The sequence below is a fragment of the Balaenoptera ricei genome, chromosome X, assembly GCF_028023285.1.
Source record: "Balaenoptera ricei isolate mBalRic1 chromosome X, mBalRic1.hap2, whole genome shotgun sequence".
NCBI lineage: Eukaryota > Metazoa > Chordata > Mammalia > Artiodactyla > Balaenopteridae > Balaenoptera > Balaenoptera ricei.
In genome coordinates this window covers 42953787-43008236 of record NC_082660.1, presented here as the reverse complement: position 1 = coordinate 43008236, position 54450 = coordinate 42953787, and the positions used below count along the sequence as shown (strand labels likewise).

At 38.0% G+C, this 54450-nt stretch overlaps 1 protein-coding gene across 2 annotated transcripts; it reads right to left on the bottom strand.

Moving 5' to 3' along the window:
* Positions 1–5849: 5849 nt before the first annotated feature.
* RP2 (RP2 activator of ARL3 GTPase) lies at positions 5850–53772 on the bottom strand. Of its 2 annotated transcripts, none has more exons than XM_059910538.1 (5): positions 53489–53772; positions 31551–32216; positions 27008–27122; positions 9380–9465; positions 5850–6438 (listed from the first exon to the last, which is right to left on the bottom strand). In XM_059910538.1, exons 1-5 carry the CDS (start codon positions 53588–53590, stop codon positions 6352–6354), a joined length of 1056 nt encoding a protein of 351 aa, XP_059766521.1. In that variant the 5' UTR covers positions 53591–53772; the 3' UTR covers positions 5850–6351. The 2 variants fall into 2 exon arrangements, with proteins under 2 accessions (XP_059766521.1, XP_059766522.1); XM_059910539.1 differs by lacking the exon at positions 5850–6438 and adding an exon at positions 7418–8000.
* Between the last annotated feature and the right edge of the window lie 678 nt (positions 53773–54450).

The following is a 54450-nucleotide window of genomic DNA, read 5'->3' as shown; positions in this document are numbered from 1 at the left end:
TCTAGCCATCTCTGGGTATTAACTTTTTTTGCTTTCCCTGAATTCCATCCCAAGTAAAAAAAATCACCAACTATTCTTTGGAAAAAGTATTCCCATGATTTTTTCTATTTGTTCTTATTCTTTTTCTCTTTTACTCTCTAAGCACCTTCTTTCTGCTTCTTTACCCCCAACTTGGATCTAAAAACAGATAATATATTTACAAAGTTCAAAAATCAAAGCTGTAAAAAGGTATACATTTAGGAGTCTCATTCCCACTTCTGACCCCATCCCGCTTGGTTTCTCTTGCCTCCTATGGGCAACTTTTATTGGTTTATTTGTCCTTTCAGTGGTCCTTTATGCAAAATTAAACATATATATACATGTACTTATTATCTCCCCTTTTCTTACACATAAGGTAGCACAGGGGGTACACTGTTGTAGACCTTGGTTTTGTAACCTACAAGTAACATTACTCCTTATCAGTACTGCCCACTGAAGAAAAGCCCACAACCTAAATGTTGTGACTTATGTTTTATTTGGGGACTTTACTGAGAGAGGACTATAGCCCAGGAGACGGCCTCTCAGATAGCTCTAAGGAACTGTCCTGAAGAGGTAAGGGAGGGTCAGGATATATAGGAGTTTTGCAAAAAAAAAAATGTAGTCGAACATCAAAAGATTATTGCTAATCACACACAAAAAAGACATCTCCAGTGAATGATTTTAGTGCTCTTCTATGTATCGGAGGATGCAAGAGTCTGGGCTCATCGAAATTATTCCTTTGATATGCATCTTAACTATCTAGGGCCAGTATCCTGTTTTTCTCCATCTGAATTCCCATGAGGGTACACCACTTGGGGGGGGGTGCTGCAGTTCCTGATGGCTTAATGGCAGGCAACACTGTTATTTACTAGAATGGCAGGCAACATTTTTTGTCCACAGTACATAGAGATCTTTGTTTTTTGCTATTCGAATGTTGTTTCTCTGCCCATCTTTGATCTTCTTCCCCCACCTGTGCTTTGTACAGCCCCCTTGTTCAGGCTTTCTAACTGCCTGAAGGGCCATATGTATTTTGAAAAATACCCACAAGTAATTTTGATATGCCCCTCTCTCTGGAATAGTGGTTAACAGACAGCCATTTAAACCCCAGCTCTACCACTTACCTGCTATGATAATGCTGGTCTTTAGGAGAAAGGAGACTCAGGGTTACTAGTCTCCTCCCCCACTTCCCTGGACAATCCTGCACATGTTCTATTGATGATGATGGCCAAGCTCATCCCTAAACTCTCCAAGTGGGAAGATGTCAAGAGATAAAGAGGGAGGATAACATCTGAGAGGGACTAAATGACTAACTTTCCCCACAAGCCCAAAGCAAGTAGCTGACTGCTGTTTTACTTTAACTCAGCCCCAGCATCAACAAAGCACCACTCTGGCTTATGCAACACATTTCCTCATTGAATAAAACAAACTTGAATACGAAAACACATCAGAAGAAAATTTAAGTCAGAAACTGCTGTGCTCTTCTCTGTTTCCAATGCATACCACTGATGTTCTTAAAGCTCCCCAGGAGCCTCAGTGGGCAGAGACCCTGTTTACTATTTCAACACAAAACGGGGGGAAAAAGTAAATATTGTAGAATGTTTTTATTCCAAAGCCAATCAAGGAGAGTACATGAAGAGAGGAATTACAGAAAAGACTAAAATCTGATAGAGTAGAATGAAGCACTGGATTATGTCATTCAGTCAAAAATATTTATTAAATATAGATCACATTACTGGACCCTAAGCTACTCTCTATGAATACAAAGGTTTCTAAGCCTTGATTTTAGTGCTTGGGGAACTAACAGTCTAGGACAGAGCTTCTCCAACTTTAATGTATATATGAATCCCCTGCACACCTTGTTAAAAGGTAGAAGCTTGCAGACAGAAAATGTTGCCTGCCATTTCAGTAAACGATGTTGTCCACCATCAAGCCAGCAACCACTGCAGCTGTCCCCTGCCCCATGGTTCGCCCTGGGGGAATTCAGGATGGAGAAAAACAGGATACAGGCCCTAGATAGTTGAGATGCATATCTAAGGAATGATTTCTATGAGCCCAGACTCTTGGATCTTCCCATACATAGAAAAGGACTAAAACCATTAACTTAGGATGTCTGCTTTTTGTGATTAGCGGTAATCTTTTGATGTTCGACTACATGTTTGTTTTCTCAGCAAAAACTCCTATATATCCTGGCTCCTCCCTTACCTCTTTGGGGCAGTTCCTCAGAGCTATCTGAGAGGCTGTCTTCCAGGCTATAGTTCTCAGTAAGGTCCCTGAATAAAACATATATATATATATATATATGTTCTTTTTTTTAAATATTCTTTTCCATTATGGTTTTTCATAGGATACCGAATATAGGTCTCTGTGATGTACAGTAGGATCTTGTTGTTGATCCATTCTATATATAAAAGCTTACATCTGCCAACCCCAACCTCCCGCTCCATCCCTCCCCCAATCCCCTCCCCTTGACAACCACAAGTCTGTTCTCTATGTCCGTGAGTCTGTTCTGTTTCACAGAGAGGTTCATTTGTGTCACATTTTAGATTCCACATGTAAGTGATATCATATGGTATTTGTCTTTCTCCGTCTGACTTATTTCACTTTGCATAATGCCCTCCAGGTCCACCATGTTGCTGCAAATGGCATTATTTCATTCTTTTTTATATCTGAGTAGTATTCCATTGTATATATGTACCACATTTTCTTTATCCATCCGTCGATGGACATTTAGGTTGTTTCCATGTCTTGGCTATTGCGAATAGTGCTGCTATGAACATAGGGGTGCATATATCTTTTTGGATTAGAGTCTGAATAAAATATGACTTGCAACTTTTAGGCTGTACATTTTTCTCCAGTTGACAGGCTTATTCAACAGATCTGGAATGGGGCCTGATATTCTAACAAACTCTAGGTGATGCTGATGCTGATGGTCTACAGGCCACACTTTGAGTAGCAAGGGAGGAATGGATAAAGAAATAGAATAAAGTGTTACAGGAAATCTATAGAGAGTACTGTGTGAGCACCAAAGAGGGGCTGCGCCTTTGTGAGAGTTAGAAAAGGCTTCGTAAAGAAGGAGCCTGATGAGCTGAGCCTTATTCTCTGGGTGATCGCAGGGAAAAAGTCAAGAGGTCTACCCCGTAGTTCGGTGATTATGGTTTGAGTTGGCCAGGCCATCTAAATTTTCTGACCCTCAAATTTATCATCTGTAAAATGAGGGATTGAAAATGTCCATACGCTTCACAGTCCTAAAACTAGATGACTCTAATGAGATAATTTTTTTTTTTTTTGGCCACACCACACGGCATGCAGGATCTTAGTTCCTCGACCAGGGATCAAACCCGTGCCCCCTGCAGTGGAAGCACGGAGTCTTAACCACTGGACCGCCAGGGAAGTCCTGGGATAAATTTTAAAATCACTTAATATATGCTCAGTTTATAAGTTAGGGTGAAATAGTATAAAAGGTTCTATTAATGAGCCTAACAAACTGACCTACAATTGATAAATGAAAGTACATCAATCAATAAGAGAACAGCACTTAAGTCTTATCAGCCTCTTATATGTGTTTTCTCTTATTCAGTTGCCTATTTGTAGGTGGGTGTATGGCTTCGCAACTGAACTACTTTAAAAGATCACCATACTACTTTGCTCAGCACAGTAATACTTAACATCCATAAAGCACCATTTCAAGGCACTTTACAAACATCAGTTAATTACTTGTCACGCCACTTGCAAGTTACTTTTCATTAGTCCAATTACTAGTGAACAGATTAAACTGAAATGGGGAAGGCAGGCCCCAGAGGGAGGATCAGAGCCGAGAGAAGGATGCTGGGGGCTCCCTGCTACCTGTGCACCTGCTCCCTCAACATCTATTTATAGGTAAGAACCTGCCCTGACCAGGAAAGCACCAAAACACTAGAAAAGGAAAAAAAAAAACGCTGCTTCTGAACATCTTGCTCGAGTTTGCCACTAAAAGCCAAAATGTCACAAATGTCAAAGGAGAGAGATGAAGTAGTATAAAGGTTTACTGCCTCCCCAGCTGAGTAGGACCGATTGCCACCCTCTTCAAACACTCGATCAAAAAAGGAAACCAAGTGAACAGTGAATGACTCCATTTTCACAAAAAAAGTTTTCATTACTAAAATTCAAATGAAATGTGGCTTTTTTTAGTGTTACACTTTTAAAGGATAAAATATTTTCTAGAATGGATTTTGAAGGAGTAATCATACCTTAATTACAGTATCTTCTCTTCCTATGGAAAACAGAGTTAAATATGTCCCTTTTATTATTTATTTATTTTTTTGGCCGCACCATGCGGCATGCAGGATCTTAGTTCCCTGACCAGGGATCCAACCCGTGGCCCCGGCATTGGGAGCACGGACTCTTAACCACTGGATCACCAGCGAAGTCCCTAAATATGTCCCTTTTAAATGAGAAAAACACAGTGCTTTGTGACCACCTAGAGGGGCGGGATAGGGAGGGTGGGAGGGAGACGCAAGAGGGAGGAGATATGGGGATAGATGTATATGTATAACTGATTCACTTTGTTATAAAGCAGAAACTAACACACCATTGTAAAGCAATTATACTCCAATAAAGATGTTTTAAAAAAAAGATAAAATCATAACTCACACAAATATAAAATGAAAAAAAAATGAGAAAAAATTTAAACTCAGCACAGCAAGAATTATCCAATAAGTAGGAAGTAATTTTTGCTACTATCTTGCACAGTTCTGTTTTCTTCCCCCAAATGCTCTAAATATACATGTAGAAGCTTTATACATAGAAATAATGATAATAAATGTTATTTTTAAAACTAACCAATCTGCAGTTTCTCTGATTTATGGGCTGGGAGAGGGAGAAATTGGGTACGAAGGCTGATAAATTTGGTAGCAATTCAAAAATAAGGTCCATTTGTATAAACCTGAAAGTATATCACAAACAATTCACTATTTTCTTAAATATGGAAGAAAATGATGCCTAATCTTAGTAAGTATTCAATCATAACAAAACGTATCTTTTAACAAAGGGAGCGTGATATTGGAAATTCCTTAGATTAAAACAGGTTTTCTACTTCCTTTGCATTTCTCCAGAGTGCTTTGTACACACAACATGGCATACAGTTCATTTCTCATTAACATAAGACAGGTTAGACCGTTGTATTTTACTTTTATCATTAAAAAATGTGTGTCATGATCATATTTTGGTACATGTATGAGTAAATATATGTTATAGAAGTGCTCTTCAAAAATTAGTGTTAATTCTTTTTCATTTTAACAATATTTATTACAAATCACATTTTATAAACACTAGATAAATTACATACAAAAGCTAGATATAAATATACAGAAGCAAAAACAGCAGTACTATTAACACAAGAGAAATAAGCTAATATAATGTCTAAACATGTATAACTTAATAAAATTACTAAGTTTTCATTGCTAATACTTTTTCATGAATTCAAAAGCTATTCAGAAATGAAATGTAGAATACTCTAATTACAATCAAGGTTTAGAATGATAGAAACAACAACCGTAGCACTACTTATTTTTAAAAAATCTTTTCAAACATTCAGAAGCAAAGAACTGTCCTGAAAGACAAATTAAACTTGGGTAAAAGCTCTTATCTAACAGAAGAGTATAAAATTTTAGGCTTTGGTTAATAGATACTAAATTTAGTGGAAATTTTTAAATTAACATCTCCCTTATATGTAATATTCCTGAGTTTTTGCTAAAATACCATAGGTAAAATAAAGAACTCAATTTACAGCGTTATATAACATTGTATTATATTTTTGAAAAACAAAGTATTGTGATTTTTTAAACTGTGAATAATGGGATTTAATAATGTAATTATGATCAGAAAGAATATGTTTAATCTAGCTTACCTATGAGAAAAATTAATGTCCTCTGACTACTACTTGGCAAAGCTCATTTGTAAATTATGATAAAAATTATATTAAACCTATCACCGATTTTTATTTGCATCTTATGAATTCATTTTTTTTTTTTTTTTTTTTTTTTTTTTTTTTTTTTTTTTTTTTTTTAGCTACTTTATTATTTATTTATTTATTTTTGTTTGTGTTTGGGTCTTCGGTTCGTGCGAGGGCTTTCTCTAGTTGCGGCAAGCGGGGGCCACTCTTCATCGCGGTGCGGGGACCGCTCTTCATTGCGGTGCGCGGGCCTTTTCACTATCGCGGCCCCTCCCGTTGCGGGGCACAGGCTCCAGACGCGCAGGCTCAGTAGTTGTGGCTCACGGGTCCAGCCGCTCCGTGGCATGTGGGATCTTCCCAGACCAGGGCTCGAACCCGTGTCCCCTGCATTAGCAGGCAGATTCTCAACCACTGTGCCACCAGGGAAGCCCTATGAATTCATTTTGATTTAAAGGATAGGTTATGTAGAATAGAATGCTCCTGTAGAAAGACTGAAATGATACAATGCTAATACAAGGTGAGGCACAGGGTAGGTGGTCAATATTACTTATTAATTTAAAGTGAAAAGTCTTTTAATGTATTATTTCTGAACATCGACACACAATTCAATGCAATAGTTGTAAATGAATCTGAAAATATCGACAAAAATACTTTCAGTTTAAACACAAAAATACATTGTTAGTAACAATCATAAGAGGAATTTTTACAAGTGATTATTTTCAGCCTTAGTTTTATCAAAACATAATTAAATTCAAGGTTCCTTTTAAAAATAGACCTATGAAAGCTAACTTCTGATTAGCTGCTCTGTGTGGTGTAGATGGCAGGTTCAGTCCCTTCTCACAAGATCAACCTATCAAGATCTTCTGATTACCTTATGTTACAACAAACCCCTTAAAACAGAGTTTCCCCTGGGCACTGAATTGATTTGCCTAAGGATTGGTCCAAGAATGTGGATTTTTAAACAAGTAGCTCTCCCCTGCCCCCTGGTAAATTATTACGGTCAGGTTGATCTGGAAAATAATGCTTTAAAGCAACCAAAATAATTTTATCATACTTGAACATTGATTGATAGAAGTGGCATATCTAATGAAAATCAAATTTATCTAGCTTTTTAATAATCTGCATAGCTTATCACTATGCTTAAGTATTTCTTACCTAAATGTTGCAAGGTTTTGTTTTAATTCTAATAGCTCATAAGAGCTGATAAAACAGTGATCACCTTTTTGAACTGCTGGTGATTGGGCTTCTATAGTTTCAGTGTTGCATATACCTTTTCCTACCAGGAAGCAGAAGAGTCATCTAGCAGTTGTATTCAAAAACTAAACAATGTGGAATTTATTCAAATAATCATACTACTCACAAAGTAGTCTTTAAACAGCTATACCAACATCAGTTAGTAGAGTTACTTGCAAAACTGGTTATCAAACACCTATTAATTTAAAAAACTTAATTTACAAAGTATTATGTCAACTCTGTATACAAAATTTCATTTGCCATATTATGCAACTAGGAAGCAAATATTTAACTGGATGTATATACATGAAAAAAATGCGCATAGGTTCATTCTAACTGATCCGCTAGTAATGAATCCTTCTAAATTAAAAAAGAAAATAAGCAATGGAATATATTCTCAAATATCATGGAGTACTGAGGAAAGTGTAAATTAGAGATTTGAAAGGACGTTTAATTAGGACTAAAATCATGAACTGTTAGCCACTTCTATTTTCTAATAACAGTATCATATGCAGAGAAACAAAACCTACAAGCTCACTGAACAGGGTTAAATGGTTTTTAAGCTGATTAAAACTACTTAATTTAAAGTGAACTCTTTTTGAACCTCAACTAAATGATGCAGTATTCAACAATTTATTTTAAAAATGACTAACAATTTTAGCATCAGTAAAAAAACCATTGCTAATACACAAATTGAAAAGGGCTTAAAATCAAGTCCTTGGTTCCACATCGCACTTCATTTTCCCATTTGTATATCAGCAAAGTTGTAGAAGCTGTCTACATCTCCAGATGCCGCATCCTTGCTTTCTGATACAAACATCTATGTTAAACATAAAAGAGACAAAAAATACATGCTAGTAATCCCCAAATTCCAAAGCCCATGTTCTCCACAGAACAGTCACAGGCTTGCTATTTAAAAGAAATTCAAGTACATCATTTATAATATTTGCGGATTTTCTGTAGAATTCATGAAATATAGTTTCAAAAGCTATGATGCAATTGAGCTCTTTTAAAAGCACTTATGATATAATTAAGATCTTTGCTTTCATAATACTTCAGTTGTATTTTATTACACTTGGAATTTCAGTTTTTAAAATATGTAACAGTCAATATTATGAAAGCTACGAACAAAGAGATTTATTTAAAGAACTCTTAATTTCTTCTATTTTCTAAATAAGAATCTCAATAGGCTGAGAAGCAAAACTTGAGATTATCTTTTTCAAAACTGCTAAAGATATATTACTAATTTTAAATTAACTATTTTCCAAACATCAACAAAGCAGTACTCAATAGAACCCTTCAAAAACAGCTTTTATAAATGTCAGCCAGAAATTAGAGGAGACCTGGGTTCAATTTAGCTTTATCATAAACTAGCTGTATGATGCTGACAATTTAATAAACCTCTCTGGGCTCAGTTTCCACATGTGTAAAATGAGAAAGTTGGATTAGATAATCTTTAACTCATTCAGATCTAAAAACTCCAAATCATATAACCATTTTCTCTCTGCTTCCTTTTCTATTCAATCTGATTTGCCCTCTCCCTTAGTACTGCTGTGATGATAAAATGAGACAAAAAACAAAGTACTTTAAATTATGCAAATTCAAGGGACCATAAGCCAAATCAGACTACAAAATCAAAAATTTCCTCTCAGATATTTATCAAAGAAACCCAGTTATATATATACTCATTTAGTCCTCTTATATGTTTGGTTTTTAAGCTATATTAAGTTGTTTAAGTTTGAAATTCTCAGATACAGCAACCTCATCAACCATATCTAGAAAATACCTACATGTAGTGATTTCTAGATATAGCTCAAGTTCAAGTTTTGATCAAGTATTACTGAAGCAAATGAAAATGAACACTGGTCAATAGGATTGTCCATCGAAAGTATACAATCTTAGAAATATAACATTTTCAACATATCACTACTTTTAAAAAAGGAAGAACTTGAAGAGACATTTGGTGAGATATTTTACTTTAGAAACATGTATTATTGAAGGTTTTTAATAAGTAGATACTTACTTTGTAAATTTTTAAGCTATTAAAATTTTAGTTTGGCAAGGAAAAACCAAAGCTTAGCTCCCAATTATTTACCATAAATTCTAAAAATCATGATGTGCTGAAAATACTATTTAATTTTAAGGAAAAGGAAAGGAAAGGAAAGGTCTGAATGAAATATAGTCAATAAAATCTTGTACCTTGGTCCCACTGAATATCTCGTTGACAATAAGTTGACATCCTTCTACGGCGCCATCTCCATTGAACTCCAAGGCAATAACAGGACCTATAAGCAAACCCAAGAAGTGTTGTCTTAACATGAATATAAATCTATTCTCAAATTAATCTTTTTATTCTTCCCTGAAGAATCTTCAGCCTCTTCTTTGGGGGTAAGAGAAAAGAAAGAAGGGAATAGACAGATGGGACACGTCACTTCAGCTACCTCCTACTCTAATCATAAAACAAATTAACATAGAGTCTCATCACATGACAAGTAGCTTCAGTGCCATTATAGGACTAGTGTCATACTTTTAAGTGTTGTAAATAGCCTGGCTTTTCTGGTTTTCATACTTCTACGAAAACCATACAAACTACAAAAAATAGTTGATAAAATGACAAATAAGATCAGAAGCTATTCAAATCATTTTGCTAGGCAGCTAGTCTTGCTTCCAACTCTCCTACTTACCAGCCAAGTTCTGGGCCACCAATAATGAAGCTTAGCCAAGTAGGAATTGAGGCCAGGCACCAAAAGTAATGACCATCTGAAAGTATTTTTCTTGAATGTCCCATAATATTATATTCTAGAACCAACGACCAAGTTTTTATTTTTTAATTCTCCGAATAGAATATTTGTGCCTCCTTTCCCATACTTAATTTGATTACTTTTAAACCACCTGTACTTTAAATACTGGTACAAAGATTCGTGATTCAGTTTGGCTTGGATTTAAATGTAGAATTGGAACTACTGGTGTCAAACTGTTGGCAAACATGGCTGTAAGTGAACCAAACAAAACAAGCCTTTCAATTCAATTAAAATTTTTTCCACTATCACTATATTCCTAATAGATTTGCTTTTTATCTCCTTCAGTAATGGAGAAGTCCTGACCTCCAGGAAATTACAAATTTCTTACAAAAGACATAAATCCAGAATCCTGCAGCCTGTGGAACGAAAACAACATTCACAGAAAGATAGACAAGGAGAAAAGGCTGAGAGCTATGTACCAGATGAAGGAACACAATAAAACCCCAGAAAAACAGCTAAATGAAGTGGAGATAGGCAACCTTCCAGAAAAAGAATTCAGAATAACGATAATGAAGATGATACAGGACCTCGGAAAAAGAATGGAGGCAAAGATTTAGAAGATGCAAGAAATGATTAACAAAGACCTAGAAGAATTAAAGAACAAACAAACACAGATGAACAATACAATAACTGAAAAGAAAACTACACTAGAAGGAATCAATAGCAGAAAAACTGAGGCAGAAGAACGGATAAGTGACCTGGAAGACAGAATGGTTGAACTCACTGCCGCAGAACAGAATAAAGAAAAAAGAATGAAAACAAATGAAGACACCTTAAAAGACCTCTGGGACAACATGAAACGCAACAACATTCGCATTATAGGGGGCCCCAGAAGGAGAAGAGAGAGAGAAAGGACCCGAGAAAATATTTGAAGAGATTATAGTCGAAAACTTCCCTAACATGGAAAAGGAAAAAGCCACCCAAGTCCAGGAAGCACAGAGAGTCCCAGGCAGGATAAACCCAAGGAGAAATACGCCAAGACACATAGTAATCAAAGTGGCAAAAATTAAAGACAGGGCTTCCCTGGTGGCACAGTGGTTGAGAATCTGCCTGCCAATGCAGGGGACACGGGTTCGAGCCCTGGTCTGGGAAGATCCCACATGCCGCGGAGCAACTGGGCCCGTGAGCCACAACTACTGAGCCTGAGCGTCTGGAGCCTCTGCTCCGCAACAAGAGAGGCTGCGATAGTGAGAGGCCCGTGCACCGCGATGAGGAGTGGCCCCCACTCGCCGCAGCTGGAGAAAGCCCTCGCACAGAAACGAAGACCCAACACAGCCAAAAATAAAAATAATAAATAAATAATAAATTAAAAAATTAAAAAAAAAAAAACTAAAGACAAAGAAAAATTATTGAAAGCAGCAAGGGAAAAACGACAAATAACATATAAGAGAACTCCCATAAGGTTAACAGCTGATTTCTCAGCAGAAACTCTACAAGCCAGAAGGGAGTGACATGATATACTTAAAGTGATGAAAGAGAAGAACCTACAACCAAGATTACTCTACCCAGCAAGGATCTCATTCAGATTCGATGGAGAAATCAAAAGCTTTACAGACAAGCAAAAGCTAAGAGAATTCAGCACCACCAAACCCACCCTACAACAAATGCTAAAGGAACTTCTTTAAGTGGGAAACACAAGAGAAGAAAAGGACCTACAAAAACAAACCCAAAACAACTAAGAAAACAGTCATAGGAACATACATATCGATAATTACCTTAAACATGAATGGATTAAATGCTCCAACCAAAAGACACAGGCTTGCTGAATGGATACAAAAACAAGACCCATATATATGCTGTCTACAAGGGACCCACTTCAGCCCTAGGGACACATACAGACTGAAAGTGAGGGGATGGAAAAAGATATTCCATGCAAATGGAAATCAAAAGAAAGCGGAAGTAGCAATACTCATATCAGATAAAATATACTTTAAAACAAAGAATGTTACAAGAGACAAGGAAGGGCACTACATAATGATCAAGGGATTACTCCAAGAAGAAGATATAACAATTATAAATATATATGCACCCAACATGGGAGCACCTCAACACCTAAAGCAACTGCTAACAGCTGTAAAAGAGGAAATCAACAGTAACACAATAATAGTGGGGGACTTTAACACCTCACTTACACCAACGGACAGATCATCCAAAATGAAAATAAATAAGGAAACAGAAGCTTTAAATGAAACAATAGACCAGATAGATTTAATTGATATTTGTAGGACATTCCATCCAAAAACAGCAGATTACACTTTCTTCTCAGGTGCGCATGGAACATTCTCCAGGATAGATCACATCTTGGGTCACAAATCAAGCCTCAGTAAATTTAAGAAAACTGAAATCATATCAAGCATCTTTTCTGACCACAACGCTATGAGATTAGAAATGAATTACAGGGAAAAAAAGTAAAAAACACAAACACATGGAGGCTAAACAATACATTACTAAATAACCAAGAGATCACTGAAGAAATCAAAGAGGAAATCAAAAAATACCTAGAGATAAATGACAATGAAAACACGACGATCCAAAACCTATGGGATGCAGCAAAAGCAGCTCTAAGAGGGAAGTTTATAGCAATACAAGCCTACCTCAAGAAACAAGAAAAATCTCAAATAAACAATCTAACCTTACACCTAAAGGAACTAGAGAAAGAAGAACAAACAAAACCCAAAGTTAGCAGAAGGAAAGAAATCATAAAGATCAGAGCAGAAATAAATGAAATAGAAACAAAGAAAACAATAGCAAAGATCAATAAAACTAAAAGCTGGTTCTTTGAGAAGATAAACAAAACTGATAAACCATTAGCCAGACTCATGAAGAAAAAGAGGGAGAGGACTCAAATCAATAAAAATTACAAATGAAAAACAGGAAGTTACAACAGACACTGCAGAAATACAAAGCATCCTAAGAGACTACTACAAGCAACTCTATGCCAATAAAATGGACAACCTGGAAGACATGGACACATTCTTAGAAAGGTATAACCTTCCAAGACTGAACCAGGAAGAAATAGAAAATATGACCAGACCAATCACAAGTAATGAAGTTGAAACTGGGATTAAAAATCTTCCAACAAACAAAAGTCCAGGACCAGACGGCTTCACAGGTAAATTCTATCAAACATTTAGAGAAGAGCTAACACCCATCCTTCTCAAACTCTTCCAAAAAATTGAGGAGGAAGGAACACTCCGAAACTCATTCTATGAGGCCACCATCACCCTGATACCAAAACCAGACAAAGATACTAAAAAGGAAAAAATCACAGACCAATATCACTGATGAATATAGATGCAAAAATTCTCAACAAAATACTAGCAAACAGAATCCAACAACACATGAAAAGGATCATACACCATGATCAAGTGGGATTTATCCCAGGGATGCAAGGATTCTTCAATATACGCAATATATGCAAATCAATCAATGTGATACACCATATTAACAAACTGAAGAGTAAAAACCATATGATCATCTCAATAGATACAGAAAAACCTTTTGACAAAATTCAACACCCATTTATGAAAAAAACTCTCCAGAAAGTGGGCATACAGGGAACCTACCTCAACACAATAAAGGCCATATACGACAAACCCACAGCAAACATCATTGTCAATGGTGAAAAACTGAAAGCATTTCCTCTAAGATCAGGAACAAGACAAGGTTGCCCACTCTCACCACTATTATTCAACATAGTTTTGGAAGTCCTAGCCACGGCAATCAGAGAAGAAAAAGAAATAAAAGGAACACAAATTGGAAAAGAAGAAATAAAACTTTCACTGTTTGCAGATGACATGATACTATACATAGAGAATCCTAAAGATGCCACCAGAAAAGTACTAGAGCTAATCAATGAATTTGGTAAAGTAGCAGGATACAAAATTAATGCACAGAAATCTCTCACATTCCTATACACTAATGATGAAAAATCTGAGAGAAATTAAGGAAACATTCCCATTTACCACTGCAACAAAAAGAATAAAATATCTAGGAATAAACCTACCTAGGGAGACAAAAGACCTGTATGCAGAAAACTATAAGACACTGATGAAAGAAATTAAATATGATACCAACAGATGGAGAGATATACCATGTTCTTGGATTGGAAGAATCAATATTGTGAAAATGACTATACTACTCAAAGCAATCTACAGATTCAATGCAATCCCTATCAAATTATCAATGGAATTTTTTTAGGAACTAGAACAAAAAATCTTAAAATTTGTATGGAGACACAAAAGACCCCAAATAGCCAAAGCAGTCTTGAGGGAAAAAATGGAGCTGGAGGAATCAGACTCCCTGACTTCAGACTATACTACAAAGCTACAGTAATCAAGACAATATGGTACTGGCACAGAAACAGAAACATAGATCAATTGAACAAGATAGAAAGCCCAGAGACAAACCCACACACCTATGGTCAACTAATCTATGTCAAAGGAGGCAAGGATATACAATGGAGAAAAGACAGTCTCTTCAGTAAGTGGTGCTGGGAAAACTGGACAGCTACATGTAGAAGAATGAAATTAGAACACTCCCTAACACCATACACAAAAATAAACTCAAAATGGATTAGAGACCTAAATGTAAGACCAGACACTATAAAACTCTTAGAGGAAAACATAGGAAGAACACTCTTTGACATAAATCACAGCAAGATCTTTTTTGACCCACCTCCTAGAGTAATGGAAATAAAAACAAAAATAAACAAATGGGACCTAATGAAACTTCAAAGCTTTTGCACAGCAAAGGAAACCATAAACAAGACGAAAAGACAACCCTCAGAATGGGAGAAAATATTTGCAAACGAATCAACGGACAAAGGATTAATCTCCAAAATATATAAACAGCTCATGCAGCTCAATATCAAAAAACAAACAACCCAATCCAAAAATGGGCAGAAGACCTGTATAGACAGTTCTCCAAAGAAGACATACAGATGGCCAAGAAGCACATGAAAAGCTGCTCAACATCACTAATTATTAGAGAAATGCAAATCAAAACTACAATGAGGTACCACCTCACACCAGGTAGAATGGGCATCATCAGAAAATCTACAAACAACAAATGCTGGAGAGGGTGTGGAGAAAAGGGAACCCTCTTGCACTGTTGGTGGGAATGTAAATTGATACAGCCACTATGTAGAACAGTATGGAGGTTCCTTAAAAAACTAAAAATAGAATTACCATATGATCCAGCAATCCCACTACTGGGCATATACCCAGAGAAAACCATAATTCAAAAAGACACATGCACCCCAATGTTCATTGCAGCACTACTTACAATAGCCAGGTCATGGAAGCAACCTAAATGCCCATCGACAGATGAATGGATAAAGAAGATGTGGTACATATATACAATGGAATATTACTCAGCCATAAAAAGGAACGAAATTGAGTCATTTGTTGAGACATGGATGGATCTATAGACTGTCATACAGAGTGAAGTAAGTCAGAAAGAGAAAAACAAATATCGTATATTAACGCATATATATGGAACATAGAAAAATGGTACAGATGAACCAGTTTGCAGGGCAAAAATTGAGACACAGATGTGGAGAAGAAACATATGGACACCAAGGGGGGAAAGCGGCGGGGGGGTGGTGGTGCTGGTGTGATGAATTGGGCGATTGGTATTGACATGTATACACTGATCTGTATAAAACTGATGACTGATAAGAACCTGCTGTATAAAAAAATAAATAAAATAAAATTCAAAAATTGAAAAAAAGATATAAATCTATTAAACAATACGGAGCAAGAGAGAAAAATGAAGTATTAAGGAATGAAATACTAAGGTGAATGTAGTCATGTGCCACAGAACAAGGCACAAGAAGGAGAGAAAAGGCTTGTGATTTAATACAGACAACAAATATAGAAAAGGCAGGATATATCACAGTCAACTGTACAATCAGATACAGAGAACGAGTTTAAGTATGAGTTTTGCAGTATCACAGTATATAGATCAAGATGGGTACTGAGTAAAGAAAAGAAGGTAACTGGGGAATATTTTCTCAGAAAAATGGATGATTCTATGTCTGGGGCAAGAAATGGGTAAGATCAACCTCAAATATCATGTTGAGCCAAAAAGCAATGAGGCTATCAAAGGCCAATAGGGTTTTATCAAAAGGATACAGGAGCCAGCTTGAAGAGGCTCCTAATGACCAAAGATGAGACATGGTGAGATCAGAAGGAATAATGCCTGCAATTTATCAAAACATACTGAATATATAAAGTCATGAGCTCATAATGATATTCAGAAAAGACACAAACAAACAAAATTCACTGGACACCACTATAGGTTGCTCGGGCACCGACTTTTTACTCTGAAAATCGATGCTTAATTATTTCTCCTTTATTTACTCTGCTTTTCTGATATGAAGCATATTTCAAGTTAGCCAAACAGCTCAGCATACGAGGAGAAGTTCTGTTAACATCCATTAATAAATGCAGAGGTAATGACACAATTAGAAAATGATCATTTTGAAACTCCTAATAAAATAACTGGATCAGGCAACAATCATCAATGGCTTTAGCATCCCATAGGGAAGACTCACAGGAAACTCTACAATAAAAAGACTGTCACCACCTGAGCCTAACAATATTGGCATCACTAGAAGTACAACAATCAAATATTATGTGCCTTCTCATTATAGGAAATAGTACCACCTGTGAAATATTCCCCCCAAAAAACTAAACCTGAGTGTAAACAAGGCTTTGATTTAACTTCTAATCTACAAGAACTATAGAGGAACAAATTAAACAAACCCATGCGTACTACAGGACAACTGACCACATTTCTTTTACAAGACGAAGGCACGAAACAAACAGGGGAGGGGGAACACCTGTTTCTGGTTAAGAGCGATATAAGATACAAAACAACCACATACAGTGAGTGAGTGCGCCAGTTTTAGATCTGGATCAAATTAACTGTAAAAATACATAAAGAATGTTTTTAGACAATTAGGGAAATTTGAACATGGACTAATTAGTTGATGATATTAAGACATTGTTAATCATGTTAGACGTGATAATACACCCCACTTAAGAAAACATTTGTGTAGCTGTCAAATTGTTATGGTATAAATCTTATGGTATATAAAATATATCTTAATAAAACTGTTATTAGAAAACATTCATTTTTAATTTCACTTTGTTTAAGATACATACTGAAATATTTAGGGATGAAATGACAAGACATCAAAATTTGATTAAAATATTTCAGCAAAAAGGAGAATATATAGATTATTTTTTAAAGTATGGCAAAAGGTTGATAAAACTGGGGGATGGGTACACATGGGGTCATTGGAAGCTACTTCTGAGTAGAAACAGTACATTTGGAAATTTGCAAAAAAGAGTTTAAAAAGCATTTCAAACCGAAAAAATATTGAACTAAAAAGAAAAATTTGATAATGTAGGGTTTCCAGTTTTGCAGAGAGTAGAAAGTTTGAATTAAGGTAGAATGGAATATGCTTTTATTCAGGATCACTAAAAGAAATACAGTAGATATATCTTTTAAAGTCAGACATTTATTACTGAAAGTTCCTGTATTCTACAAAGACAATATAATCTAGAATTCAGAAATACAATTTTGGTAGAATTACCCAAGTATGTAACTTGGTTGCTATCCTTTGAATAGGATATGAAGAACTTCCAATAAGTGACTTAATTTGCCAACAAAGAAACATCAACAGAAAAGGTGGACAAGTGCAGCAGTTTTGATTAACATGTGTGGACCCTAAATTTTAAAAAAACTACACCACCAACAATGTGCTTTTTAAGCAGTTCTATTTGTCTCTCTATCTAATAATGAGGACTACAATTACTTCAAAGTGATTACTTCAAGTGACTATTTCAAACTGAATTATGAGGTCAACAAGATCACTGGTCATGTTTTTACTGTTTTAATGTGACTGTCTTATCAAATAGCTTGCAGTAGCTTTAAATCTAAATATTTGAACTGTCATGAAAAAGTTGTGAGACTTCGAAGTAAACAAAAAAGATTTCTGGATATCCTATCTAATGAACTCTTCTGTGTTATTTAACATGACCTTGGAACAAGTCACTGTCACATCTCAATTAGGTTACAGCAACAGCCTCCCAGCTGGTCTCTCTGTTTCTCCCCTTAGAGTAACCAGAATGATAAAAGCTACATTTTAAAGGGACCATGGCATTCATATGCTCTAAAACCTCCAGTAATATGTCTATATTTTTCTTATTTTTAATTGTTCTAAAAATAACTGACAGTTTAAAGTAATAATGTGAACAATGCATTAGGTGTTTACAGCATATGTAATAGTAAAATATATAACAGTGACACAAGGATGGGAAGGAAGATTTGAGAATATGATGTTCTTAGGTCCTTATATACTACAGGTGATGTGGTATAATATTATTATAAGGTGGACTCAAATTATTTAAATATGTATACTGTAAAATCAAAGGTGACCATTAAATAAGATTTAGGAAAAGAGGTATAAATAATAAGTCACTAGGGGAGGTAAAATGGAATCATTAAAAAATACCCAATTAAACAGAAAAAGAGGAAACAAAAAACAAAGAACAAATGGAACAGAAAGCAGCTAGCAAGATTGTAGATATTGATCCAACGATATCAATCCCTTTCAATATGAATGGTGCAAACACACCAGTTAAAGACAGACTTCCCTGGTGGTGCAGTGGTTAAGAATCCGCCTACCAATGCAGGGGATACGGGTTCGAGCCCTGGTCCGGGAAGATCCCACGTGCCGTGGAGCAACTAAGCCCGTGCGCCACAACTACTGAGCCTGCGCTCTAGAGCCCACAAGCCACAACTACTGAGCCTGCGAGCCACAACTACTGAAGCCCGCGTGCCTAGAGCCCATGCTCGGCAACAAGAGAAGCCACTGCAATGAGAAGCCCGTGCACCGCAACGAAGAGTAGCCCCTGCTCACTGCAACTAGAGAAAGCTCGGGGGCAGCAACGAAGACCCAAGGCAGCCAAAAAAAAAAAAAAAAGACAGAGACTGTCAAATTGGATTGAAAAGCAAGAACCAACTATATGCTGTCTACAAAAAATTCACTTTAGATACACAGACTTTGATAAGTTAAAAGAAAAGGGATAAAGCTTTATGATGAAACACGAACAACCAAACAAAAGCTGGAGTAGCTGTATTTCAGACAAAGCAGATTTCAGAACAAGGAAGATTATCAGAGACAAAGAGGGACATTACATAATAATAAAGGATTCTTCAAGAAGACATAATCTTAGATGTGTATGCACCTAACGACAGAGTTTCAAAATTCACAAGGCAAAATCTGATAGAGTCTGAAAAAAGAAATAGACGAATCTACAGTTACAGTTGAGGACTTTGACACTCCTCTCTTTAATTCATAGAGCAAGTAGGCAGAAAATCAGTAAGGATATAGATGACCTGAATAGCGCTATCAACCAAACCGACCTAGTGGACATTTATAGAACATTTCAGCAAACAAAAGCAGATTATATATTCTTCTCACCTGCACATAGATTATTCACCAAGATAGACTATATTCTGTTCCAGAAAACAAGCCTTAACTTATTAAAGAAAATAGAAATAATACAATGTGTGTTTTCAGACCATAACAGCATTAATCTAGAAATCAGTAATAGAAACACATCTGGACAATCTCCCAAATGTTTGGAAATTAAACATTATACTTCTAAATTATCCATGGATCAAGTGAAAAGTCTCAAGGGAAACTACTACATCAGGGGTCAGCACACTTTTTCTGTAAAGGGCCAGATGGGAAATATTTTAGGCTTAGTGAGCCATACAATGTCTGTCACAACTAATCATCTCTGCTGTTACAGTGCAATAGCAGCAAAACATAATAAATAAAAGAATGAGTGTGGCTATGCTCTGATAAAACTTCATTTAAAAAATGTACAGTAGGCCATACTTTGCCAAACCCTGAATTAAATGAAAATACATCATATCAAAATTGGCAGAATGCAGCTAAAGCAGCACTTAAAGGAAAATTTCTAACACAAAATACATACACAGTCAATCCTCATTATTTGTGGGTTCCTTATTTGCTAATTGCTTACTTGGTAAAATTTATTTTACCAAATAGGTAAAATATTTTACTCAAAATCAATACTTGTCTTTTCATGGTCATTCATGGACACACACAAAGTGGCAAAAAATATGAGCTGCCTGACATGCATGTTTCCAGGTAAATTTGAACAAACTGATGCTCTGCCTTCTTGTTTCAGCATTCATTCTGTAAACAAGTGGCCTTTTCACAGTCCATCTAGTGCCACATTTTTATACTTTTTGTTGGTAATATCAGTGTTTAAAATGGCCTTCAAATGTAGTGCTCAAGTACAGTCTAATGTTCCTAAGCTTAGGAAACCTGTGATGTGCCTTACAAAGAAAATGTCTGTTAGATAAGCTTCATTCAGGCACAAGTTACAGTGCTGCTGGCTGTGAGTTCAATGTTAATGAATCAAAAACATATACTAAATGAGGTGTCTTTAAGCAGAAACACACATACAACAAGGTTATACTGATTGGTTGAAAGAAATGTTGTGACCAGAGACTTGTAGGAACCTAGCCCTGCATTTCTCCTAGGAGTAGCAATTCAGTACTCACTGATTCAGTGTTCACAGCAACTTTATAGAACAGACCTACTGTGAGTAACGAGAATCACTCTATTAGAAAAGAAGAAATCAGTAACCCAAACTTAAACCTTAAGAAACTAGAGAAAGAAGAGCAAATTAAACCTAAAGCAAATGAAAGGAAGGAAATAAATATTAGAGCAGAAACCAATGAAACTGAAAAGAGAAAAACAATAGAGAAAATCAATAAAACAAAAAGCTGCTTCTTTGAAATTATCAATAAAGTGATAAACCTCTATCGAGGCCAATGGGAGAGGGAGAGGCCTCAAGTCACCAACAGGAGTATAAGAAGGACATCACTACTGATCCTACATACATTAATAATAATGAAATACTATAAACTCTACACCTATAAATTTGATAACTCAGATGAAATGAAACAATTCCCCAAAAGACAAAAACTATCAAAATTCACCCAAGAAGACAAATATATCTTGAAGAGCTCTCTATGTAATAAATAAATAAAATGTATGGCTAAAAATCTTCCCCCCAAGTCTTCAGGCCCAGATGGGTTTCACTGGCAAATTCTACCAGACATTTAAGGAAGAAATGATACTAATTCTCTATAATCTCTCCAAGATCACAGAAGAAGAAGGATACTTCTCAACTCATTTTGAGGCCAGCATTACACTAATATCAAAGCCAGAGAAAGATACTACAAGAAAAGAAAACCACAAACCAATACGCTTCATGGACAAAGATGTAAAAATCTACAATAAAATATTAGCAAATTGAATCCAGCAATATATTAAAGGGATAAAACATCATGATCAATGGGGTGCATCTCAGGAATACAAGGTTGGTTCAACATTCAAAATTAACAAAAGTCACTCACCAGATTAAATGACTCAATAATAAAAAAACATGATCATCTCAATAAATACAGAAAAAGCATTCAACAAAATTCAACATCATGTGTGATAAAAACTCAACAGGGACTTCCCTGGTGGTCCAGTGGTTAAGAATCCACCTTTCAATGCAAGGGATGCGGGTTCAACCCCTGGTCGGGGAACTAAGATCCCACATGCTGCGGGGCAACTAAGCCCGAGTGCCACAACTACTGAGCCTGAGTGCCACAACTAGAGAGCCTGCATGCCGCAACTACTGAGCCTGCATGCTCTGGAGCCCACACGCCACAACTAGAGAGAAGCCCGTGCGCTGCAATGAAGAGCCCGTGCACCGCAATGAAAAGATCCCACGTGCTGCAACTAAGAACTGACACAGCCAAAAAAACCCTCAACAAACCATGAATAGAATGAAACTCCCTCAGTCTAATAAAAGATATGTATGAAAAATCTACAACTACCATCATTCTTAATGGTGAGACTGAACACTTTCACCCTGAGATCAGAAACAGGGCAAGGATGTCCTCTTCTCACTATTCTACACAGCATAATAGTGGAAGTCCTAGCCAACATAATAATGCAAGAAAAAGAAATAAAAGGCATGTCAAAGAGACAGAGGAACTAACCTAAAAGAGCTCCCAAAGGCTAAAACTGGAACAATTTGATAGTATTGGACTATAACCCAAAGAATAAAATACGTATCTACGAGTCCCTACTGATAGACATAAATGACTGAATAAATAAATGGGAGAGAAGGGACAAATCTTTCTTACAGAATTCCAAATAATGTATATAGATACTCCCCTCTCTAGGAGGTGGAGCTTAATTCCCTCTCCTTGAGTGTAGACTGGTCTTAGTGACTCAACTTCCAAAGATCATAGAAAGAACTTCCAAAGAGTATAGAAAGGGGAAAAAAGGAACTTTACAGTGTACAAGAAACCTGGCAGATACCACCTGAACCAAGTCACTAAGGTCAACATGACCAGCATTAAGTCATGTTGCTATCATGTGCCCTATGATGTGATGTGATGTGACGTGATGAGAAGGGCACTTCACCTCTTCTCCAAAACCCATAACCCCAGTCTAACCAGAGAAAACACCAGACAAACTCAAACTGAGGGACATTCTACAAAATAACTTACCAATACTGCTCGAATATTTCAAGGTTATGAAAAACAAGGAAAGACTAAGGAACTGTCACAGATTAGAAGAGATTAAGGAGACATAATGACTAAATGCAATGTGGGATCTTGGACTGAATTCTGGAACAGAAAAAGGACATAAGTGAAAAAAACCCAGTGAAATTTGAATAAAGTTTATAGTTTGAGTAAATAGTATTTTACCCATGTAAATTTCTTAGTTTCAACAAATGTATGATGCTTATGTTAACATAAGAGGAAGGTGAGTTTCAAAACTCTCTGTACTACCTTTGCAATTTTTCTGAAAATCTAAAATTATTCCAATATAAAGAGTTTATTTTAAAACAAAAATGTCTAGTAGATTCTCATCTCACTCAAACTAGAAGCCACAGTCTCTACAGTGGCCTACAAGGCCCTATATAATCTGATTCCTCCTTTACTACTTCTCAGATCTCATCTATGTTTGTTGAATAAATGAATGAATGACCCTCTAAAACAAAGGAACCCAAATCTGACTAATCATCAGAACCATCTGGGGAACTTTTTTTTTTTTCTTTTTTTTTATAAGGAAATATGCTCTATAGTACTTTTTTGGTCTGCTGTTTTTTATTTCCTTTTTTTTTTTGATTTTTTTTAAAATTATTTATTTATTTATTTATTTATTTATGGCTGTGTTGGGTCTTCGTCTCTGTGCGAGGGCTCTCTCCAGTTGCGGCAACTGGGGGCCACTCTTCATCGCGGTGCGCAGGCCTCTCACTAACGCGGCCTCTCCTGTTGCGGAGCACAGGCTCCAGACGCGCAGGCTCAGCAATTGTGGCTCACGGGCCCAGTCGCTCCGCGGCATGTGGGATCCTCCCAGACCAGGGCTCGAACCCGTGTCCCCTGCATTGGCAGGCGGACTCCCAACCACTGCGCCACCAGGGAAGCCCTGGGGAACTTTTTAAAATGCAGATTCCAAGGGAATATCTCAGAGATATTTGAATCAGTCTTTCTTGGGTGGGAGGTGGAAATTTAAATCTTTAACAGCACCCCAGACGGTTCTGAGAATCAGTCAGATTTGGAAGATTCTCAAGATGAAAAACACAATGAATTCTCTCATTAGGCTGTCAAATAGCTTCATTAATTGAAAGGAAATAATTATGACTACTTTAACTGAAGAGGAAAACTTACAGACTCTAAAGTATAAACTATTTGAAATAAAAGTGAATTTTCAAAAGAATAAGTCCATCCCCCTGCTAAGAACAGTGGTTTGCAACTGGGAGCAATTTTGTCCCCCATGGGGCATTTCGCAATGTCTGGAAACACTTTTGGTTGCCATAATTGGGGCAGTGTGCTATTGGTACCTAGTCAGTAGAGGCCAGAGATGCTGCTAAACATCCTATAATGTACAGGACAGCCCACCACAGCAAAGAATTATCTAAAATGTCAACAGTGCTGAGGCTGAGAAACTCTCCTCAGAGTGACTGATGGCCACTTTTACATAAGGACCCAATCCATCCAACACCTGCCGGAATATCTCCACAGACAGCCTGCTCATTATTCCACATCAATCAATGCACTATTGGGCAACTTAAAATTTTTCCCCAACTTTTCTTCTGAAAAATTCCAAACATTATAGAAAAGTTGAAAGAATAACAAACATCCATTTGCTCTTCACTTACACCCATCAAATGTTAACATTTGGCCACGTTTGCTTTGCCACACACTATACACATACACACACATGCACACACAGACATGCACAAACACACACACTTTTTTGTTTTGCTGAGCCATTTGAAAATAGCAGACATCGTAACACTTCAGCATGCATCTCCTATGTAACCACAGTACCACTATCATACTTAAGGATACAACAATAATTCCAAAATATCATCCTCAAACTTCCCCAGTTGTCCCCAAAATGACTTTTACAGCTTTATCGTTCACCCCACCCTAATCCAAAATCCAATTAAGGTTCATTCCTTGCATTTAATTGTTAGGTTTCTTTTAATCCAGAACAGTCCCCCATTGTTTCTGTTTTCCAGGACATTGTCTGAAGAGTCCTAGCCAGTTATCTTGTAAAATGTCTTCTATTTTTAATTTGTTTCAGTTTCCTCATGGTGTCATTTAACATGTCTCCAGATTTCCTTTCTTTCCTATAAACCAGAAATTAAGTCTTGGCTCGATTAGATTCAGGTAAAATATTTTTGGCAAGAATACTTCATAGATGATGATGTGTATTTCTCATTGCATCGCATTAGGAGAAATACAATGTCAGGCTGCCCTGCCATCAGTGATGCTAAGTTTGATCACTGGGTTAGTGTGATGATCATCAAATCTCTGCTCTAAAGGTACACTTCCCATTTGAATTAGAATGTATAAGTATCCTACTTTTTATCAACTTTTACCCCAATAGTTTTAGCATCCACTGATAACCTTTGTCTGAATTAATTATTACATCGGGGTTTAGAAAATGGTGATTTCTGAAGTCTATCATTCCTTCTACGTTTATTAGCTCAGAGTATTCTATAAAGAGCAGAAGAGCTTTCCTTATTCCCTCTCCCCCCCACCCCCCTGTTTTTGGTGCTTAATACACATTTATTAACTGAATACATTAAATACTGTTGATTTTTCAAATTAGATAAAAAGCATGGGCTGATGAGTTTTATGGAGATATTTCTCAGATTATAAAAACAAATTTTAAACAGAAGATTTGTGACTACTTAGGTGAGAAACTGATTATTACTGTGAGCCAATTTGGGGTCCTGGAGAAAGGGTCATTTCAAGCTAATGGAAGAGTGCCTCTTTTAATAGAGGATAGGAAGCTTCTAGATCATGGGACTGTCTAGCAGTCATTCATGATATCCGTGTAGACCATATAGTTAGGTTGATTCCAAGCAGACTGGGCACGCTGGTCCATAGTTCAGTGCCAATTTCCTCTCCCCTCTTTTTTATTATCACTATGGATGCATGGATTTCTATTGTTGTTTAATCAATTCCCTTCATTATTGTTTTTGATGCTCAAATTGTCCCAAATTTGGCCAGTGGAAACTTCTTGAGACTCCTTCAAGCTGGCTCCTGTGACCTTTTGACATGACTTCATTAGTCTTTGACCACTTCCTATGGACATCTCTGGTTTTAAAAGCTGTTTATATGATATTTATTTGCTGAAATTCCTATAACATCTGTCCATTGGTTTTGGTTCTACTTTTTGCAGGAACAGAACATTTTATTTCTTCCATGTGGAATGTTATGTGACTTAAACACATATTATGGCTGGGTTGGAGCAATTCTGTGAAACCGCTTCACTAACATTACACAAGTATATAAATCATTAATTTAGGCCTACTCATATGCTCACTTCATCCCTAATCCTCACACTTTAGGATGTCTATTACACACACTTATTACTTAATTCAATTTCTGAAAGCTGCTGAGAGTTTAAAGATTTGTTTCCAAGGTTCCATCAAATTTTCCCATATCAAAATGGCTGCATCAAAGGAGCCGGGTCATAATTTCCTATATATGATCTGGGATAGATTCATGCACTGGTTGGAGCCAGTCCTTGGTACTACTAGAGTAACCACTAAAGTATATGAAATACTGCATTAATACTTAAGGGCCAAATCGCACCCAGCATTAGTTATTAAAGTTATCCTAACAATCCTCCAATATTTTCATACAGGTTTTTGCAGTTTATTACAACTTATTTATATATAAAGAGCATGTAAATGCAGATGTGCCCTCTTTCTAGGGTATATCCAATCAGCATTACCTATTACCATATATATTTGCTCAGGCCGGTCAAGAAAGGCCTGATGAGCCTAGAGCAAACAATGTCCCTGCCCTAATAGATGAACGGTACTCTGTCTTCTAGAATACATAGAGGCAAATAGCAACACTTCAGGAGGGCACAGGAACTCTAGTTCCTCTGTTTGTAGACATATTTCCGGTATCTGACAACTTAATCAGATCGTGTTAAATACACAGAATAGTATACTGTTTTATTTATATTTCTTATTCCTTTTCCAGTATGGTCAAAGCACACTGAAGGCAGAAAGAATCCTTATCAAGTGCTTTGTAACTCTGGGCAGGGAGAAGGAAATGGTCACTCACTATAGTACAATAATAATAATAAAATAATAATTTAAAATAATAAAATACATAATAATAAAATGTGACTTTCAAGAACGAAGATGATAGAACAGGGAAAAAGAAACCTACTGCCTAATTTCTAGGTAATTACATATGGCTTTTCGAATGATGTGAAATTTTGACATTTCTGAATAGTAATAGGAAAAACATAAAACAAATGACAAAGAGAAGACAATGTAAGAGAAATACTAAAGGCAAGAGTAAATCAAATCAACAGGTCAAGGGAAAAACCACAAAAGTATACCAATCATCCAGAAGGTACCTTTGTTCAGAAGAGGAAGGAAGTCAGGTGCTTTTTCCCGAAAAACCCTTTGAGCATCTTCAGCTTTCATTGACACCTCCTTTGTCTGAACCAGGAAAAAGCCTTTACCAACCAGCTGTGGGAAATAAAATTTCATTTACATTTTTAAATGACCTGAGACTAAAACAATATTTTCCTATTCTATAATTTTTCTGTATAAAATACAACACAGTGCTCTGATTTTTGTTTTAGTTATAACTGTAATTAATTCAGGGTGTTTGCTATAAACAAGTTTTCACATACACAAGATTCTTTCTTCCAGATGGGTGGTTCCGATTAAGAATTAGTACTGCCACTCCAATAAAGATGTTAAAAAAAAAAAAAAAAGAATTAGTACTGCCTACTGTTACAATTAAGGGTCAAATAAATGTAAATTAGCCCTCAAAATTTTAAACTTTATTAAAAAAATTTTGTTGACTGAAACTAACAGAAGCTTTAGTTTGGTGACACTGTCCAGTGAGAGGAGGATGGTTAAGTAAAGTATGGTACATTCACAAGATAAAATACCATAGTTTGTTAAATATAACAAATAATAAAAGGGGGAAAGCTTATATAATACTGTTAATTTTAAAAAGCATGATTCAAATTTATATAGTATAGCACAATAACGCTAGAATACACTTATGGAGTACTTACTATGTGCCAGGCAGTTTTATGTGTTCTACAGGTAAAACACGTTTAACCCTCTCACGAGGCAGGTACTATTATTACTCTCATTTTACAGATGAGAAACTAAAGCACAGAGTGGTTAAGAAATCTGCCCATGGCCACACAACTCTTAAGGGACAGAGCTGTGACTTGAACCCAATTAAACTGATTACGGACTAAATAAATTAAAAATTATTCCTACAAAGACAATTCAAGGTACAGCACATTATGGATGATATTTAAACTTATTTCTACTCTTCTTTATTTCTACAGTTCTCTACAATGAGTACACATTAATTTTTTTAATAATTATGAAAGAAGTTTTTAAAAATGCAAAGCGATTCAACCAATTAAAGCCTATTGAGTTTTTAATTATAAAAGTAACAAATAGGCTCAATACGGAACATTTTTTTTAAACATTTAAAAAATAAAAAACAGAAACAAAGAAATATCAACCAAAGTGCTACCACTCAAAGATGCCACTGCTATATAGGTATACTTCCTTTTTTTTTTTTTTTGGCCACGCTGCGTGGCTTGTGGGATCTTAGTCTTAGTTCCCCCGACCAGGGATGGAACCCGTGCCCCCTGCAGTGGAAGCACGGAGTCCTAACCACTGGACCACCAGGGAAGTCCCGGTATACTTCCTTTTACCCTTCCGGTTTTAATTTTCCCCCCATTACAGAAATAATGCATGTTTTATGTAAAATCCATAGAGCTACGAACAAGAAAAGAAAACCCTGCTCTTAATCCACTTCCTAAAAAGAACCACAACTGTCAACATTTTAGTATATATAACTCTCCAGACTTATCTACTTTAAAAAAAAATCAGATACGTAATATTCTACAAATTTTCACTTATTCGGTTGTGAACATTTTCCAACTATTCTACTATAAAATCAGTTTTAATGGTTGATAGTATTTCATTCTATGGCTACGTTATTCCATACCATTTCATCAAATTGGATTCAAACTCAAATCCTTTTCCAGAGCCCTCAATGCTGCCTCAGAAAAAGAGAAACATCCATACAAAAGTAGCAGAAAATTACATAAACATCACTGCCAGATAATGACTGCAAAGTTACTTAAATTATCAGAAACAATCCCACATCTGTTTCTAATTCTCTAGACTGCTCAATACCTCTCATTTTATAGTCAGACACATAAACTGTCAAAAGTAAGATGATTAATTCAAAACACTGTTACCTAAAAACAATGAACTATGAAACTAGTATATTTATTTTGATATTTCACTGCAGACATGTGAAGAGACTCTTTTTCATGAAAATTCTTCTACTTTTAAAGACTTGAAAATAGAGGTAACTACCCAACTTAAATTATACAATACTTCCAAACAATTCAAACTACTTTTACTTTAATTTATCCTGTGCTTATCTGTGATATAGTTAAGAGGCAGCAAGAAATCTGATTTTTAGGTAAGAAAACCGAGGCCCAGTAACTTCTCTTGACTCCTATGGAATGTGCTTTCTGGTTTACCCAGTTTTTCTGGACTTCCTACTCTCTCAAGTTTTACACTTCCTACCTTAAAAAATCATTATGATATGTTTAATTTATGAAAACACTATGAAACAAAATTCTGTGCTACTCCTAGGTTTAACAAAACCAGAGTTAGCAATCACAGTTCCAGTCTAAGCCGTTCTAAGACATTTGTGTTATGATACGAGAAAAGACTCAAGTTTCATTTTTTTCCGTCTCAGCACTAACTAGCTTCTACACATATTTTCCAGGGAACTCGAGCTTCATTTTTTAAAAAATATGTAATCGCTCTCTTGATATGTAAGTTACTGGTCTTTCAGCACGTTGTGATACCCTCTTCACATGTACTTAGCGTTTTCTTCTTTTTGTTCTCTTAATTCTGTGATTTCAGAATTAGTTAGGATAACTCTAGCCAAAAAGTCCCAGGATTTTTCCTTCTAGGCTGGAGGGTAGTATCTGCCTTGCCTCCACACACTTACGGTCACATTCCAGCTCCACCAGGCATTTATCAACTTTCCTTTACCACTGAGGCAGCATAATAGCATCATGCTTAAGGGTTAAGACTATGGCCTACAAAGCCAAACTGCCTGGATTTAAATCATGGCTCTGCTACTTACCAGCAAGTGACCTTTTGCAAGTTACTTACCTTCTCTGTGGCTCATTTTTCTTATCTGTATAAAGAGGAACAATGGCACCTATTTCATAGGTTACTCCTGAATTAAGTGAGTTAATTCACTTAAATACTGTACAACAGTCACCTGACGTATAATAAACACTATATTAACTGTCAGCTATTATTATTATTGTCATCATTTTTGTTACTGTTATTGTTGGATTTTTATTTAAGTTATTTTGTAATCCAGAAGGACATCTAAAGAACATCACTCTTCCTGGTCATATTGCGAAAAGTGCACACAACAGTGCCATTTCATACAACAGATATCAAAAGTTAAAAGGTTAAGAACATCTGATGACTCATGAAGAATGACAGTGTTTGTTTTGATGGTTTTTTTCTTTAAACGTACTGTACATTCTTTATGACCTCTCCTCATTATCTACCAAAAAGGAGTTTAACCTGAATAATTACCTCTCTTGAAGACTGTATGTAGATTTTTAAGAAAATCACCATACAGTATAATGAAAATGTTTACCTCTCAGATGTTGGATTAACATGTGATTAGATAGCTCAAAGGCCAGAGCACTTTCTCTATATCTCACCAGATCCATAGCACATTTTTATCAGATTGGCATAATCAAGAAAGAAAATATCAAAGTCTTAAGATTATACTTGGCTTCTGTTGTTTTGAAAACTGGACCTCAGATATACTTTGTGGATTTCAGACATGGGTTTTCTACATTGTAGAATGTATAAGCTACAGAGAGGTGGTCATTTTTCTAGTTTTTTTTTTTTCTAAAACCATTCCTTTTGACAGAAGTGTTACAACTTAAAAAAAAAATCCATTCAAAAAGAGTTTTCCATTCACCTCTACATTTCTGGAAGTTTGATTTTTAAATTCAAACAGACTCTTTCTGAAGAAAGCCTGATTAATGGCTAATCAATACATCCTACTGCTGCCTCCCCACTGGAGGAACTGCTGCTTCTGGAGCCCCTAACCTCCACATCCCCATTTATTTTTCAAGTGAAAGCTGCTACCCAAAGAACCCTTCTCTACTCCTGAAAGCACTAAAAGCCCCTGCTCATGAGTCCACAATCTCAGCTGCCACCTCATTGTTTCACACCAACTTCCTCTTCATGGCAATAGGGCAAAGGAAAGTAATGTGGAGGTTGCTCTCAGTCAAAACGGGCTCCAAAAGTTGTATGCCTAAATGCCTTTCCCATACCTTAAACAGTTAAAAACTCCAAATAAATTTCCCCACTAAATAATTATAAAAGGTCATCCTTTACTTTGCAGTACTACTTTTGTGAGCTCCCATGGAAATCAGTTATGATAAAGAATGGAAGTTCTTTGAGGGCAGAGAATTTTGTCTATTTATCTCCACTCCCAGCATATATTTCATCAGCTCTAAACTGCCATCAATTGTAAGATGCATTTCAGAGAAGCAAAACTGTGGAAAACAAAGGTGCATCCTATAATCAATGAAAGATGGTGACAGAGTAACCTGCACATAATGAGTGCTTAACAGATGCTTCCTGAATTGAATTGTTTTTAAAAAGTTTCTTTGGGAAAGTATTTGAGGCCTAAGCAACTAGCTTACAGATAAATCCGTAGGGAGCAGAGGACTATAATTTAAGGATTGCCTGTATTTCTAATAGCCAATTTGAAAAGAATGGACGCTCTCCAGAAAGTGGTGTGTTTCTATGCAGGTGTATGTCTGTTTCTCTTCTCTCTCTTCTCCTTACCTCATCAATTAGTTTCCTGGCATTTGCGATAGTATAATCACCAGCAAATAATACCACTAAGCATGACTCATCACTGTTCTTCTGTCTCTGACCCCGGGACACTGGAACGATACTTCTACTGGCTTCTGTGGAAAGGCGGACAGCTTTGAGCTCTTCGGTGGTAGGTAGAGGAACATGGTCCTGAATGACAGCATCTTCTGGAAGAAGGCTCCAATTGAGTTCTCCTGACACAGGTGTAAAGTCATGAATGTTACTCCAGGTATTATTGAAGATACTGAGCCCTGCATCTTTGAACTGGAAAGCTAATTCAGGGTAGTACCACTGAAAACAGCCAAACTTGATATTCGTGGAAGACTCAATAATGGGCTGAGTGGCACAGCACAAAAAGACTTCCAGCTTTCTACAATCCCTCACACGAAACTGTTGGCAGGCTAGTGCGCTCTTGCAATCTCTGCAATTCCGGAAAAACACACTGCCTTTCACCGGTCCCAGAAAAATGACACAGTTAGTACAGTCATCAATAGTAACTGTAGCAGAGTGATCAAAAATATAGATGTTACAGTTCTCACAGTCTTGAATGAGAAACTGTTGTCCTGCCACTTTCCCAGGTAAGCGACCTACTGTTTCATCCTTCAGTCCACTGAACATGTAGTCTTTTGGATCAACCTGCAGGAACAAACACAGACCTTGAGTATTATTGACATTATTCAGCAAACATTAATTGTCTATTGGGAGTCAGGAACGATTTTTATTGCTAAAATAATATGTTCCAACTCTTACTGACTTTGCGACATAATAAGAAAATGAGCAGGACAAAAAACTTTTTTTTTAATAAATACATAAAAGGCATGGGGGGAAGAAAGGGAGAGGAAACTGTTATAGATAAAGAAAGACTCAGGACATACCAACCAAATGATGTGTGGACATTGTTGGATCCTGTTTTAACATCTCAACTGTAAAAGTACTTTTTGGAAACAATTGGGGAAATTCTCATACATACACACAGCATACTGGATGATATTAAGGAATATTTCAGCTTTGAGCCTTTTCTTTTTCTGATGCTTCACTTTTAAAAAACTTCTGCATCTTTAAAACTTCTGAACTTGGAAATACAGCCAGATTGGAATATGTTTCTCTATCTTTCCATAAATTGATGCCTGGGTCTTAGTTTCTAAACCCTGACTGATTTCTGCAGTATGCTACAGAAAATGGAAGCACCTGAAGGCCCAAGAATCACTATATGTCAGAATTTGCATCTACAAATTTGATTGAAACATTTACTGAGCTACTCCTACAATGTAAATTTTCCAAATTTTACCATTTCCATCTTTAGGCGTTTTAAACTAAAGCTCACAGAATCTTTTAAACAGTGTGCCTGGAATCTGTCTCATTATTTTTAAAATTTTAGCTGACCTCTCAAAATATAGTCATTAAAAGACCATTTTGATTTTTCTAAATTACTTTTAAATCTACTTGCACTGTCTTAACCTCTTCGTGAATATTAAATTTCATACAAAACTATTCATGTACCAGAAACAGGCTCCCATAGGTACGGTACACAAAAACTTGATTATTTACAAAGGATAATTTAATCATCTTAATCATTAGCAAATTAGCTTAAAGTGACTTATTCAGTATTACACAATAAATGTTGTACTCATCAGTTTTACACAATGTACTAGAAGTAGTATTGGTCTGTAGCATGAGGCAATAAAAGAGGCACCTGTTTTCTAGTCTCAATTTTGTCACCTATGAGCAACATGAATGAAAAAGGCACTTTAACTTTCTAGATCTTCATTCAACCATTCGGCCATTTGAACACCCAATAGGAGCCAGACATTGTTTTAAGCACCAAAATGAATATGACCAACTCTTTCCATAAAAGAAGTGAACACTAACCTAAACAAATGATTTTAAAACAACCTGGCTGTGTAATGAGAGATGCTCAGAATATTCTGGAAATACAGAGGAGGGACACAAAGCTCAGGGGAGGTAGGGGTGTAAGACTTCCTGTGCAAAGTGAGAATGAATAAGCTGAAGTTCACCAGGTAAAAGGGGTAGGAGTAAAGGATCCTCCCTTCCCATATCAGGCAAAAGTGAAAGAATGAAACAAAAGAAAACTCTTCAGGGAGTGTGAGGAAAAGTGAACATGGTCTGGCGTTACCAGTGATACTGCAATGGGAGCAAATGAAGCTGGAGAGGTAGGCAGGGGCCATATTATGAAGCTTGGAAGTTCTCCGTGGACAAAGGGGTACCACAGAATGATTTAAATAAGCAAAATTTACATTTTAGGAAGATTATTCTGGTAAGAATAAGGACAAGTGGCGTGTGGATCGGAGAGGTGGCTGCAGTCATCCAGAAAGGGCTGGAACTAGAGCAGTGGTTAGCAGGGAAGAGGAAGATGGAATGAATTTGAGAAATACTGAGGAAGGAGAATCAGCCGATTTAGTAATTCAATGGCTGTAGGAGGTAAGGCAGAAGGATGGGTCAAAAATGATTCCTAGTTCTCTAGTCCAGTATTTTTCAACCTTTTTGACTACAATTCACATTAGTACATTCTCCAGCACAGCCCAGTACATGTACTTATGAGTATTTGTACATGTACACATACCAATGAAAGAAAAGTTTCACAAAATAATACTTACCCTTAATTTGTGTTAAACCCCAAATATTTTCTATTATCCCACCCACAGGTTTGAAGAAACACTGCTCTGGTTTATGTGATTGGATGTTGGTAGTGCCACACACCAAAAAAAAAAGAAAAGAAAAAGAAAATATAAGAGGCAGCACAGGTTTAATGTGGGAAGAGGTGTTCAAGCTCTTCCATTTCTAGGATTTTACAGGTGACACACATATATAAAGGTACAGTGTTCCAGTTTGGTCTCTATCAAGATACTGAACTAGCATAGTTGCTGGCTCCCAGTTATCCAAGATCAATCTCAAATGGACCAAGTAAGAAAAACACCAAGAAAAGGGGAAACTATGAGACACCCCTGTGGTGGGTGTGGGAACAGAAAACAGAAAAGGAAACTCAGATTTCTTCTCTTGCTTCTCCCCTTCCCAAATCTTGAGACAACAATGCTTCCCCTACACCTGCTAGGACTCAGACCTCTGGTCCAGATTTCCCTGGGAGCAAATTCAGGGCAGGGCAGAAACCCTGTGCTGGTGAAGAGCTGAGAAAAATGGGTGGGGATGAACTTTGACAGTGGTTCAGGACCTCTCCAGATCCTCAGAACTGGCAAATTAAAATCTAAGGAGTGTCTTCTAATGCTGCTTCTCAAGTACTGATTGGTCAAATGAACCAAAAAAAAAAAAAATCAACAAGGATCTAGGAGATCCAAACCACACAACGAATAAGTTTGAGTTCTGCACCCAACTAGTAGAGTATACTCACATTTTTTCTCAAGCACACATTGAAGGATTTTTTAAAAAATCATGTACTAGTACTAGATCATAAAGAAAGCCTCAACAAATTTTAAATAATAGATAACTTACAGGCTATTATATGCGACCAAGATGCAATTAAATTAGAAGTTAATAACAAAAGATACTTTAAAAAATCTTTGCCTATTTGAAAATTTAAAAAACACACTGCTAAATAACTCAAGGATTAAAGAAATCATAATCAAAACCTAAAAATACTTAGGATTAAATGTTAAAACACCAGCTATGGAATGCAGCAAAAATGGTGCTTAAATAGCTACAATAAAAACTCTCAAATTAATGAGTTAAATGTCCATCTTAAGAAATTAGACAATAAATAGTAGAATAAACCTACTTTCTGTAGTAGAAGGAAAAAAGATAAAAATAATGGAGAGATTAATGATTTAGAACTCAAATATACAATAGAAAACATCAGCAAAGCCCCAAATAGGTTTTTTTTTGGGGGGGGGAAACTAAAAAATGGGAATTCCCTGGTGGTCCAGTGGTTAGGGCTCCACGGTTCCATTGCAGGGGGCATGCGTTCAATCCCTGGTCGGGGAACTAAGATCCCGCTAGCTGCGCAGCATGGCCAAAACAAACAAACAAACAAACAAAAAAACAAAACCAAAAATTAGGCAAACTTCTGGCATGGATGATCAAGAGAATAAGAACAAAAACAGTATGAATGAAAGGGGCGTATAATTATAAATAAAGTAGAAGTTAAAAAGAGAATAACAACAACTATATACCAACAATTTAAAAAACATTTTGTCCATGAAATGAATGCATCTCTTAAAAAATAACTTACCACAGCGAATTTGAGAAGTTAAAAGCTTAAATAAAAAGCTATTACTACTAAAGAAATAGAAGCAGTGGCTAAAGTGTTCCCACAAAGAAAACACCAGGCCCTGATGGTTTTATAAGCAGATTCTAGTTTTATTCATCCCAGTTTTATGCAAACCTTTAAAGACAATAGAAAAAGAAGCAACAGTCCTAATTCATGCTACTAGTCTGTCCAGCAAGAAATAAGAAAAACAAAGATATAACAAAAGAAAATTTTAGGTCCATTTCACTCATGCCTATAGATGTTTTTAAAAAATTGTCAATTAAATCAATCCTGTAAGACGAGAAAGCACCACAACCAAGTTGGATTTGTCTCAGGTTGTGTAAAAATGGTTCATTATTAGAAAACCTTTCAGCGTAAGTCACTAACTACTATGTGATATCAACTCACATTTTAGTCCTAACTCCTATCACCCTCCTATGGGAACTTTTTTCTTCAGTAGATCTGACGCACTTGCTGTAACTTGTCTATGCCCTCTGATTCTCCTTTGCCCAGAAGGCTCTCTCCTAGTTCTTCTACTTGCCCACCTGTCACACTTTTCTTGTGACGCTTTCCAGTTCCCTCAACCAGAAGCCTACTCTCCTTTTTCTGAGTACCTACATTACATTAAATACCAATCTACATCCCCTTATGTATCTAAAACTTTGGGCTTGAATCCTGTAACCAATCTATTTAAAACAGAAACACCTCCTCCAATAATATTACCTCTTTACCCATCTGTATTTTTCTCCAAAGCACTTAGCTTCTTTTTAACACACTATATATGAACTGTATTTATTGTCAGTCTCCCTGCTGCCCTCCATTAGAACATAAACTACATGAGTGAAGGGATTATCTGTTTTGTTCACCCGTTTTCCCCAGACTTAGAAAAGTGCCTGGCACCACAGAGGCCCTGCACACATAATTATTGAATCCATTTTAACTACTTAACCTTCATTACCTCAGAGTATAACCAGAAGTAGGTGGTCTCCAGGTATCTCTTAAATAAACAAATATGAAGGGTAACTGAGATTGATGATCATACACTTCTCCACACCCCATCTCTCTACTTCATCCCCAAAGAAGACAGACTCTGAAATGTATTTTTAGGGACATTCACTTAGGTCACTGTTCAAGTTGGCCAACTTCTGAGTAGGAAGATAATTATACACAAAGCCAGGCAGAGGCACTCCTTTTAATGTCAGTCCTGGGTCTCTCCACTTTACATACTCTTCTGCCCCTACCTGCAGTAAAAGGAGGCTGAGGCTGCCTTCTACTTGGTAGAGCCAGTGGAAGGGGATGGGAATGTGGTCATGGAGTAGGCTAATGGGATCTTGATCTAGTCAGGAACATGCAAGAGGGGTTTAAGTTGGTTCTGCTTTAGGCCTTAAGGAGGATAAAAAACGTTCTCTGGTCTTCTTCAGCTTGTCTTCTCAGCACCAGTCTACCTCCCACAGTGGGAGTGAGATGATCTAGAGTGCCACCAATAGGTTTTTTTGAAAAGGAGTCCAGGAGTTGGCCTGTCTCTACCAAGGCCTCAAACTCAATGAGCAAGGGGAGTCTTCAAGCTTCAGTTTATGGTTTCTCTCACTGTACCAGAAACTCCTTAAAACTTTTATGTAAAATTTTGTGTGTATTTTCCTGGAGAATTGATTTGGGCTTCAAGATTCTGGCCAAATTATCTTTGCCTAAGACACAGACAGCAAGTTCAAAAGTTTGCAAGCATATTTATCTCAGAATTAAATAGGAAACAAACCACTGTTTGGATAAAGAGAAAAAATAAAAGTTAATACTTCTTACTAAAAGGAATTCAGCTAATTTTTTGGCATGGGAAATGATATATATTATAAATGTACAGTATTAAACAGAAATTTCAACTATATTAATTATAATATATTATAATTAGTACTATATTAGTAGTTGTAGTTGAGACTTGTTGCAAATGCAGAAAGAAAATCTATTCTTAACTTTAAAATTACTGGGCTGCTGTCTTAGTCTGCTTGGGCTGTGTTATGGACTGAATGTTTGTGTCCTCTCAAAATTCATATGTTGAAGCTCTAACCCCCCAATGTGATGGTATTTGGAGGTAATTAGATTTAGATGAGGTCGTGAGGGAGGGGCCCTCACGATGGGATTAGTGTCCTTATAAGAAGAGATCTCTCTCTCCCTCCATGCAGGCAGGCACCGAGGAAAGGCCACGTGAGCACATAGCAAGAAGGCGGCTGACTACAAGCAGGAAGCAGGCTTTCCCCAGTAAGAACTGCAGAACTCTTGGCACACTGCAAGTCTGTCCAAATCCCTGCACTAACAGACTTGACCAAACTCTAGCATGGCTTCTACTAGCACAAGGCTTTGTCCCTAGAATGACCCCAGGTCCCCATTAAAATGCCTGCCTGAGGAAGCTCAACTCCACAGGAAATTTTACTATTTGTTCTAGCCAACATCTGATGATAGGCCACTGACCTCCCTTTCTTAAAGCATTTACTAAAAAGGGCTTACAATTGTGACTGTATCTCTTACTAATGAGAAGTGTCCTTCTCAAGGACCTGAGATCCATTCCTATGAAATGTAATTATTAGGAAGGATAGGGCCTCTGTTTACCAGTCTCTGTGGGAGGATAAGATCCTAACTTCTAAAACTGCCAGCTAACACGGCTGGCCTAATCTTATTTACACGGACCAACTTTGTAATTTTTCACTTCTCTGACTCTACTGAGTCCCTGCTCTCCCCGTTCCCTCATTCTTCCTTCAATGGCTTAAGTCACCTCTGCACAAATCAGAATGGAGCTCAGCTCCTTCCCCCGTCAGTAGTTACTGAACAAAATCTGTTTTCACTGCTTTAACTAATGTCCAGCTGTATTTATCTCTGACACCAGACACTGGATCTGTTGGTACCTTGATCTTGGACTTCCGAGCCTCCAGAACTGTGAGAAATAAATTTCTGTTGTTTAAGCCACCCAGTCTATGGTATCTTGTTACAATGGCCTGAGCAGACCAAGACTGGCTGCCATAACAAAATAATACAGACTGGGTAGCTGAAACAACAGAAATTTATTTCTCACAGTTCTAGAGGCTGGGAAGTACAAAATCAAGGTGCCATTGTGGTTGGCTTCTGGTGAGACCTCTCTTCTTATCCTGCAGATGGTTGCCTTCTTGAATTATCCTCACATGGTCTTTCCTGGGTGGGTGCATGGCAAGCTTTCTGATGCCTCTTCATATAAGGACACTAATCCTATCAGATCAAGGCCCCATCGTCATGACCTCATTTAACCTTAATTACTTCCTTACAGGCCCCATCTCCAAACAGAACCACACTGGGAGTTACGGTTTCAACATATGAATTTGGAGGCGGCTGAGGGGGTGTGGTGGGGAACCACAAACAATCAGTCCATAACTGCTGCCAATGCTGAGGAGTTAAATGTGATTTACTACTCTACATATTTTATCTAGACACCTCAGTTCTCGTAGTTCACTGGGTGAAATTAATCCTATAGCTAAAGAGTTCTAGAGTATAAAATTATTTGGACTATCATTATGATCTACAAAGGAGAAACTTAGGATTTACGTTGCTGTACTTACTTTCTCAACAATTCCTGAAAGCTCTTCAAAACAAAACGTGATAATAAAAAACTTGAAGCTTAGTACCATAATAATTTTGCAAAAGTTACTAGTTCTCAAAGTGACCAAAATCACAAACATGAAAGGTGAAGTTTTTTAACTACTTTTTCACAAGAATCACTTATGAAGTGAGCTTAGTTTAGGTCATATTTCTAACTACAATGCTTGAAAGGTAGTGGATATACTCTCAAAAATCAAAGAAACATTTCAGGAGTTGGAATTCACCTGATATAGCTAAAAAACTAAGGTAAGTATTATTTTCCTAACAGAAAACAAAAGTGAACATCTTATTCTTTCACTGAGAAGTTATGCAAATTTTTCATTAAAATTCACCTCCACAGTTAAACTTCCATAGTGATAATCTGAGATGAAATAATGGCATTTGTTAGTTTTAATGGAAATCTGGTCTGGGTAGAAGTTCAAAATAAGACTCAGGAGTATAAGGAGCACTATATAGGCACCAGGCACCATTCTAAGTGCTTTATAATCATTCACTCAATCCTCATAAAAACCCCTATGAGGGTTGTATACTATAATTATCTCTATTTTACAGATGAGAAAATTGAGGCACCCAGAGGCTAAATAACTTACCCAAGGTCACACAGTAAATACTTGAGCTGAGTCTCAGACCTAGGCAGTCTGGCTCCTAAGTACATTCTCTTGGCTGCTTCTTCGTATTCAACCATATTCAAACAGAAACCAATGTTTACTAGGTGAATAAATCAATGGAACAGAATAGAATTTAAAAACAGACTTATGTATATATTGACAAAGGTGCAAAGGCAATTCAATAGAGAAAGGATAATCTTTTCAACAAATGGTGCTGGAACAATTAGACATCTATATGTAAAAAAATAAAGAATCTCCCATACCTTGTATCATATTTAACAATTAACTCAAAATGGATCATAGAACCTAAATATAAAACCAAAAACTCTAAAACTTCTAGAAGAAAACAGAAGAGAAAACGTTTGTAACCTTGGTTAGGCAAAGATTTCCTAGATGTGAAACCAAAAACATGATCCATAAAAGAAAAAACTGAAAATTGGGCTTTTATCTAAATTTTGAAAACTTTTGTTCTTCAAAAGACACTATTAAGGGACTTCCCTGGTGGTCCAGTGGTTAAGACTCCGAGTTTCCACTGCAGGGGGTGTGGGTTCGATCCCTGGTTGGGGAAGTAAGATCCCGCACGCTGCGTAGCAAAAAAACAATAAATAAAATGTGAATCTTTAAAAAAAAAAAGACACTATTAAGAGAAGGCAAGTCATTATTTGGGAAAAAAGTATTTGCAAGACACACATGACAAGGGACTTGTATCCAGGATATATAAAAAACTCTCAAAACTCAATAATAAGAAAACAAATAACCCAGTAAAAAAAATGGGCAAAAGGTTTTAATAAACACTTCACCAAAGAAAATATACAGATGGCAAATAAGTACATGGAAAAATGCTCCACAAATAATTAGTCATTAGGGAAATGCAAATTAAGCCACAATGCAATACCACTACACTCCTATTTGAATGGCTAAAAATTTTTTAAAAACTGACCATACCAAGTGCTGGTGAGGATGCAGAGAAACTGGATTTCTCATACATTACTGACGGGAATGCAAATAGCACAGCTGCTTTGGAAAAGGGTTTGGCAGTTTCTTATAAAGTTTAATATACAATTTCCATATGACTCAGAAATCCTACTCCTAGGTATTCACTCAAGTGAAATGAAAGCTTATGTTTATTCAAAAACCTGTATGCAAATGTTTATGGTAGTTTTATTCATAATTATCAGAATTTGTAAACAACCTAAATGTCCTTCAACTGGTGAATGGATAAACAAATGTGGTAAATCCATAAAATGGAACTCCTGATACATGCAACAACATGGATGAATCTTAAATGTGTCATGCTAAGTGAAAGAAGCCAGACTCAAAAGGTTACCTACTACATGATTCCATTTATAAGACATTCTCAAAAAGATAAAACTATAGGGATAAAAAACAGATCAGAGGCTGGAGGCAGAGTTGACTACAAAGGAGCACGAGGAAATTTGGGGGGAATTATGGTACTGTTCTATATCTTGATTATGGTGATAGTTACATGACTGTATTTGTCTGTCAAAACTCACAGAACTGTACACTTTAAAAGGGTAAATTTTACGTTATGTAAATTACACTTCAATTAAAATAAATTATTTAAAACTTACACATTGTTAAGTCACTTTCAAGGCAACATAGTTATGTAGCTGAAAGGTAATTTCATGAGTGAAAATAACAAATACCAGTACCTTGAACTTATATACACTGATGACAAGAGAAGGTGAAGTACTATACTTATATAACACACCATGTTGCTAAATATATAACCACAAAATAGAATTATGAAATTTTAGGATTAGAAAGGATTTTTCATATCATCTAATTGATTTTTAATCTAATTGTACATCCTGTCACATTCTCTCTGTTCATTCAGATTTGCCTGAATGCTTCTAACGATGCTTACCTCTTCTCCTAAGATGCTCAAAGAATTAAAGAACTGGAAGGGATCTTAGGAAATTGAGGGCTGGAAAAGCTAAATGACTTGCCAGTGAGATACAGTACAGGGCAGAATGCAAATTAAAACCCCAGTCCCATACACTTTCCACTCCAGGCGCTTTTCCCCTTTTCCCACTTTATATGAGTGAAGAAATTGGAACCCCCATACACTGCTGGTGAAAATGTAAATGGTGCAGACACTCTGAAAAACAGTTTGGCAGATTCTCACAAAGTTAACCATAGAGTTACTATATGACCCAGGAATTCCATTCCTAAGTATATATCGAAAAGAAATTAAAACATATGTCTACACAAAAGCTTGTACACAGGAGAGGAGAGAAGATGGCGGAAGAGTAAGACGCGGAGATCACCTTCCTTCCCACAGATACAGTAGAAATACATCTACACGTGGAACTGCTCCTACAGAACACCCACTGAACGCCGGCAGAAAACGTCAGACCTCCCAAAAGGCAAGAAACTCCCCCCGTACTTGGGTAGGGCAAAAAAAAGAAAAAAGAAATAACAGAGACAAAAGAATAGGGACGGCACCTGCACCAGTGGGAGGGAGCTGTGAAGGAGGAAAGGTGTCCACGCACTAGGAGCCCCTTCGTGGGCAGAGACTGCGGGTGGCAGAGGGGGGAAGCTTTGGAGCCACGGAGGAGAGCGCAGCCACAGAGGTGCGGAGGGCAAAGCGGAGAGATTCCCGCACTTCCCGCACGGAGGCTCGGCGCTGACCAGCACTCACCAGCCCGAGAGGCTTGTCTGCTCAGCCGCCGGGTCGGGCGGGGCTGGGAGCTGAGGCTCGGGCTTCGGTCGGATCGCAGGGAGAGGACTGGGGTTGGCGGCGTGAACACAGCCTGAAGGGGTTAGTGCACCACAGCTAGCCGGGAGGGAGTCCGGGAAAAAGTCTGCAGCTGCCGAAGAGGCAAGAGACTTTTTCTTCCCTGTTTCCTGGTGCGCGAGGAGAGGGGATTCAGAGCGCCGCCTAAACGAACTTCAGAGACGGGCGCGAGCCGCGGCTAACAGCGCAGATCCCACAGCAACAGGGGCGCAGAGGGAAAAACGGAGAGATTCCCGCACAGAGGCTCGGCGCCGAGCAGCGCTCACCAGCCCGAGAGGCTTGTCTGCTCCCCCGCCGGGGCGGGCGGGGCTGGGAGCGGAGGCTCGGCTTCGGTCGGATCGCAGGGAGAGGACTGGGGCTGGCAGCGTGAACACAGCCTGAAGGGGTTGGCGCACCACAGCTGGCTGGGAGGGAGACCGGGAAAAGGTCTGCAGCTGCCGAAGAGGCAAGAGACTTTTTCTTGCCTCTTTGTGTCGCGGCGCGCAAGGAGAGGGGATTCAGAGCGCCGCCTAAACGAACTCCAGAGATGGGTGCGAGCCGCGGCGATCAGCGCGGACCCCAGAGACGGGCGTGAGACGCTGGGGCTGCTGCTGCCGCCTCCAAAAAGCCTGTGTGCGAGCACAGGTCACTCTCCACACCGCCCCTCCCGGGAGCCCGTGCAGCCCGCCACTGCCAGCGTCCCGTGATCCGGGGACAACTTCCCCGGGAGAACGCACTGCGCACCTCAGGCTGGTGCAACGTCACGCCGGCCTCTGACGCCACAGGCTCGCCCCGCCTCCTCTGTACCCCTCCCTCCCCGCGGCCTGGGTGAGCCAGAGTCCCCGAAGCAGCTGCTCCTTTAACCCCGTCCTGTCTGGGCGGGGAACAGACGCCCTCAGGCGACCTACACGCAGAGGCGGGTCCAAATCCAAAGCTGATCCCCAGGAGCTGTGCGAACAGAGACGAGGAGGGGATATCTCTCCCAGCAGCCTCAGAAGCAGCGGATTAAAACTCCACAAACAACTTGATGTGCCTGCATCTGTTGAATACCTGAATAGACAACGAATCATCCCAAATTCAGGAGGTGGACTTTGGGAGCAGGATATATTAATTTTTCCCCTTTTCCTTTTTTTTGTGAGTATATATGTATATGCTTCTGGGGGAGATTTTGTCTGTATAGCTTTGCTTTATAATAGCTTTATTTTACTTCACTATATTATAGCCTCTTTCTTTCTTTCTTTCTTTCTTTCTTTCTTTCTTTCTATTTTTTCTCCCTTTTACTCTGAGCCGTGTGGACGAAAGTCTCTTGGTGCTTCAGCCAGGCATCAGGGCCGTACCTCGGAGGTGGGAGAGCCAACTTCAGGACAATGGTCCACAAGAGACCTCCCAGCTCCACGTAATACCAAACGGCAAAAATCTCTCAGAGATCTCCATCTCAACATCAAGACCCAGCATCACTCAATGACCAGCAAGCTACAGGGCTGAACACCCTATGCCAAACAACTAGCAAGACAGGAACACAGCCCCATCCATTAGCAGAGAGGCTGCCTAAAATCATAATAAGGCCACAGACACCCCAAAATACACCACCAGACGTGGACGTGCCCACCAGAAAGACAAGATCCAGCCTCATCCACCAGAGCTCAGGCACTAGTTCCCTCCACCAGGAAGCCTACACAACCCACTGAACCAACCTTAGCCACTGGGGACAGATACCAAAAACAACGGGAACTACGAACCTACAACCTGTGATAAGGAGACCCCAAACACAGTAAGATAAGCAAAATGAGATGACAGAAAAACACACAGCAGATGAAGGAGCAGGGTCAAAACACACTAGACTTAACAAATGAAGAGGAAATAGGTAGTCTACCTGAAAAAGAATTCAGAATAATGATAGTAAGGATGATCCAAAATCTTGGAAATAGAATAGACAAAATGCAAGAAACATTTAACAAGGACATAGAAGAACTAAAGAGGAACCAAGCAATGATGAAAAACACAATAAATGAAATTAAAAATACTCTAGATGGGATCAATAGCAGAATAACTGAGGCAGAAGAAAGGATAAGTGACCTGGAAGATAAAATGGTGGAAATAATTACTGCAGAGCAGGATAAAGAAAAAAGAATGAAAAGAACTGAGGACAGTCTCAGAGACCTCTGGGACAACATTAAACGCACCAACATTCGAATTATAGGGGTCCCAGAAGAAGAAGAGAAAAAGAAAGGGACTGAGAAAATATTTGAAGAGATTATAGTTGAAAACTTCCCTAATATGGGAAAGGAAATAGTTAATCAAGTCCTGGAAGCACAGAGAGTCCCATACAGGATAAACCCAAGGAGAAACACGCCAAGACACATATTAATCAAACTGTCAAAAATTAAATATAAGGAAAACATATTAAAGGCAGCAAGGGAAAAAAAACAAATAACACACAAGGGAATCCCCATAAGGTTAACATCTGATCTTTCAGCAGAAACTCTGCAAGCCAGAAGGGAGTGGCAGGATATACTTAAAGTGATGAAGGAGAAAAACCTACAACCAAGATTACTCTACCCAGCAAGGATCTCATTCAGATGTGATGGAGAAATTAAAACCTTTACAGACAAGCAAAAGCTGAGAGAGTTCAGCAACACCAAACCAGCTTTACAACAAATGCTAAAGGAACTTCTCTAGGCAAGAAACACAAGAGAAGGAAAACACCTACAATAACAAACCCAAAACATTTAAGAAAATGGGAATAGGAACATACATATTGATAATTACCTTAAATGTAAATGGATTAAATGCTCCCACCAAAAGACACAGGCTGGCTGAATGGATACAAAAACAAGACCCATATATATGCTGTCTACAAGAGACCCACTTCAGACCTAGAGACACATACAGACTGAAAGTGAGGGGATGGAAAAAGATATTCCATGCAAATGGAAATCAAAAGAAAGCTGGAGTAGCAATTCTCATATCAGACAAAATAGACTTTAAAATAAAGACTATTACAAGAGACAAAGAAGGACACTATATAATGATCAAGGGATCGATCCAAGAAGAAGGTATAACAATTGTAAATATTTATGCACCCAACATAGGAGCACCTCAATACATAAGGCAAATACTAACAGCCATAAAAGGGGAAATCGACAGCAACACATTCATAGTAGGGGACTTTAACACCCCACTTTCACCAATGGACAGATCATCCAAAATGAAAATAAATAAGGAAACACAAGCTTTAAATGATACATTAAACAAGATGGACTTAATTGATATTTATAGGACATTCCACCCAAAAACAACAGAATACACATTTTTCTCAAGTGCTCATGGAACATTCTCCAGGATAGATCATATCTTGGGTCACAAATCAAGCCTTGGTAAATTTAAGAAAATTGAAATCGTATCAAGTATCTTTTCTGACCACAACGCTATGAGACTAGATATCAATTACAGGAAAAGATCTGTAAAAAATACAAACACATGGAGGCTACACAATACACTACTTAATAACGAAGTGATCACTGAAGAAATCAAAGGGGAAATCAAAAAATACCTAGAAACAAATGACAATGGAGATACGACGACCCAAAACCTATGGGACACAGCAAAAGCAGTGCTAAGAGGGAAGTTTATAGCAATACAAGCCTACCTCAAGAAACAGGAAACATCTCGAATAAACAACCTAACCTTGCACCTGAAGCAATTAGAGAAAGAAGAACAAAAAAACCCCAAAGCCAGCAGAAGGAAAGAAATTATAAAGATCAGGTCAGAAATAAATGAAAAAGAAATGAAGGAAACAATAGCAAAAATCAATAAAACTAAAAGCTGGTTCTTTGAGAAGATAAACAAAATTGATAAACCATTAGCCAGACTCATCAAGAGAAAAAGGGAGAAGACTCAGATCAATAGAATTAGAAATGAAAAAGGAGAAGTAACCACTGACACTGCAGAAATACAAACGATCATGAGAGATTACTACAAGCAACTCTATGCCAATAAAATGGACAACCTGGAAGAAATGGACAGATTCTTAGAAATGCACAACCTGCCGAGACTGAACCAGGAAGAAATAGAAAATATGAACAGACCAATCACAAGCACTGAAATTGAAACTGTGATTAAAAACCTTCCAACAAACAAAAGCCCAGGACCAGATGGCTTCACAGGTGAATTCTATCAAACATTTAGAGAAGAGCTAACACCTATCCTTCTCAAACTCTTCCAAAATATTGCAGAAGGAGGAACACTCCCAAACTCATTCTACAAGGCCACCATCACCCTGATACCAAAACCAGACAAAGATGTCACAAAGAAAGAAAACCACAGGCCAATATCACTGATGAACATAGATGCAAAAATCCTCAACAAACTACTAGCAAACAGAATCCAACAGCACATTAAAAGGATCATACACCATGATCAAGTGGGATTTATCCCAGGAATGCAAGGATTCTTCAATATACGCAAATCAATCAATGTGATACACCATATTAACAAATTGAAGGAGAAAAACCATATGATCATCTCAATAGATGTAAAGAAAGCTTTCGACAAAATTCAACACCCATTTACGATAAAAGCCCTGCAGAAAGTAGGCATAGAGGGAACTTTCCTCAACATAATAAAGGCCATATATGACAAACCCACAGCCAACATCGTCCTCAATGGTGAAAAACTGAAACCATTTCCACTAAGATCAGGAACAAGACAAGGTTGCCCACTCTCACAACTATTATTCAACATAGTTTTGGAAGTGTTAGCCACAGCAATCAGAGAAGACAAAGAAATAAAAGGAATCCAAATCGGAAAAGAAGAAGTAAAGCTGTCACTATTTGCAGATGACATGATACTATACATAGAGAATCCTAAAGATGCTACCAGAAAACTCCTAGAGCTAATCAATGAATTTGGTAAAGTAGCAGGATACAAAATTAATGCACAGAAATCTCTTGCATTTCTATACACTAATGACGAAAAATCTGAAAGTGAAATTAAGAAAACACTCCCGTTTACCATTGTAACAAAAAGAATAAAATATCTAGGAATAAACCTACCTAAGGAGACACAAGACCTGTATGCAGAAAATTATAAGACACTGATGAAAGAAATTAAAGATGATACAAATAGATGGAGAGATATACCATGTTCCTGGATTGGAAGAATCAACATTGTGAAAATGACTCTACTACCCAAAGCAATCTACAGATTCAATGCAATCCCTATCAAACTACCACTGCCATTTTTCACAGAACTAGAACAAAAAATTTCACAATTTGTATGGAAACACAAAAGACCCCGAATAGCCAAAGCAATCTTGAGAACGAAAAATGGAGCTGGGGGAATCAGGCTCCCTGACTTCAGACTATATTACAAAGCTTCAGTAATCAAGACAGTTTGGTACTGGCACAAAAACAGAAATATAGATCAATGGAACAGGATAGAAAGCCCAGAGATAAACCCACACACATATGGTCACCTTATCTTTGATAAAGGAGGCAAGCATATACAGTGGAGAAAAGACAGCCTCTTCAATAAGTGGTGCTGGGAAAATTGGACAGCTACATGTAAAAGTATGAAATTAGAACACTCCCTGACACCATGCACAAAAATAAACTCAAAATGGATTAAAGACCTAAGTGTAAGGGCAGACACTATCAAACTCTTAGAGGAAAACATAGGCAGAACACTCTATGACATACATCACAGCAAGATTCTTTTTGACCCAGCTCCCAGAGAAATGGAAATAAGAACACAAATAAACAAATGGGACCTAATGAAACTTAAAAGCTTTTGCACAGCAAAGGAAACCATAAACAAGACCAAAAGACAACCATCAGAATGGGAGAAAATATTTGCAAATGAAGCAACTGACAAAGGATTAATCTCCAAGATTTACAAGCAGCTCATGCAGCTCAATAACAAAAAAACGAACAACCCAATCCAAAAATGGGCAGAAGACTTAAATAGACATTTCTCCAAAGAAGATATACAGATGGCCTACAGACACATGAAAGAATGCTCAACATCATTAATCATTAGAGAAATGCAAATCAAAACTACAATGAGGTATCATCTCACACTGGTCAGAATGGCCATCATCAAAAAATCTAGAAACAATAAATGCTGGAGAGGGTGTGGAGGAAAGGGAACACTCTTGCACTGTTGGTGGGAATGTAAATTGATACAGCCACTATGGAGAACAGTATGGAGGTTCCTTTAAAAACTACAAATAGAACTACCATACGACCCAGCAATCCCACTACTGGGCATATACCCTGAGAAAACCATAGGTCAAAAAGAGCCATGTACCAAAATGTTCATTGCAGCTCTATTTACAATAGCCAGGACATGGAAGCAACCTAAGTGTCCATCGACAGATGAATGGATAAAGAAGATGTGGCACATATATACAATGGAATATTACTCAGCCATAAAAAGAAATGAAATGGAGGTATTTGTAATGAGGTGGATGGAGTTAGAGTCTGTCATACAGAGTGAAGTAAGTCAGAAAGAGAAAAACAAATACAGTATGCTAACACATATATACGGAATCTAAGGAAAAAAAAAAAAAAGGCCATGAAGAACCTAGTGGCAAGACGGGAATAAAGACACAGACCTACTAGAGAATGGACTTGAGGATATGGGGAGGGGGTGGGGTGAGATGTGACAGGGTAAGAGAGTGTCATGGACATATATACACTACCAAATGTAAAATAGATAGCTAGTGGGAAGCAGCCGCATAGCACAGGGAGATCAGCTCGGTGCTTTGTGACCACCTAGAGGGGTGGGATGGGGAGGGTGGGAGGGAGGGAGATGCAAGAGGGAAGAGAAATGGGAACATATTGTATATGTATAACTGATTCACTTTGTTATAAAGCAGAAACTAACACACCATTGTAAGGCAATTATACTTCAATAAAAATGTTTAAAAAAAAAAAAAAAAAAGCTTGTACACAAATATTCATAGCAGCATTATTTGTAATGGCCAAAAAGTGGAAACAATGAAAAGCCGAATGTCCATCAACTAATGAATGGATAAACAAAACGGACAGTAAAATAAATAAAATTGATTTATAAATAAAATGAAATAAAATATCTACTCTGTTAATGTCATTCAGCAATAAAAAGGAATAAACTACTGATATATGCTATAATATGGATGAATCTCAAAAACATGCTAAGTGAAAGTAACAAAAGACCACATATTGTATGATTCCACTGACAAATGTCCTAAATAAGCAAATCTATAGAGATAGAAAGTAAAACTGTAGTTTCTAGGGGCTAGGAGGAGTGAGGAGTAACTACTTATGGACCTGGGTTTCTTCTGTGAGGGACAAAAATGTTCTAAAATTAGATCATAGTGATAGTAACATAGCCCTGTGGACTTGCTGAAACTATTGAATTGTACACTTTAAATTAGTAAACTGTATGGCATATGAATTTATCTTAATAAAGCTATTTTAAAATGAATAAACAAAGAACTAGTTACTTCCTTTAAGCAGCAAAAACTTTATGTAAAGGATTTAAAACATGTCGACAAGTTTGACACTTCTCCCATCAAGAGGTCCCCTCCCCTTGGACGCAGGTGGACATCTGTGATTGCCTCAACCAACAAAACATAGCAGAAGTAATGCTACATCACTTAAGAGCCTAGTTAGAAAAAGCCATGCAGCTTCTGCCAGTCTCTCTTAGGACACTTGCCCTGGGAACCTAGCCATCACGCCGTGGGGAAGCCCAGGCTACAGGAAGAGGCCTCTGGCCCTTAGCCCCAGCTGAGCTTCCAGCCAAAAGCCAGCATCAACTTGCCAGCCAGCTCTGTGATTAAGTCATATTGAAAGCAGATCCTCCAACCCCCAGTCAAGCTGCTGCAGCTGATGCCAGATAAAGCAAAGAGCCAACCCGGCTAAGCCCTACACAAATTGCAGAGTTGTGAACAAAATAAGTACTTGCCATTATTCTATGCCATTAAGTTTTGGGGTGGTTTGGTATGCAACAATGGATAACTAGAATACCTCACGTACTTAAAAGGCTAAAAACAGCATCTAGCCCCCTACTCAATGCAGACACTTCTTTCTAGTAGGTCTCCATCCAACCTGTGCCTGAATGTTTTGACCAACATGGAGATCAGTTCTTCACAAAGCCACCCTTTCCACTGAAGAACAACTCTGGGAATTATGATCTGCCTTATACTAAGACTGGTTCTGTCCTGCCCAATCTCTGGCCCAAGTTCTATCCTCAGAGGTGACCAGTACTATCTAACCCTCTTTCTCAGGACAGGCCTTTACCTTATTAAACAGTAGAGAAATTTTTACCAGGTTTGATTTTATAACTGAGGAACCTGAATGGACACAAGATGTGTTGTCCATACTCAAAATCACAATTTTCATACCTATGCCATCATTTCTATTGTCTAGAAAGAGTATTGGTATGAATAACTAGAAAATGAAAGCTACTTTTCTGTACTACTCATCTTCCCTTGATACTTAAATATTTCCTGTTTTAACTCAAAAAAGCCAGTCAGCTCTTCAAGGGCAGGGAAAATAATTCTTATAATTTTGAGTTTCCCTTGGTGTTTGAGAACATATATATTGAATAATTTGCCTAGCTATGGGAGGCAGCATACAGATAACAAGGATAAAAGCATTTCCTTCCAAATGATTTAAACACAGATCTTACAATCCAAAAATATTTCTCATCATGTCAATGTAGTAATTGTACAATAAACTTTTTTTTTCCAAGTCAGCAATAGAAAATGAGCTTCTTACGCTGTTGATTACAGTATACCAGTTGTCATGACAACACTGAGTCCCCAAACATTCTTTCTAATTGAGACAATTTCTTCTAGCTTCGGTCCCCTAAGACTGACCCAATTACACAAGTCAAAACCCAAAACCCAGAGGGTGCCTCTCAATAAAGATACTCTGATTACACAACCTAAGGAAAAATCTAAACACCACTTTTCCAAGTTGCAAGGAAACTTTTCAGGCAGTGCACTTTTTTTTTTTGCACTTTCTTTTTACAGCTAAGTCTTACAAGTTGAATGGTAATTGTCTGATATAACTTTAAAATTGTTTATGTTATAGTCCATGATCACATTATAGAGACCTAAACTTTTAATACAAACCATTCTGTTAATATACATCCAACGTATCTCATTTATGTTCTCTGGGCTGCATTTGCATCCCATTCCTTTTAAGGTACAATTAAAATCTTCTAGGAGCAAGCAAGACCATGCTAAACTCAGTAAAAGTATCACTGGACTAATACAGAACATTTGCACACTACCCATACTGACCTCATGAGAGGTAAGGAGCTAGAAAAAAATCTTTAAAATCACATAAAATTTAGCAGGCTATCATAAATTAGAGGTACCCTAGAGTGAATTCTTAGTAATTCCAGAAGAAAAAGAAAAAATTCCCAAAAGAAAAAGCAATGTTGGGAAATGTGGTATCTCCACTGTCTCAAAATGTAAGCTGGTAATTCTTTCTCTAATAGTCCAGAAGATTTTTTAAAGGGGTTGTTTTCAGACAGAAAATATAGTATTTTCCACTCTTACATTATAAAATGCTGCTATCAAGTATGGATAAAAGAGAATTAATAAACAGACCATGCAACCCTGTGAAACAGGGGCAGAAAGATGGGGCTGAGAAGTCTGTAAAAAGCGTCCAATTTTTAAAATCTGACACTTGGAGATCCGCGTTTATGTGAATACATTCTGCTGGGGACTGGAAATCATGTGGGATGGTCTATGAAATCAAAACATTAGTAAGACATTTACTATAAAGTAGTCATGGATACAGGTATGTTTATTAAGCAAGGAGTTAACTGTTCATAACACTCATTTAAAAGTCTTTCTTTTCGTTTGGATGAGAAAAATAATTGATGGATCTATCAAAGTATTTTATTAAACACAAATGGAGAACTATGTAGAAAGAGGAAGCATTATGAAATTTATGACTAAGTGCGCTTTGTGTAAGACTAGTGGACGTGTTCAAAGCTTTTTCGTTTCTGGCTACATAGAAAAGCAAAAATAAGGGCATTTTCATTCATGAAAGCAACAGTAAAATATTGCCTGGCTTATGCTGGTTATTTTCACCTTACGGTCTTAACACACATTCCAAGGCTGATTCCATTTTCATTATTCCTTTCGGGTAAGTGGAAGAGGAGGTCATACAAAGCTGTATGTCAAACGGTCCACTTCGTCATTGAGAAAATTCAGCAGTGGAATATATCAGGAGGCACCAAAGAGATTTACTGGCTAAGGCAGACAAAAGAGAAAACAACCACAGAAAGAACACAAGCCGCGAAAGAGGTGAGATCAGTCCCATGTGTAACTCGAGGACTGGACAAAACCCCGCTCGGCGCTGCGAGTGAAACGAGATGTGAGATTCGGGGCATTCCGGGTTCTCCTTCCTTCCCTGGAGTCCATCCTTGGACCGGAGGGCAAGATGCACAGAGGAGGGCAAGCCCGAAGGGTCCATCTGCCTGGACAATGAGCTCTAGGGCCCCTTCCAGCGCTGCATCGCCCTCCGTGGAGCCCTCTCTGACGCTGAATTTCACGGCTCCCCCAAAAGTCATTCACTCCGACTTCAACTACTCGCGGGAGAGAGCGAGCGCGCAAGAGCGGCAGCTGCTGGGTCCGCCCCCTGAGCGCTGCCCGGCCGCTGGGGACCCTTGCCGAGCGGCTCGGGAAGGCTGAGACCAGCCGCTACGGGACTTTGGTTACCTTCTCGCGCTGGTCCCAGCTGTACTGCTTCGGCCGCTCCTCCTCGCCCTCCGGCTGCGACTCCTTCTCAGCCTTCCGCCTCTTGGAGAAGAAGCAGCCCATGGTCCCGGCCCGCGGGGTCCCACTAGCCGCTACCCCTCGCCGGCGCGCTGGCTCAGACACCTTCTGGAGTTGTGGCGTGAACCCCTGGGGCCCGGGCCCCGCAGCTCTCCGGACACCGCCCCACGGAACCGCCCAACCGCCCTCAGCCTCGGTTCTCCGGCCAGGCCCCAAACCCCTTCTCTTTTTCCTCTCAATCGCCTTGACGACCCACCGCAACCAATGACCGCTCAGCGCCCGGGGAGCCAATCCAAGTCCCGCGAGCAGCCCTGTGCGGCCTATGAAGAGAGGCCGACTTACGCACACAGCCATTCCGCGCCCGGCTCCTGCGCCAGCCCCCAGGGGCGGGCCCGGTCGGCCCAGATGCACTCACAGCCGACCCCGCCCCCAACCCTGCCCCGCCCCTCCTAGGACTCGGAGAGGTTGTCCCGCTGCCGGGAGTGCAGCCTCGGCAGCCAGGTCTTCTGGCCTTAGGTTCTCAGTTTCCAGGTTCTAGACGCGGGAGGGCTCCGTAGTTGAACATTAGACTTCAGTTTTGTGGTGCAATTGGTGAGGGAACAAGAATTCCTGCTGACGCAGGACGGGCCATGAAATTCGCATGCCTCACTCTTCGTCACCCATTCCCCGACCCTCCTTGCCCGACGTCTGGCCAGTGTCACCTCCTCGGGAAATTTCCCCAAAGACCTTCCCGATCCTCCTTGCCCTCTCTTATGTGCTTTCTTAGAATTTCCACGAATGACTCTAAAATTGAAGAAGAACTTAGAAAAATAATTATTTTTGTATCGTCTCCTTATTGGAACTGTGAATTTCTTGAGACCAAAAGCCCTGTGTTTTTCTTTTATTTAATCCCCCAAGCCTTGCTC

Bases quoted from the DNA above. Each gene is read 5' to 3' on its own strand.
- RP2 (XM_059910538.1), bottom strand. From the start codon at position 53,590: ATGGGCTGCTTCTTCTCCAAGAGGCGGAAGGCTGAGAAGGAGTCGCAG. The intron at 27,123-31,550 runs GTAAGGAGAAGA...TATTTCCCACAG, and splicing joins CCAGGAAACTAATTGATGAG to CTGGTTGGTAAAGGCTTTTT. The intron at 9,466-27,007 runs GTACCTTCTGGA...GTTTGCTTATAG, and splicing joins CCTTCCTCTTCTGAACAAAG to GTCCTGTTATTGCCTTGGAG.